Source organism: Camellia sinensis, chromosome 3 (genome assembly GCF_055761805.1).
Source record: "Camellia sinensis isolate YWXY chromosome 3, ASM5576180v1, whole genome shotgun sequence".
NCBI classification, from domain to species: domain Eukaryota; kingdom Viridiplantae; phylum Streptophyta; class Magnoliopsida; order Ericales; family Theaceae; genus Camellia; species Camellia sinensis.
The window spans coordinates 190,188,532-190,260,620 of NC_138963.1; the positions used below are offsets into that span (position 1 = coordinate 190,188,532).

At 37.6% G+C, this 72,089-nt stretch overlaps 1 protein-coding gene and 1 long non-coding RNA gene across 2 annotated transcripts; both read left to right on the forward strand.

Annotated features, from left to right (window-relative positions):
- Positions 1–1,438: 1,438 nt before the first annotated feature.
- Positions 1,439–1,960, forward strand: LOC145822114 (uncharacterized). The gene has a single exon (XM_082918711.1). It carries the CDS (start codon positions 1,439–1,441, stop codon positions 1,958–1,960), a length of 522 nt encoding a protein of 173 aa, XP_082774837.1.
- An 18,859-nt stretch (positions 1,961–20,819) lies between these two features.
- On the forward strand, positions 20,820–26,441 carry LOC145821226 (uncharacterized). The gene is made up of 4 exons (XR_014363257.1): positions 20,820–20,915; positions 21,383–21,423; positions 21,514–21,628; positions 26,208–26,441. It is a non-coding gene; the product is annotated as an uncharacterized LOC145821226 (long non-coding RNA).
- The last annotated feature ends 45,648 nt before the right edge of the window (positions 26,442–72,089 follow it).

Below are 72,089 nucleotides of genomic sequence, written 5' to 3' on the forward strand. Positions count from 1 at the left end.
ATAACTTTTTCCTATATGATATGACAAGAAATGATCTGCTTTCTGAAATGCTATGTTCTGTATCAATGAATGAATGTCCAAATTTTGACAAGTATTCATGGCATCCTTAGCACAAGGCCCTTGCCTGAGGGTAATAATACCGTGGCATACAAACACAAGGCCCTTGCCCAGGGGTAACAATACCGTGGTCTCTGGCCCTTGCCCAAGGGTAATAATACCGTGACTCAAGTATAGTACAAGTTCCCAGTACCGGAGGTTCCTTAGGGAACTGACAAGCATGATAACGCTATTAGATGTACCATGTATGATGAAGCATGAACTCTGATTTCTGTATGTAGTTTGAACAAGATATAAATATGTTTATGATATGAACTTTGATTTCCGATTCTGTTATGGACATCATTTATTTAAATCATTTACTCTATTACTATTCACTAGGCTTCCGCTCACTATTTATATTATGTATGTAGGTGAGCAAGCACGTGACCAGGCCTAAGCTGCTGCCTGAAGTTTTGGGTCAGCCAACCACTGTGCCTCCCGCGGAGGTTCCTCTTTTTGAGATGTCTAGTTTTATAACCTTGCTTCAGATGTTTTTGTTTTGTTTTGCTTATCTGTACATTGTGCTAAGTTCCCCTTTGACTTTATCTGTGTAAATGGGTGACATAAGACTAATATATTTATGAAGTCACACACACACACACACACACACACACACATATATATATAAGTTTGTTTTGAAGATTTCTATCTCATAGACGTTAACACAGCTCTATGGACATTGTATATTTCCTATATTTGCTTCTGCAGCCCCTTATTATATGTCATTCTGTTAAGAGTCCTTTGGTAATCTAAGGATTACTAGCCGGTTACGACACTAAACCTATAGGAACGGGTTTGGGTCGTGATAGGTAGGCACCGTAGAAATTGCACAACCAACTCCCGCTTCGATCTACTTCAACCCTCCTAAAGAGCCACATATGGAAGGCGACGAAAAAATTACGTGCCAAGCCACAAATCCGTCACTCAAAGGACGTCCATAACCTAGCAATGCATTGTTGGGTTTAGAAATAACAGGACATTTTGTTAAGCCTAACACTGCATCGCTAGGAGGAACGGAGCCATGCAAGTTGCAATCAACAACAGTGCGCTTGACGCGAAAATAGCTGAGCAGCCGAGCAACCCAGAACACTTGATCCATCCAAACTCTCAAGACCTTACAAAATGTTGGAAGCTTTTTATCGGCGAGGTGTGGAAACTTTTTGTCGATGACGCTTCAAACAAACATGGTTCCGGGTTGGGTGTACTTTTAATCACACTAGATCGACTAACCATTGAACATTCCATCACACTTGGGTTCCCTGAGTCAAACAATGAAGCTGAGTACGAAGCGCTGCTAGCTGGGCTAAAAAGTGCACTCTAATTGAAAGCATCTGAGCTAATGGTTTACAACGGCTCCCAACTCGTTGTCAACCAAGTGTCTGGAGAGTATGAAGCAAAGGATAACAGGATGGCCAAATACCAGACCTTGGTGAGAGAGAAAATCAAGAAATTTCAAGCAATACGAGTTCAACAAATTGGCCAAGAAGACAACAGCCGAGCAGTTGAATTAGCCGGTTTAGCTTCCATGGCCAACAAATCAGTGCCCAGCCCTTTCCTAATTAAATTTCTCCCAAGACCCAGTATCGAAGAACTAGAAAAAGCTGAAGTCCTCTGCGCCAAGTTGGGTCCTTTTTGGATGGATCCTATCATAATCTTCTTGAAAGATAGAGTTTTGCCAACCAATAAGAAAGACGCAAACAAAATTTGGGTTAAGTCTGAGCCGTTATGGCTTTTCTCGTCTGGCGCTTTGTATAAGAAGTTTTTCATAGGACCTTACTTGAAATGCATTCATCCAAGCAAAGTTGAAGCCTTTTTATTCGAAATCCATGAAGGAATGTGCGGAAGCCACATTTGGAGATGATCTCTAGCTTGCCGCGCTATTTCACAAAGGTATTGGTGGCCATATATGTAGGCCAACGCCCACAAGTATGTGAGGAAATGTGAAAAGTGCTAGAAATTTGCATACCAGATTCATTAATCGGTGAGAGAACTCCTTCCTTTCACAAGTCTTTGGTCATTTGCAATGTGGGGCTTGACATAGTGCGACCACTCCTAACCACCCCAAGCAACCACAAGTTTTTCATAGCTACGACGGATTACTTCACCAAATGGGTTGAAGCCGAAGCCCTAGCAACCATCAAAGAGAAACATGTGAAGAAGTTTGTCTGCAAAATGTCATAACACGGTTCGGAGTCCCCAAGGCTTTGATCTCCAACAACGGCACCCAATCTAATGGAAAACTATTCAGAGGATTCCGTGAAGAGTTGAAGATAGAGTTCTATAATTCAATGCCAGCTTATCCTAAGTCGAATGGCCAAGCTAAAGCGTCAAACAAGACCATTCTTGATGGGTTGAAGAAATGGTTAGAGAAAGCCAAAGGAAAATGGGCCGAGAAACTTCCTAATGTTCTCTAGGCCTTACCGAACAATGCCAAGATGCTCAACAGGGGAGACGCCGCTTGTCTTGGCATATGGCATGGAAGCGGTCATCCCACTAGAGATTGGCATGCCCACCATCCGAAGTGAAAAATTTGAGCTGGACTTAAACGTAGAAGCAATCCCCCTAGAGTTAGACCTTGTAGAGGAACGAAGAGAAAAAGCACTAATTCACATCGTAGCATACCAACAAGAACTGTCCAGGAAATCAACAAAACAGCTCACCCTAGACAGTTCAAAATCAGGGATTGGGTATTGCGTAAGATGATGGGCAACACTCTAGTGTCGGGCGAAGGGAAACTAGAGGCAAACTAGGAGGGACCTTACAAGATAATCGGTTTGACGGGTAAAGGTGCATACTACCTAGAAGACTTGGATGGCCAAGCCATACCCCGCCCATGGAAGACAACAAATTTGAAGTTGTATTACTTTTAGTTTAGTCTTTTCGATGGAATTTTTGCGAAGGGAAGTCATACCACTATTTTGCAATGTAATTTTTCAATCATATTGAAAATCTATGCAATGGGACCAAAGGCTTAATTCGCTTGAAAATTTGTCGCATTTCTTTACATTTTCTGATGGGTTGCCATGGACAAGGAGCAACTAGCTCCCAAGATTCTTGCCAAAATGAACTTGCTCAGCAAGCTCAGTTGATGAATTTCTCAACTCTTTGATTCTTGCCGAGATGACTTTGCTCGGCAAGCTCAGTTGATGAATTGCTAAACTCTTTGATTCTTGCCAAGATAACTTTGCTCGGCAAGCTCAGTTGATGAATTGTTCAACTCCTTTATTCATGCTGAGATGACTTTGCTCGGCAAGCTCAGTTAATGAATTGTTCAACTCTTTGATTCTTGCCGAGATGACTTTGCTCGGTAAGCTCAGTTGACAAACTGTTCAACTCACTATTTCTTGTCGAAATGATTTTGCTCGGCAGTCTCAATTGATTAATTCGTTCAACTCTATGGTTCTTGCCGAGATGATTTTTCCCGGCTAAAAGAGTTCATGTTTTGTTCAACTCCTTCCTTCTAGCAGAGATGATTTACCTAGCTAAAAGAGTTAATGTTTCATTTAATTCTTGCCTCCTAGCCGAGGTGATTTTACCTGGCTAAAAAAGTTTATGTTTTGTTCGTATCGCAATAATGTTGCACGGTTTGAAGATAGAGATAGAAATGAATAATTCAAATTAACAAGTGACAAAAACTTCCGAAATTTCCATTGATCAAGAATTCAAATAGAAGAGTTAGGGCAAGTAGCCCGGCTACAAAGTTCAAAGTTCAAAAGAAAATAAAATAAAAAATGAAGCTAAACTAAGGGCGACAGATCAGCAAATTCATCTCTAGCTCCAGCCACGGCATCCTCCAGATCGACCACAGAAGTCCCTTCTTAACCATCCCGCTCCGTCTAGGCAGCCCCCACTTGCTCAGTCACTACCTCGGCCTCTTCCTCGGTGTTATCTCCCTCGGCCTCCTCTCCTTGCAAGGTGTTGAAGACCTCGTTAGCATAAGGGACCATGTAGTCCGGTAGGAAGATTGAGAGAGGAGAGGCGAACACCTCAATCATGGGACCTTGGCCAAGCTTTTCACAAGCAGCCTTCTAGCTGGACTGAAAGAAGATATCCTTAGTGGCGTTGACTTGCTTTGTGTAGGCATCCTCAACGACATAAAAACCATGCGCCTCAGTGTCCTTCTTGACCTCATTGTGCTTCTTCTTCAACTCCTACAGCTCGACACACAACGCATCATTTTCTTGCTCGGCGCCACTGAGCTGGCCTAACAGTCGGGCATTATCAACGTTGGCGATCTCCAGAGAGGACTTCACACGCCCTAGCGTAGTCTCCAGGTGCTTTCCCACATTAGAGAGGTCAGATACCTTCTGCTGCAGCCTGATAATGCGGTCATGACAAGGTGAGTCTTCTGAATCTCCTGCAAGAAGAAGTGGCTAGAAAGCAAGACCGAGCAAATTACTAGAACTTTTTAATTTAAAAGCTTACCCTTGTCATGGATTTCATCGCAGACTTAACCATCCGGATGTCTAGTACATGCTCCGTCCCAGCCATGTCTTCTGGCAAAAGTAGGGACTTGGAAAGATCAAAAGCAATGAGGTGTTCCTTGTCTCCCTTCATAGAAGCATAAACCAGGATGAGTTTTCCCCGGGACTTCAACTTTAATTGCCAGGTGGGAGCTGGCTCAACCTCGGTCACGACATGCTCGGTATTGAGTTCGGCTACTAACTCAACTGAAAGATCAGCTGTGTGGCCTTCTTGCCAGCTTGGCGTAACTCCGTGCTAGTTGATTGAGCAGTAGCAGTGCCCAAGGCTAACACAGTCTCAGAAGCTTGACCGACAGATGGTATGGGCTGTGAGCCAGTTGGTTGGTCAGTAGAGGTGGCAGTGATAAGATTCTTGATCTGACTTCTCTTTGTTATCTCTTTTTCCTCAATCTGATTGAGGAAATGTCTGGGAGAGTTGGATCTGGTGGGGATGAAAGCTCTCGCAAAAAATCAGTAACCTTACTCTTCCACTTGGCTGAGTAGCGGTAGCTCGGCATGTATCCAAGAAGTACGTAACAATCCCAGTGCCTATATCTCAGCACGACCCTAATCGTTTCTTCGTTTGGACGGGAATAGTTTGCTTATAGCTCAGTGATAGCTACAAGAAGAATAGTGTTAGCTCGGCAGAAATGAATATTTTCAAAGTCAACTGGTCAGGGAGCTCAATTTACTTATTGAGCCAAAGTTTTTGCTTGTGAACCAACCAGGCACATCAGCAGTCTTATAATTGCCCGTCACCCAAATGAAGTCGTCATCATGCATATCCTTGTCTGATGTGTCGGTTACTAAATGTTCTTGGCCCGACCTAATCTTCAAATAATAATTGAATTCGTCGGTTGTACGACCAAGCGTATATTAGAAAAGGATCTCGGCCAGGCCTAATTGCAATCCTAACTGGTGGTTTAACTCGGTCACTCCATTTATTATTCTATAAGTGTTGATGGAAACTTGAGTACGAGCCAGTCTGGTCCGCCTCAAAAATTCCCAGATCATGGGCTACACCGGAAAGCAAAGCCCCCCCTCTACTATAGGCAGCACGGTGAAGGGGCAAGAATCCAATCTGCCCCATGGAGTAGTGTCCTCCACACGGACCTCTAAATGAACTTCCGCCGAGATACCATACTCCTCACAGAATAGCCAGACCTTCCGGGTGATTCTACTTGGTAACGATAACACCCAATTAAGCCTGGTGTGGCCTGCTCGACAGAATGTGTTTACCAGAGATATTGGCTGCTCGGTCTTTTGAGAGCCCTTGTGTTGGTGTGCCTGGTTTCCTAGGATTCTGCAGGGTGAAAAATGAAGTATAAGTGGCAGCCCGGTCTCCTAAGCTTGATCTGTTGAGCCTGATTTAAGCTTGGTCGTTCTAAATGAGCAACAACACGGTCACAATTGTGAGTGGACCTTAACTTGGTCACGCGAGCGAGCCAGATTTTAGCTAGGTCCCATAACCTTCTGCACAGACTAGCAGCTCGGTCCTCTACTTTGGTTCCATAAATAGAAAATCTTCCTGGTCAACTTGTTTTTTCAAATAAAAAAGATACATTTTGCCTGGTCCAGCCTAGATCCTCCGCTATTCATCTCAGAATATGATGAACAGTGGTCGAAGACTGGATATACAAGGGTTTTTCAGTGCTAAAGATGGTACAGAGCCCTAATTCCTTTAAATATACCCTAGTTTTTTAATGGTTTGTGACATTATCACTCTATTTCAAAGAAAAATGGCACAAAAAACTCAAGAACATTAGGGAATACGAAGAACTTACTGGGGAAAGCTTCAATCGGAGTTCCAGTCGACTGGCGGAGTTCCGACGAAATGCGAGAAATTCGCAGACCACAGCAAAAACACTCCAATTTGAGCAAGAAATGCGAGAGAGCAATGAAGAGAGTGCCAATTCTCTAAGTCGTCATGAAAAGAGATGATGAACAGTGGAAGTGAAAGGTTGGATACGAGAGTTATATGTATGGAATAAGAGGAGGCACCAAAGTTTGAATTTAGAACACTACAAGAATTTTCACTTTTGGCGACAAAATTTTTAGTCGCCAAAAGTAGCCAGTTAGTCGCCGAAGGCTTTTGGCGACAAAAATATTTGGTCACAGAATTGGTCGTGGAAGAATTGTCAGGAAAGATCATTGGCGACCAAAATTATTTTAGTAGCCAAATGTACTACATTGTCGACTAAGTTTTTAGTCGCCAAAAGGTTTGAAATAAAATTAAATATCATATTTTCGATGACTAATTTTTTTGTTGCTAAAAGTTCAGTTATTTTTAACGACTAATCATTTAGTTGCGGAAAAGAGTTTTAGCTACGAACTATATTAGTGGCCTAAAATAAACAACAACATTTTGGCTACTAAGATTTTAGTCGCCCAAAGTCAATTTTTTTTTTTTTTTTGCCTACTAAAGGTTTAGTCACCTAAAGTCTTATGTTTTTAGCTGCTAAGATTTTAGTCGGCAAACATTTTGTGTTTTGGCTACTAAACATTTGGTCGCCTAAAATCTCACATTTCTTTGCTATTAAAGTTTTATTCGCCAAAAGTTTTTTTATTTCTTTAGCTTCTTTGTTTAGCTATGACATATTTTAGTTGCCACATGTTTGATTGTTTTTTGGCACAAAATATTTTAGTCGCCAAATGTTTGATTGTTTTTTTTGGCTACTAAACTTTTAATAGCCAAAACTATTTTTCGGTTTTTTTTTTTTTTTTTTTTTTTTTTTTTGGTTGCTACTAACAATTTAGTTGCCAAAAACATGCTCTCATGTTTCATCACAAAATTATGATTTATTCACAACATGTCTATATTCCATGCAACCTGTAATACGTATATAAACAAAACAATACATATACTATCCATCATTTCACAGTCCATATTGCTTCCAACCATCCAAAAATGAATAACTTTAAACGTATATATTCCATACAAACCAACTATTATTCAAGCTAAAATTATATTTCCATACAAAAATCCAACCCGCCATATACAAAAAATATATTTACTACCATGCGATATGGCTATGGCCATTTGGCGTGGTACAACTTACCATCGTAATCTATACCACGACAACAGGTGATCTATATGCCACGCCAGCAACTATCAGTTGGATTACAAAAGTTATATGTATCAGTAATGCTAATATTCACAAAAGCAGAGGAAGACATAATTAGCAAGATTATACAAAAGTGTCAAGTGTCCTCCATAAACAAAAATGTAGACTATCCACAAGTCCACGCCAAAAGCTATCTACAAAAAATAAAAAAAATATTTGCACCCATTACAAAATATCAATTCATTCAAACATAGGAAAAAGGTTGTAATAGCATGCATTTAAGGTAGAACAATCTATAAAAACCTTTTTTCAAAATACAATCATATGTATGTATCATGAAAGATTTATTCCAAACTTGATTTCAATTTACAAATAATACAATTTTTAGGAGCATACCTCTTCATAAAATAAATTTTTATAAGTAGAATGTTTTGGTGGTAGATTTATTTTAACTCTTCTTCATTCTAATTGTCCTAGTCAAAGTAAGATGATTAAGTAATCTACGGGGTTATCTCCACAGCCATATCATGCTTTCTTAATACGTTTACCACCCAAATAACCACCGTGTACGATGAAACAATGGCATCATTTACAATGAAAATGTTAAACATTTAATGGATGTCAAACTCTCCCATTTTCGAATAAGTTTAAGTCATATCCGGCTCTAACTCCCAAACTACGTGTGCTAATGACATTCCATCTGTTGTCACAAGTCCTATATGTCACGGGGAAGCTAGCCGTGACATCCCTACGGTGGTTCCGAGGCTGTTTCGCTTTTTCACTCCCTTAACGCCTTTTTCGGTTAAGCTTAAGGCGTTTTGGGCACTAACTCCCAACCTACACTTGCTAATTACATTCTGTCTATTGTCACAGGTCCTATTTGTCTCAAGGAAGGTGGCCGTGACATCCGTACGGTGGTTCGGGGGCTAATTCGCATTTTCGCCCCCTTAACGCTCTTTTTCGGTTAAGTTTAAGGCGTTTACGGCTCTAACTCCCAACCTAAACGTGCTAATTATATTCCGTCTATTGTCACAGGTCCTATTTTCCATGGAGAAGGTGATCGTGACATCTGTACACTAGCTCGGAACCTGTTTCGTATTTTCGCCTCCTTAACGCCATTTTTCGGTTAAGTTTAAGGCATATTTGGCTCTAACTCCTAACCTACACGTGCGAATTACATTCTGTTTATTGTCACAGATCCTATTTGTCATGGGAAAGGTGGCCGTGACATCCGTATGGTGGTTTGGGGGTTGATTCGTATTTTTGCCCCCTTAACGCCCTTTTTCAGTTAAGTTTAATGCATTTTCGGCTCTAACTCACAAACTACGTGTGCTAATTACATTCCGTCTATTGTGACTAGTCCTATTTGTGACCACAAAGGTGGTCGTGACATCCGTATGGTGGTTCGGGGGCTGTTTCACATTTTCGCCCCCTTAATGCCCGTTTTCAGTTAAGTTTAATACGTTTTCAGCTTTGACTCCCTAACTACGTGTGCTAATTACATTTCATCTATTGTGATAGGTCCTATTTGTGATGAGGAAGGTGGACGTGACATCTGTATGGTGGCGAGCGACGATGGTCTGAGCTAAGGTGCAGTTGGGTGAGGTTTGGTACTGATATAATCTGTGTGAGAGAAAACACCAGATGTGTAAAAATAAACAGACGCCAACATTTATTCATTTCCCTCTAAAATTTCATTCAACCTTTAGCAACAAAATTACAAATTTGTCGGCAAATAGTGGCAAATGTTCTTAACGGTGACCAAACCATTAGTCGCCAAAAGTGAATATCGGCCGACTAAGTTCCTAGTAGCCGAATATGTCTGTTTTGGGCGACTAAATGGCCTTTTGTCACCAATAATTACTAAACACCGACTAAAATAGAATTTAGTAGCCTAAAATGAAGACTTATGCCGACTAATATATTTTTTAGTCGCCAAAAAGTGACATATTTAGCTACTAAATTTTTTTTTAGTCGCCAATAAGTAATATATGCTGGCTAAAAAATTTTAATAGCTATTGTATAACAAACACCGACTAGAACAGTTTTTAGTTGCTAAAAGGTTAACTTTTGGCAACTAAATTCTTTTTGGTCGCCAAATGTGCATTTTCTTATAGTGGAAAGACTGCACATGACAGCTTAGGCGCTCGTACATGTCCTATGGGAAGATGACACATGTCTGATGGGACTTATGTCAGTTGTGGAATGGAGAGCTGTGTGAACAAAGAGCCAACGACCAAGTAAAGTAAACGACCGAGCACATATACCTGCTCAACCAAAGAGTGGAACCCCCTTAGTCATGCGAGCAAAGGTATTTCAAGGATGAGAACCGAGCAAGATAAGCAACCGAACAAAAGACCTAGCTCGGCCGAGTAATATAATTCTAGTCACATGAGCGTAGACGGAATTAAAAGGCAATTGAGAGGGAGATTTATGCCAAATAGATAGGCCGAGCTGATTTGAGCTTGGGTCGTGTCATCGTGTTGTAAAACCAAGCTAGTTTGGGCTTCAGCCACGTCAATTGTGTCAAGCGACCGAGCTAACGTCGTTGAGGATGATTTGGACCGAGGTCCTGAACCACGCAAATGGACCGGCTCGAGATCTACTAGTCGGGCCGAGCTAATGGTCCAGCCTAGGTCGCAAGTCAAGCCGATCGAGGGAGTTATGCCTTCGACCAGGCTAGTCACTTGCCATGCACCAAACTCGAACAAGTTTTATATGGATGAACAAATAGAGCATGAATAAGCCATTCGGGGAGCTGAGTTGGATGATTAGTTTAGTCATTGAAGCAAGTCAAGATTGAGGTCTAGGCAAATCAGGTTGTATGTAGAATGGCTAGGAGGCCCAATAGCAGTGTAAGATGGAGATTCCACTATTCGTATCCGCCAATACCATTAGGCAGCTTTGTCATTAGTGTTTGACAGTATTTGTGCCTAAACGTGAGGGAGACAAGGGGTAGTACATCCAAGTGTCCAGGGAAAGATGAGTAGGGTAGTGCGCGCAGAAACTATATAAACGGCGCAACGCCTCAATGCACAAGTTTGGAATTCTTGTTACCAGAGCTATCTGCCTTTTGTCTCTTCTCTTCTTCTCCAAGTGTGCTAACTTGACCGTCGGAGGGCTTTTCCGGTTGCACACCAGCTGGGTAGCTCATTGTCGTTTTGTTCTCAGGTTGAACGACGTTACACAGAGCTTGGACACAAGAAGTATGGAGAGCGACAAATATCTCATCCCCGTAACAGAAAGTGACAACTAACTGATTATTCACTGAATGTAATCATTTATGTGTAAAAGCTCCCTTCACGAGAATTTAGTGCTATAATCATTTCCGGTTCTATTTGAACAGTAGGTTTTAGGTTAAAATAGTTAACAAAGACAAAATAAATTAAAATAATTAATAAGATAAAATGTCACGTTCAAATCATAATAATTTTATCTTTTCTTTCACAAATATCACATCAATTACAAAAAAAAAAATTCAATTATTTTTCTAAACACAACTTTTTTAACCAGGCTAAAATATTGAAAAAAAGATAAAGATCAACTAAAATAGCTAACTTTCTAAACGAGCTCTCAAGCCTCTTTCGGGAAGGCAAAAAAAAAGTCAAGTTATTGGCTTATTTAGGTTATATCATCTCTCTATTTTTTTACACATTTTTTTCATAATAAATCAATAAGTCACTTCTCAAAATAGGCCTCATGTCTCGTTTAGAAACAAACTATTTTAATAACTTTTAATTTTTTATGCAAAAAAATATAAAAAATAATATATTAATTTTTTAGCTAAAACATTTAATCCTAAACGAGAATTCAATGACCTTTGATGTTGACAAGATTCTTGGTCTATCGGAGACAAAGTCCTATAGTGTGAGTAAATTTCCTTCATTTGGTTGCCCTTTGATAAATAAAAGCAAATTTCCTTCATTTGGCCGTCTTTTGAAAGATGATACCATATGAAGAGGTTAAATTAGCAAATAATTGGAGATCATATCATTATAATGGGATGAAATAGTAAATTAGTAAATTGATTTTTATAGAATTAAATAATCATCTTAGATTATGTTTGGCATGAATTTTTTTAGTTATTTTAGTCAAAAAAATAAAATAAAATAGACTAAAAAGTCAATAAGATAAAATGTCACATTTAAATTATATTCATTTCATTTTTTCTTTCACAAAAATCAAAAAAATCAAAAAGTCCATTCTAAACGAGGCTTTTTAACGCCAGACTAAAATAGTCAAAAAATCAAAAAGTCAAAATACTAACCCACATCTCAAACGAAGGCTCAATATATATTTTACAAATATTTACAATGCACATATAAGGACCAAATATTTTCAATGTATATTTACAATATATATTTTACAAATATTTACAATGCACATATATATTTTACAAATATTTACGAACGCTCAATATATATTTTACAAATATTTACAAGGACCAAATTGACACATTGTTTGACTTTCCGTTAAATTAACTTAACAACCGTTATTTATTGGACTAAAATGACACAATCCGTTAAATTAAGGGACAAAATCGAGCAAATTGAAACTACAGGGACCAAATTGACATATCGTGTAAACTACAGGAACTATTTGCATAATTTTTCCTTTGATAAATAAATAAATGAGATGGTGGACTTCCAAGTTGCAAATCAATGCGCATGTTTGTTTGGTTGACTATAGGGCAAGACTTAGGAATGACAATGGGCTGGGGCGGGATTCGAGATTATATTCCCTATTCTCGATCTTCGAAGGTAAAAAAATTCTCAATCCTGTCCCCACCCTCGATCCTCGGCAGGGACGCCATCAACCCTCCCGCCCCCACCCCCTAACAGGGATTGAGTTTCCCTAACCTCGAAAAATCCATGACCTTTTTTTTTTTTTACAATTTTGTTCAACACAAGAACAACAAAAAAAAATTAATCTGTTTTCAGTATGTTTCATCATTATCATCAACAACAATCATCAACAACTTAAAAAAAAAAAAAAAAAAAGATCTGAATTGTTCATTAACAACAGGCATCTGAGGGGACTCTTTCTTCACCTCAGAGCACTCTCTCTCTCTCTGTCTCTATCACTCTTTGTTTTTGAAGATCTGAATTTAAAGATCTGAAAACCCTAGCTCTTGGAAACCCTAATTGTTGGCATATACATGCTCTGAAATTGTTCCTTTTTTTTTTTTATTATACACACACACACATATATGTATATCAGATCTAAGAAAACCCTAACAAAAAAAAATTAGATCTGAGAAAGCCTTAACAAAAAAATTTAAATCTGAATTATTCTCACAGATCAGAGAGAGAGAGAGAGAGAGAGAGAGAGAGAGAGAGAGAGAGTTTGATTACACCAGGTCAGATCAGCAACTGGAACCTTTTCCAACCAAATGTTGTCAGTTGACTCATCCGCTAGATTTGTTCGTCCACTGTCGTCGATAAGCCTTTACAGTGGCGCAAAATCCTAACCCTAGGACTTTGAGGGGACTATAGAGGAGGAGGTGAGTTGGAAGAGGAAACGGAGAATTCAATGTTTTGGTCAGAAATGAGAGAGATCGGGGTGATGGGAGAGTTTTAGAGAGAGAGAAAGAGATGAAGAGAGAGGAGACAGTCTGAAAGGCTTGTATGTGAGGGTGTGTAAGGGTTTGGTTTATATATATTGTAATGCCCCAACCCTTCACATGTCATCAATATTGTCCGCTTTTGGGCCATGTCTGCACGGATTTGTTCTTCCCAGTGGGTCACCCATCCTAGAACTACTCCAGCCTAAGCATGCTTAACTGGGGAGTTCTACTAAGGATTTCACCACCTTGGAAAAGGCCTCGATGCTATATAAGGGTCTAGATTTTTACTTTTATAACTCAGGAACTCCCCCTCCATTCTCGATGTAGGACACCGGGACCTTACAATCCACCTCCTTTAGGGCTGCACATCCCCATGCAGTAGCCTGCTAGCTCACAAACTCGCACACATGCACCGAGAGATGCCAGGGGCCCACACTTTGTACTCTAGAGAGTCGGGTCTAATACTATTTGTAACGCCCCAACCCTTCATACGTCATCGATATTGTCGGCTTTGGGCCACGCCCCCACGGATTTGTTCTTCCTAGTGGGTCACCCATCCCAGAACTACTCCAGCCTAAGCATGCTTAACTGGGGAGTTCTGCTAGGGAACTCACCACCCAGGAAAAGGCCTCGATGTGGGACACCGGGACCTTACATATATAGAGGGGTATAATAGTAATTTCAGTTTGGGAGAAACGGGAATGGAGAAGGGTCGGGGTCGGGACTAGGGAACGTATCACGATCCCTGGCCCGAAAATGGTCTGGGATTCATTTCCGAATACCATCCCTGGTCTGTCGAGGGTATTTTTCGAGAAAAAATCGTTCTAATAGGGGTCGGGGGACGGGTCCTTGTCTAGCCGGATTCAAATTGCCATCCCTAGTAAGACTGGACTGTTAGTAAGGTAGGTATACCTATGAAAAATATGTTTGGAGCTTGAATAAAAAAAAGAAAACATTCCTGGATCGGATTACAATACCTACAGGGATACGGGATTCAAGGATTAGTCCAAGGATTGTTGGTGGAGAGGGTATGAAATTACATAAATGCCCATCCTCTTAATCCTTTGTCAAATCATTATCTGCATGAAAAAAAAAAGTAGTGTTTGAGGGCATTTATGTAAGGGTCAGGACACTCCCACGTGGGTTGTCTTCCATGTTCATTTTTTTTATTATATATATATATATATTATAATTATTCTAATGTTGGCTAGTTTGAGGGCATTTATGTAATTTTATATATTAATCCCATATCATAATATTACATACAAACAAATATTTTTTATCCTCCAGCTCCAAATTAATACCACCATATTGTTAATCTTCTCATTCACTCCTGTGGGGAAGTGGTTTTTGGAATACTCTTCTGATCCTGGGGGACGCTCGTGATCCACCGATAGGCACCTGAAAGGAAGTAAACACTCCGGCCGAAGGTGCCGGAATTAGCACTCCAACGGGCAAGTCAGTCTCTCGTTCTAGATTACTTGTATTCTAAGTTAAACACCACAATTATCACATACCTCTTTCTGGCTGATGTCTCTTCTATTTATATCTTTTCTTCTTTGGGCCTCGGGATTAGTTCTAAATCCAACCTCCTATTCGGCATATTTTGTAATAAACCGATCTTCACTCAGCCCCTTGCTTAATCGACTATCTAGCCGAATAAGGTTTGGTCCGAGTTTTCGTGGCAATGGCCGAATGTTTCGAATCCTGATTCTTCAATGTTCGACTCTCCGGAATCTCTACGACTCCCAATATTCGGCCCCCACAACTCGTACTACACTTAGGCCTGGTTTGGGATACATGAAAAAAGTCAAAAAGTTACTCAAAAAGGTACAAATTTATCACTATTCATCAAAAAAAATATAAAAAAAATTAATTTTACACTTAATTATTACAATTGGTGCCTATCTCCCTACAGATTTTGCTGACTTTTTTGGAAAAATTGCACAGACAGAGTGCACAAACAACATGGTGTTGTTCAGCCCGTGGGGGCCCATCACGGGTCTCGTTTTGATAATCTGAACCGTTCGATGTGTAGAACTCGTCGAGTACTATATGTTTGTAAAAAATCACATTGATCGAATATCGCTAACTACATGATCAAATCAATTTTGTATAAAAAAAAATGGATGGTATTATAGTTAACGGTTGACAAAAAACTAATACAATCAGATAACTATCGATATCCGATCAATGTAATTTATTTTTACAAATATATAATACTCGACGAGTTCTACACATTGAATGGTTCCAATTAGCAAAATGGGACCCATGGTAGGCCCCCACAGGCCGAACAGCACCGTCCAATTCAAGTCCAAAAAGGAGGCAACCATTTCCTATCTCCTACTCAGCCCACTACTCTGCCAGACTGTACGGGCCGTACTGTCTACTTCACTAAAACTTCTCTATACACTTATTTATACAATTTTTTATTACATATTTTTTCGTAAAAAGTTAAAAATTAACCTAAACATTCATTCTTTTTTTTCTCAACTTTTTAGTCCAAAAAAACAAAAAAGACACTTATTTAGGACATCCCAAACAACCCCTTATAATCCCATCCAACTTAATTCGCTAAATAAACATAGTGAATAAGTGAGATGCTTTTAAAGATTATACCGTCAAATTAGCAAATAAGTGGAGATCATATCATTATAATGGGATGAAATAATGAAACAGTAAATTAGTAAGGTGATTTTTATAAAATTAAAGAATCATCTCAATATATATTTTACAGATACTTACAATGCACAAATAATAATAATAATAAATCTTTAAAAAAATTGAGGGGTGTAATGATCTTTTTAATTTATAATTACTTTTAATTTAAATTAATTATAAATTTACATTCTTATTTTATAGTCATTAGATATATAAATAGAAAATTTTCATTATATACATAGAATAAAAATGATCACAGCCAGTTGCCTTTCACCGCAATTTGAATCACTACAAGAAAATGCATTTTTGCCGACCATTTTTGGCTACCAAAAACAATTTAGTCGCCAAAAGTCACGGAATTGGCTACCAAAAATAATATTAGTCGGCAAAAGTCAACTTTTTGGCTACTAATTTTTTTTAGTAGGGAAATGTTGATTATTGGCGACTAAAAAAAATTTAGTAGCTAAAAATATTACAATTGGTGACTAAAAAAATTTTTAGTAGCTAAACATATCACAATTGGCGACTAAAAAAAAATTTAGTAGACGTAGAGGTACCTTTAGCTACTAAATTGTTTGGTAGCCGAATAAAAATAAAAAAAATTAATTTTTAATCTTTGCCGACCAAAATTTTGGTCGCCAAATGTTAAGTTTCGGTGACAAAAATCCTTTTAGTCGCTGTAGACCTACTTTTGGCTACTAAATTTTTTGGTAGGCGAATGAAAATAAAAAAGTTAATTTTTAATCTTTGCCGACCAAAATTTTGGTCGCCAAATGTTCAGTTTCGGCGACAAAATTCCTTTTAGTCGCTGTAAACCTACTTTTGGCTACTAAATTGTTTGGTAGCCGAATGAAAATAAAAAATTTAATTTTTAACCTTTGCCGACCAAAATTTTGGTCGCCAAATGTTCAGTTTCGGCGACAAAATTCCTTTTAGTCGCTGTAGACCAACTTTTGGCTACTAAATTGTTTGGTAGCCGAATGAAAATAAAAAAAATTAACAAAATAGTTATTTTATTTTATTAACAACAATACCATTAGTCTCCACTTGAAAATTTGACTAAACAAAATAGTTATTTTATTTTATTTTTATTTTTATTTTTATGAAGAGGTTGTACACCCACCATCCAAAAATATTAATATCTTATTTTATTTTTTATTATCTCAAAATATTAATTTTTTAAAAAAATTAATTATTAAAATAATATGAATTTCTTATTTTGTCATTTTTTTAAATCCAATAATAATACAAACTTTTTTTAAATCCATTAATAATACAAAAAGTACAATTATGACAATTGATATTTCTAAAAAAATATACTATCAAAAGGTAATTTTGAAAAATTAATATTTTTAAAATGTAATAATTGTATTATAAAAAGAAATTAAATTATGAAAATAGACTATTATTTTGAGATGGAAGAAGTAGTCGGCTTTCATTTGATGGGTTGAACACATCTTTTAATAATCACTACAAGAAAAGTGGGTTTATGAGACAGAACTATTTGCGACGGCACACTTGCCGTCTCAAAAAGTCACTTTTTGCGACGGCAGAAAATGCCGTCTCAAAAAAGCAGAGTATTTGCGACGGCACCATTTGCCGTCTCAAAAAAGCAGAGCATTTGCGACGGCACTATTTGCCGTCTCAAAAAATGAGAGTATTTGCGACGGCATTTTCTACCGTCGCAAAAAGTGACTTTCGTTTTTTTTTTTTTTTTTTAGTGAATATTTTTAAAATTTTAAATATTTTTTTAAGATTCACCTTACTTAGATGTATTTAAAAAATAAAAAAATTATGAAAAAATATTTTTAAAAATTAATAAATACATAAAAATACAAAAAAAAAATGTATTGAATTATTGTATTTTTTTTTGGTATTTAATGAATTTTTAAAAGATTTTTTTTTACAACTTTTTTAATTTTTAGGTGTATTTATGTTAGATGTGTCTAAAAATTAAAAAAAAATACTTAAAATATTAAAAAAATTCAGTAAAAACAATATAACACGAAAAACAAGAAAGTATAATTTTCTCAAAAGAGTTTTTTGAAAACTCTAACCTAGCATAATGATTGTGGTTTTGAGATAGCTTCATATATATACAGTCACAAAATGGTTTGAATAAATTCAACGGTATTTTTCTGTCGCAAAAAAAACAAAAAAAAAAACAATGTCGTCTTACTCTTTTAATATAACATTTCTCTTTTCATTTATTTTTTCATCTTCCTGTCTCTCTGTCTCTATCTCTCTCTCTCTTCTCTTTATCTTTTTCACTCATCACTCTTCTTTCTCTGTCTGTCTGTTTCTCTCTCTCATTTTCTCTCTGTGTCTCTCGCCTATCTCTCTTCTCTCTATCACTCTTATTTGTTTTGTTTCTTTGTCTCTCTCGCTCATCTCTCTTCTCTCTATCTCTCTCATTTCTTTTCTCTCTCTCTCGCTCATCTCTTTTCGCTCTATTTCTCTCTCTTTTTGTCTATCTCTCACTTATCTCTTGTTTCTCTCTTTTTTTTCTATCTCTCCCTCTACCTCTCTCCCTCTCTTTCTCTCTCTATCTCTTTTTTTTGTCTCTCTGTCTCTCTCCCTGTCTCTCTCTCACTCATCACTCTTCTCTCTCTCTGTCTACTTGTCTATTTGTCTATTTATCCCTCACTGTGTTCGCCTTGCTCACTCTCTTACTCCCATCTTCTCTATTTATCGAACTCTTTCTCGATTTATCGATCCACTATAAGAAAATACACTTTTAGCAACCACTTTGTCTCTTTCTCTCTCGCCCATCACTCTATCTCTGTCTCTCTCTCTCTATCTCTCTTCTTTATCTGTCTCACACAAAATTAAAATATTTTAAAAATATTTAAAAATTTGATTTGAATTAAGCTTTGAAAAGAGTTTTAAATTATGTGTTTGGTTATGAGTTTTGAAAAGTAATGATTATATTTTGAATTGAGTTTTGAAAAATGGATGTTGAATTATGATTTGAAAGCTCAAAACAAACACCATACTTAAATTAATGGGTGGAACTATGACCACTACCACTACCATTCCCTCTGTCTCTTTTTTTTTTTCTATGTCTCTCTCGTTAATCTCTTTTCACTTTCTTTCTCTATCTTTTAGTTTATCTCTTGCTCATCTCTTGTATCACTCTCTTTCTGTCTATCTCTCTCTCTTCGTCTCTCTCTCTCTCTCTCTCTCACTCATCACGCTTCTCTCTTTCTGTCTGTCTGTCTGTCTCACTCCCCCCCCACTGTGTTTGCCTTGCTCACTCTCTCCCTCATCTCTTCTTTATTTATTGAGCTCCCTTTCGATTTATCGATCCACTATAAGAAAATACACTTTTAGCGACCACTTTGTCTCTTTCTCGCTCATCACTCTGTCTCTGTCTCTCTATCTCTTTTCTCTATTCGTCTCTCACTCATCTCTCTCTCTTACCACCCATATTCTTTACCACATTTACCACTACTGCAAATGCCATTCAACTACCACCATTCTTCTATTTCTCTCTTTCACTCATCACTCTTCTTTCTCTGTTTGTTTGTCTATCTGTCTGTGTGTCTTTCGTTTATCTTTCTTCTCTCTATCCTTCCCATTTGTCTTCTCTCTCTCTGTCTCTCTCGCTCATCTCTCTTCTCTCTATCTCTCTCATCTCTTTTCTCTCTCTGTCTCTTTCGCTCATCTCTTTTTTTCTGTCTCTCTCGCTTATCTCTCTTCTCTCTATCTTTCTATTTTTCTATTCTCTCTCTTGTTCATCTTTTTTCGCTCTTTATCTCTCTTTTTGTATCGCTCATCTCTTGTTTCTTTCTCTTTTTCTGTCTCTCTTTCTATCTCTTTCTCTCTTTGTCTGTTTGTTTCTCTTTCTTTCTCTCCGTCTCTCTCTCTCACTCATCACTCTTAATAGAAAGTATTTTTCATTAAAATATTATCCTTACTTCTACCAAATAAAAAATAATAATAATAATTTTTCATTCATTAAATATTCATTTATGATGAAAATTATTATTTAAATATATATTTTTTTCCCAATCCTGCCCGCTCGATTCCCCCATTTTTTTCCATTCCCGCGCCCCAAAAAATCCCTATTTTTTTCCATTCCTCACTTTCCAGTCTCATCACAAGTTCAACTCATCACTGTCCATCTGTCTCACTCTCTCGTTCCGTTGTTCTTCATATCTACACCGATCACTCTCTGACTCTCTCGTTGTTCATCTCATCACACCGATCATCGCACCGCCGATCTACTCACAGGTAAACTCTCTCTTAATCTCTGTCTCTCTGTCTCTCTCGCCCCGGTCGTTGTTTTTTTTTTGTTTTATATATATATACATACATATATATATATATATATATATATCAGATATCTCTTTGATCTAATCTGTCTCCCTCACTCTCTCATCTCATCAGTCTCACTCTCTGGTTTTGCATCTCTGCACCGATCGACTCACAGGTAAGCCTCTCTCTCTCTCTCTCCCTCTCCCTGATCTCTCATCTCTGCACCGATCGAACAGATCTGTTCTGTTTGTTTGTTTTGGACCAACAGATCTGTTCTGTTTGTTTTGGAATCTGTGTGTTTGTTTTGTTTTGGAATCTGATCTGTTCTGTTTATTTTATTCTGCACCGATCACTCTCTGTGTGTTTGTTCTTAAGGAATTTGTTGAATCTGTGTGTATGTATGTTAATCAGATTCATGTTGATTTTGTTGAATTTGTTCTTAAGAATTTTTGTTGAATCTGTGTATGTATCTACTTTCTTTTCTGGATTGGAATCTGACTAAATTGCCCATGGCCTGAGTTGAGGAGGTATGGGTCACAAAAGTAGCTACTTTCTTTTCTCCAAGGTAACACTGTACTTCACTGAAATTTTTACATGTTGAAGTTGTTTATGTATTATTTGTTGAACATGGAGTGAAAGCATTTGTTGGGTAAATCTTACTGAGCAGTTAATTGATTTTAGAACTGTTTTTACTGTGACAGAGAAATATGAACCTGTTCATGCAAAGTGGACAACAGAACGATGTGCTATATGTAGATGGGTTGAGGATTGGGACTATAACAACATTGTTATTTGCAACAGGTGTTACTATTCTTCATGAATCTTTATGCTTAATCATCACATTTTATGCATTTGAATTACAATTTATTTGCTGAGATAAGATAGCACCTGATTTAGGAACTCTAGTAGAATCATCTGAGTCAATTTTATTTTTCATATATATGATTTTCATTCAAAGATGATAAGCATTAATTTTTTAGGTTTAAAGTAGGAGGGATTAATATGTATAAATTTATGTTGTATCCAAATTTATTTTTTCAAACTTATTATGTGTGTGTCCACCTAGGTGTCCAAAGTCTGCCTGGGTCAATTGGTGGGGGGTTACTTTCTAAATTCTCTTTCTACCTCACTTGAATTTGCTTAACTGTAATTTGTTGTGGAATGGACTTATGAATTGATATAATATTTCCTTTTTAGAGCCCTCATTTCCATGTGCTTCTTTTTTTGTATTAATAAATCTAAACTTTTGTTTGTTTTTCTCTTTGAAGTTACGATATCCTTTAAATCATTCAAGAGGATAAAGGTTCAGGTTGTTTTTTCTTTTTCCAAATGTTTAAGCTCCCTTATTGGGCCCATATCTAGTATTCTTTTCCTGATGACAGAATATTTGTTTTTGTAGGATTATGGGGGGTCAATAAAGAGGTGGTCCCTAAGAAGAAAAATATTAACGATGCAGGAAGCCAACTTGCACCCCCATTAGGAGAATTGATGAAGATGCTCTTTAATGCATACAGGTTATAACATATTTACTATTTATTCAATTTACTCTGCATTTTAATTTTTAGAGAATGTCTTTGCAAGAACTTTTTAACTATTGCAGAGCTGCAATGATGGAATTTGAGATCAATATGTCGGAAATGCCACTTGAAAAACTGAGTAAAAGTAATATCCAAAAAGATACTTTTCTCTAGACTCTCCTTCTCTTTTAGTAAATCTAAACAATGCCTTTAGTGGAGATGCAGAAGTGATATCATTGTCGTGTTGTCATACTTGTTTGTTTATTTAGCTGATGAAGTTATAATTTCTAATGTGCTTCCTTAATATCTTCTCCAGGTCTTCCTTAATATCGTACTCCTCGCCACTAGGTTGATTTCCATAACTGATTGATTCCTTAATATCTAATGTGTTGTCATACTTTTTTTTTTCATTTTTTAATATATGTAATCATAGTAAAAAACTTTTTATTAATTCCTTTGTATATACTTTTGAATATTTAATTTTTATTTATGAAATATATGATGTTATTTCATTCAATATATGGTTGTGATTCGAAATATATATAGTATATAGTGTGTATTATATTATTCAACCGTGCGTACAAAATTAATATTGATTATTCTTTAAATATGTTGAATTCTTTTTTTTAATCACAGGTTTTATTAGTTATTAATCACACTTAAAAGATGTGATCTAAATGTTTTTAATCACACTTAAAAGATGTGATCTAAATATTATTAATCACACTTAAAAGATATGATCTAAATATTATTAATCACACTTAAAAGATGTGATGAAATCATTTTTAATGACACTTAAAAAGTGTGATTAAAAATGACCCATTTTAATCACACTCCCAAAGATCACATTTTAATAAAATTTAAAATGTGATTAAAAAACATACATCACACAAAAAAAATGTGATCTTTATCTATATTTGTAGTAGTGTTTCTCTCTCTCTCTCTCTCTCTCTCTCTCTCTCTCTCTCTCTCTCTCTCCAATTTCTAGACGCTATCTATCTCCCTTATCTTCTATATGTTTTTGAATGGGTTTCTAAAATGGGTATATTAATAGTAGGAGTTTGATTTGTAGTTTTTTTGGATAATTCCCAGATTCTGCTACCACAGCCGCCTCTCCATTGCCGGAAACTGCCGTACGTGCCTTGTCGAGGTCGAGAAGGCACCCAAGTCCGTCGCTTCTTGCACCATGCCCACTCTTCCAGGTTTTCATTTATTTTTTTATGGATTAGTAATGCCATTTGCTTAATTCATCTGGGTTTTAGTATTTTGTTGGGTTCATTATCTATGGTCTATTATTATTTAGAAAATTTAGATCATAAACTCTGAATTTGGATCATTGGTTTAGGTGATTGTTTGTTTGATATGTGGATTGTTAAATTTTTTGCCCACCAAGTGTTTGATTCTATGCTCAAGTGACAAATTTATCAGAAACAATTGGAACTTGGAGTGTTTGAATCTGTTTCAATCTGCTTTCACAATTGAACATGGTCACCAATATATCTACACCATTGTAACTCTGTTATAGAGTATTGTGATTTTATTGAGAGATAGACATTAATGAAGATCATTAGAGAGATAGACATTAATAGCAAATCAAACCACTGCATAATTAGCCAAGCCCCATGGAACATGGTCATCAAAAATTGGGATATAATCTCACCATTGTGTTTGTTTGTATGCATTTATTGATGAGATATGTTCTGGTTAAATTCTCATTCGTTCATGAATCCCCATATATTTTATTCATATTTAGTTGGAACTAGGTGGATTGAAGACAATTTTATGCTACTCACTCAGATTCTTGTACTTATTTGAATGTGTTGGTTAGTTTAATCATATGAAAAGAAGTCAATTTTGGGCATTCTGCATATTGAAGACCCATTTCTACTACTTGGTCTAAACTTGAGCACATCTAATTCAACAAGCTGCTGTGAGAGCTTGACTGAGTGCAAACATAAGATATAGTTAACACGTGATATATATTTTAAAATAAAATAAATTATAAACTATACTAAGGAGGACCTTTGCCCTCTGTATCCAAAGTTCTACAATAAAATACTTGACATTAGATAAGACTAATATTTCTGTTGTAACGTTCAATCCATTTGTCAATACTACTAAGTAGATTCTGACATGCTTAAATTTTCTCATTCTGTGTCTACACAAACACACACACACACACACACACACACATATATACTAGTGGTGAATGCAAACACATATGCAATAGCACATTTACACTTTTGGGAGATTGATGAAGGAAGAAGTGGGATGATTTTGAAAACTGTTTTGACACTTTTTTTATTATTTTAACTGTTTAGTAAACTGTTTTGACACTTTTTTATTATTATAACTATTTAGTAGTAATTTTGAAGGGTATTGTTGAATGGAAAAAAAAATGAAATAACAATAGCACCAAATAAAATGAACACTTCATATAATAGAATAAAGGAAAAGATATATTATAATCTAGGCGTTTGTCTCTTATAAATCCTTCTTTTTGGCTCTCTTGATAGAGATTAGGACACAAAGTAAGATCCATAATGGCCAGTTGGTAAGGGAACATTGATAAAACTAATCCACCAAAGGGGTTGTTAAGGAGCACACTTTTTCATGAACAGAGCAGCCTGTGATTATCATACCCAATTCAATTCTACACTGATTACCTTCAAGAATGGGACCTTGGCCATATTCATAGATTTCAAAATTCTTTTATTGCTACATTTGGAATAATATTTTGCTTCTTTTATTGGAACCTTTGTATTGTTATTGTTATTGTTATTGTTGTTTTTATTTTTAATTTAAATTTATTGAGGTATAGTCTTATAACAAGAGCTTTAAATTTATATCTCAGTACAACAAATTAAGAACTTCAGACAAAATTTAGGGACGAAATATTTTAGTTGTTAAAAATGTCATATTTTTAGGAGAATGGCTCTTCCCCATATCACTATTTTTTGTACTTGACTATACTTTATTTTGGGGCCTCATTCCGGATCCACAGCACTGTTCATCTTGTAAATCTCATGCTAAAAATCGTTTGTGCAAAAAATAAATTTCATTAGATATCAATAAATAGATGAAAAAATCATATTTGTTTTTAATAAAATAAGTGGTTTAAATTTAAACACATAGTTGTTGTCCATTTAAATATATATATATATATATATATAATTTGTTCACGTATCTAATGATATTCGATGAAGCTAATTTTTTGTACATACATTTTTACTATGAGATTTACAAGATGAATGGTTTGAATTATCATTGTGGACCCGAAATGAAGCCAGTAAAATAGAGTATGATGAAATATGGAGGATAGTAGTGACATGGAAAAGAGTCATCCCCTATTTTTAAGTGAGAAAATTGCACAATACTATTCTTTTGGGACTAAAATTTTCATTTACAAAAGTAAACGTATTTTACAATAAATTATTTTGTTCCTAAAAGTGTATTTATTAGCGGCATTTAAAAAAAAAATTCATTAAGTCTTTTTTTAACATTTTAAGACGGTGTTTTCGTGTTGACTCATATGATAATTAGTGGTCTCCTAATATTTTTTGCTACAAATTTTTTCCCCCATATAGAAACAAAAAAAAGTTAGCCTCTAAGACATTTATTTATTGTGATACCTTAAATTTGAAATCCTACGTAATTTTCAATTGCAAGCTAGACTACATTAATTGTTGAAAGGAAAAGACACACAATATGTCTGACCCAGATATATATAGTTGAAGAGGTTGTGATCCACTGAACACCCATTATCTAAAATGACTCATATTTCTAAGTTCTCACTGATCCAAATTAGATGTTTATTTAGGCCTCTGATTATTTGGGCTGAATTTGAAAATTAAAAAAAAAAAAAAACATAATTGGTGTCTTGAGCCTTGCATTGGGTTTGGTCTAAAGTCCAGAACTACATAAATGTGGGCTTTCATTTTCATTCTGGGCCTTGGTCAAAGTTAGATTTGCATCCACAAAAATGAATTGACATTTCACCAAAGCTGTGAATATCAACCAGCCCTCATTGGTAACTGGCAATTTGGTTTCAATTGGGGCAGTTTCAGTGCTTTTAACATTATTGGTACTATTGCTTACTAGTTAGGATATTGAAATGGACGACGCTCTGATAGTAGTTGCAAACAAAAATTTCAATATCAGAATGAATTTATTTTTGAAATTCATGTCCTTGAATCTTAGAGGTTGAATGTTTTACATTAGAGTCAATGGGGCTATAGCACTCTTAAATAGGGATGGACATAGGTTGGGTTTGGCGTGGATTTTTAATAACCTAACCCGCTCCCTATCATATTGGGAGTGGGACAAATCAAGGGGTGATGGGATGGGACTAGAGCGAGAGAGGGATTAAAATATATATGACGTGTTAGCCTCCTACTATATTTGATTTTTAGCCTCTTACTATATTTGATTTTTAGCCTCCTACTATATTTGAAGGTGCGATTATTACAATGTTTTATAAGACGTGGGCAATGGGTGTATTGGAAAATGTTCTTGCATCTTTCCATTCCAATTCTCGATTTTCTGATTGCATTACTACATTTGCATTATTTTGCAGTTGGTGTCTTCAGAAAGAAAGGTACCAAACTATATGAAGCAAGCTTGAAGGATGAGAAGCGTTTAGATCAATGGCTTCATTGTTAAATTAAGCAAGTGTTTTAGTAAATAAATTTAATTTTCCCATCATGTTTACACTTTCAAAATATTCTGTAAATGACATTTGATGTAGAATTTTTTGTACAGAGGACATCTTTTTTGTATGATTTTGTATTTGTATGGAATTATTATTTTGGGTTGGATAATTCAGATCTGTATAGAATTTGATGTTAAAAGATCAAATTTTTGTATTGTTGAAACGAAATAGAAATAGATATATGTATTATTTTGTTTAAATACCGGGTGAAGGTTGCACGAAATAAATACAGGTTGTGAAGAAATTAATTATAATAAAAAAAACACAAAATAAAGTTTTTTCCATTAAATGTTTAGTAGCAAAAAAAAAAAAAAAAAGTGAATTTGTTAGTGACTAACCAATTGGTAGCCAAAAAGGAAATCAATATTTTTAGTGACCAAATATTTGGTAACCATAAAGAACCCAAAGATTTTTGGTGACTAAAAATTTAGTAGCTAAAAATATAATGAAGACTTTCGGCTACCAAATGGTTAGTAGCCAAAAGTTTAATAAAATGAAAAATAATTTTTTTGGTGACTAAATTCTTTAGTCCTTAAATGTAGTAATGTTGTGACTAAAACTTATCTACGACAAGATGTTTTAGTTGTTGAAAATTTAATTAATTTTATTTCAACACTTTTGGCGACTAAATATTTAGTCGCCAAAATATCCCCTTTCCCGACTACTCAAAGTTTCGTAGCCAAATGCTTACTTTTGGCTACTAATATTTTAGTCGCCAAAACATAACCTTTGCCGACTAACGAAAATTTAGTAGCCAAAACGTTCACTTTCAGCGACCAAAAATAGTTTAGTCGCCAATACTATCGCCGACAAGGTATAGGCGACGAGTTTGGCGACAAAATATTTTAGTCGCTAAATGGTTTCGGCGACTAAATATTGGACTTTTGGCGACCAATATTTTGGTAGCCAAAAGTGACATTTCTTGTAGTGAATGATGTACCTGCATGGGTATTTGTCATGTTAAAGAAATTATTTATTTAAATAAGGGAGTGCCTAATAAGATTGCCACTGGCTGACAAAATTTATATATAAATTCTGTATAAGTAGCATTTTCTTTCACATAGATTGTAATTCATCCCCTCCTACTTTGCCCTTGTTCCTATCTCAACCAAACTAGTCAGGTTGAAGAATTTGATTTTGTGTTATTTTATTTTATTTTTTATATTTTTATTCAATCCCTACTCAATCAAATTGCTTACACCTGTAAATGATTGATGGTTGGCTTATTGTGAATCTGTAATAATTGTTTTTCCCGTAAACTCTGTCGAGTCAATTTATAAAATTTCAAATATTATTATTTCATGAATTCCATCACGTTCATTCATTTGGTCTGCCTTCGAATAAAAAAATTGAAAGAGGGTGATGGTAAATTTTAGTGAGTTCTCGGGTGGATGGCGGTCGTATGGCCTCTCTGATGTTGACAAATTTTTTATGCATTCCTTGGCGTCAATATGCCCTTTCTAATGCTGACAAATTTCATGGAGTTCTTGGGCAGATGGCGCTCATATCGTCTCTCTGATGTTGAAAAAGATTGACCATCAAATTAAATTGAGCTACGAGGCTTTATATGTATTATATAAACACATCCTTTGGTATAGGCCACCGTATTCCTCTTCATCGTCCATGGCTTCTAGTAGTAGTGTTCCATTTGTTGTACATGTTGGAACTGAGACACCAGAAATCAATCACACACAATAGCACAATAATATTTACGTGGTTCGGCAATTGCCTACGTCCACGGAGAGCTATCCACTATAGAATTTTCGAAAGGATACTACAACTCACACCTCACAAACCCACCCTATAGCACTCTCATTCACACTTGTTTCTCATTGCCCTCTCAGATTACACACTGCAATCTCTTGTCTCAAACCCCTCATCCTCACCTTAATTTATACATAATTGAGGGAGGAGCTTATTGGCCACCACCTACCCCTTCCACTACCTAGTGGGGTTGGTGGAGTGGAAGAATGGGATCTCCATTTTGGTAATGGGCTGGACACTAACAATTCTCCCCCGCCAAGCCAATATGGAGAACTGACTTCTCATTTGAAGTCCATCCCGGCAATGTCTCTGCAGATTTCGAGTTTGTTTCTCGAGACCACCTTTGTAAGTATGTCAGCAGGATTCTTATCTGTATGGATCTTGATTAGTTCCAATAACTGATTTTCCATCACTTCGTGTATCCAATGATACCGAATATCAATGTGCTTTGTGCGAGAATGGTACATCAAATTCTTGCTCAGGTCTATGGCACTCTGGCTATCACAATGTACCGTGAACTTCTCTTGTTTTAATCCCAACTCTTGGAGAAACCGCTGCAACCATAACATCTCTTTTCTAGCTTCTGTTGCGGCAATATACTCTGCCTCGCTTGTGGATAAAGCAACACACTTCTGCAACTTGGACTGCCAAGAAACAGCTCCCCCTGCGAAAATGAACAGAAATCCTGATGTAGATTTTCTACCATCAAGATCTCCGCCATATTGGAATCCGTATAGCCTTCCAAGACTGATTTAGCATCTCTAAAGCACAAACACATTTTTTCCGTACCCTTGAGGTACCTCAGAATCCACTTGACTGCTTCCCAATGCTCTTTTCCTGGATTGGAAAGGAATCTGCTTACTACTCCAACAGCATGAGCAGTATCTGGTCGGGTGGACTCCATTGCATACATCAAACTCCCTACGGCGGATGAGTAGGGAATAGCCTCCATCTCTTCTCTTTCTTTAGTAGAGGAGGGACAAGAACTCTTGCTCAACTTGAAATGATTAGCCAGCGGAGTATTGACTGGCTTGGAAACTTTCATGTTAAACTTTGCAATCACCTGTTCAACGTACTTCTCTTGTGACAGCCATAATTTCTTGGCTTTCCTGTCACGCACAATTTGCATGCCCAACATTTGCTGTGCAGGGCCTAGGTCCTTCATGTCAAAGGACTGTGATAACTCCTTCTTCAATGATCTGATTGTTGTGGCATCCTGTCCAAGAATTAGCATGTTATCAACATAGAGCAGGAGTATGATGAAGTTTCCATCGGGAAATATCCTGACATAGACACACTGATCTGCAGCAGTTCTCTTGTACTCATGATCCACCATGAATGAGTCAAACTTCTCGTACCACTGTCTAAGCACTTGTTTGAGGCCTTAAAAACTCTTCTTCAATCTACAGACTAAGCTTTCTTTCCCTTTTACTTTAAAACCTTCTGGTTGCTCCATGTAAATTTCTTCCTTCAGATCACCATGGAGAAATGCTGTCTTCACATCCATCTGTTCAAGTTTCAAATTCAAACTAGCCACTAGTCCCAAAACTACTCGAATGGATGTCATTTTCACAACTGGCGAGAAGATTTCATCAAAATCAATACCTTTCTTCTGCCCGAAACCTTTGAAAACCAATCGAGCCTTATACTTGACTAGCTTTCCGCTGCCATCTTTCTTCAACTTGAACACCCATTTGTTCTGCAATGGTTTTCGACCCTGGGAAATTTTTACCAAATCATAAGTTTGATTCTTCTACAATGACTGCATCTCTTCTTGCATAGGTTGATGCCAGCTACTCTTCTCCTTATGATTTTGAGCTTTTTGAAAACTTTCTGGCTCCCCCTCATTAGTAAGAAAAATATAATCAGAAGTAGGGTATTTTGACGATGGCTTAGACTCTCTTGTTGATCTTTGCAACTGTGGACCAACAGTCTCTGGCGGAGGGGGTTGTGGCTCCCCCTGCTCAACACCCTCTTCTTCTTCTGGCAATCCATCATGCAACTCTACATCATTGGTTGCATGCTGCGGTAACTCTTCTTCATGAGTGGCATGATGTGATGGTGCAAGATTGGGAACAATTTCCAAAACATCATTAACTTTGGGTTTGGCTGGTTGCCCAAAGTCTTCTAAGGTCTGGCCTTCTTGAAATACCACATCTCAGCTTCGAATGACCTTTTTATTTTTCGGATCCCATAGTCTGTATCCAAATTCTTCATCTCCATAGCCAATAAAGATGCATGGAGTAACTTTATCATCCAGCTTCTGTCTGTGCTCCTTGGATACATGTGCAAATGCTTTGCACCCAAACACTCTCAAGTGAGAGTAAGAAATCTCCCTTCCAGACCATACTTTCTCTTGAATGTCAAATTTCAGTGGAACTGATGGCGATCTGTTGATCAAATAGCAAGTAACACGAACGACTTCTCCTTAAAATGGCTTTGGCAACTTCGTTATTTTGAGCATACATCTAACCTTCTCCGCAATGGTCCGGTTCATTCTTTCAGCTACACCATTGTGTTGTGGGGTTCCAGGAATAGTCCTCTCATGTCGGATGCCACGAGTAGCACAGTAGGCTTCAAACTCCTTTGACGTGTACTCACCTCCATTGTCTGTTCGGAGACACTTCAACTTCTTTTCGGTCTCTCTTTGTACCATAGCATGAAATGTTTGAAAATACTGGAACACCTCAGCTTTGGTTCTTAGGCCATAAACCCATACCTTCCGTGATGCGTCATCAATAAACGTCAGGAAGTATTTTTTGCCGCCCAAAGATTCCACTTCTATGGGACCATATACATCAGAGTATACTCTGCTTAACAACTCTGATTGTCTTCTGGATGATGAGTGGAAAGCGACTGTATGTTGCTTCCCAAACAAGCAGTTGTCACTAGGATTCGATTTCGCATCTTTGGCAAATGGAATAAGCAACTTCTTTGCCAGAATTTGCAACCTTTTCTCACTCATGTGACCGAGCCTTTTGTGCCACAAATTTGGTGATGCCTTATCTTCTGTTGCGTTGAGACTATCTGAATGCACCTCTGTGATAACCCTGCACCGTATTATGCTAATTGGTCCTTATTGTGAATGTGATTATGTGTTTGGTATGATTTTGTGTGCCATTTATGTGAAAATATACGGTTTTGAATTTCTATTTGTTCACCGTAGGAATATCTATTTGATTATCTGCTTTGGAATTTAAATCGAAGGCCCCATCGGCCGTGGAACGCGAAATTGATTACGCCATTGTGATTAGCGTAATTTTTAGAGCCTACGGTGAAATTTAATTAAAAATCGATTCGGATCAAAATAATTAGATTCAGAACGATTAATTAAGTGCCATTAATTGGCTATAATCAAATTTGATTGAGTGGGGCTATATAAAGGGCCTTGTTATATTTAACTCCTCTCTTTTATATCATTTTGGCCGAGATTCACTCTCTCGAAAAAGAGAGAACCGACTTTGAGAGAGAGAGGAGATATCTTTGTGCATTTTGGCTCAAGATTTGTGAATTGGGAAGGCTAGGTGCAAGATTTGACTACGATTGTGAGAATTAAGGCTCCTAGGTGAGTAATCAACCCTTGACTCATGGATTTTAGTTTGTAATTTGTGAATTCAAAGTTGAATGATGATAAAGAACATGTATTGGGTTGATTAAGTTGAGATTGAAGTCCATGTGTGCATGCATGTAGAGAATCCCTATGAAATTACATAATCTAGCATGTAATGTGTGAATTATGAAAGATTGTGGGTTGAATCATACATGCAAGCATGGTTTTAGTTGAGCTTCATGAGAATGAACACCATTTGCACCATATTTTGACATGCATGTTTGATTAATATGAGATTTGAATGCATGAGCCTTGATTATACCAAGGAATGTTGATTTATTTTGAAGAATTGGACCATGATTTTGAGCAATTGACCTCATCTTGCTTGTATACTCATGATGTATATTGTATTTGCATGTTTTGAAACCAGAATTGTGGGTTTTGAACCTTTGAAGGTCGAATTTGAGTTCAAGAACAAGTTCTGGAAAACCCAGAATTCTTGACGTCCATTCGAGCAGGGGAACCACCGCTCGAGCGTAAAATGCGGGCTCCCAGTATTTTTACAGTCATGGATGTCCGCTCGAGCGGGGAGCTATGTGGAATGACCTTCAGCTCGAGCGCCCGAATTCACGCTCGAGCATAAAAATGAGATAACCAGAACTTTTGCAAACCTAATGGGTCCACTTGAGTGGGTAAGTCCACGCTCGAGCGGGGACCCCTGTTTTTGAAATTTTGTGAATGTGTTCTGTGTTTCGTTTTTTGTTCCCTTTCACTTCTAAGTACTCTTAGGCATGCATTGAGCACTATGAATGAATTAAAAGAATAAGAAAGAAGCCTAAAGAGGAATATGTGAATTAAGAACGGATTGAATTGTTTGTGACCCATTGTGTTCATGGAATGTGTAGGGTCGAGCTCCAGGGCAAATCATCTAGCCGATCACTGTGAGTTATACCTTAATAAAGATATCTGAAATATATTGTTTGTCCAATTGCTTACTTCTGTGTAAGTCTTATAAGTTCGTTAATTTGAATGGTGGACAAATGTTTGTTATGCCAAAAGAATGGGCCAAAGGCCAGTTTGACATGAATGAAGGATTGAATGGGCTAAAGGCCAGTTTGACATGAATGATAGAATGAATGGGCCGAAGGCTAGTCTGACATGAAAGAATGAATGGGCCAAAGGCCAGTTTGACATGAAAGAAAGAATGGATGGGCCAGAGGCCGTATGACATAAGTGAATGGGCCAGAGGCCGTATGACATGAATGAATGGGCCAGAGGCTGTATGATACAAACGAATGGGCCAGAGGCCGTCCGACAAAAATGATACGAATGAATTGGGCCCGAGGCCATATGATGTGTTTGGAACCACAGTCACTTGACATGTATTTATACATAAGCTAGATAGAAATACGAATTGGGCCCAAGGCCGTTTGAAACACGTTGTTCTAAATACCATTTGTGTAACTTCTTTATTTGATACTATTCACTGGGCTTTCGCTCACGCTCATTCATTTGTCTGTAGGTGAGCCAAGGGAGGTCCAAACCCAGCCTCAGTGAAGTTTGTGTGGAACAACCAAGGTTTTGAAGAGTCATCCCTTACGTCTCACGCACGAGACTCATCTTCGCCCTTTTGCCAACCTGTTTTATTTTGTCATGTTGGCGAGGACTTTGGATATGTTTGTATATAATTTTGATTGGCTGACCTAGACTTGAATGATCATGTCTGTACATAACTTATGTTACTGTATTTTCTGATGTGAGTTATTAATATATATATATATATATATGTATGGTTTGTTATGACATGCCATGTAAGCACAGCTCTATGGACAAAGTTTTAAATTTTGCTTCCGTTTGGCCCCTTTACTCTGATGAGTTATGTCTGGTTTGGTTTGAGGCCGTAGGTAATCTAAGGATTACTGGCCGGTTATGTCCTTAACCTATGGGGGCAGGTTCGTGTCATGACAGAGTGGTATCAGAGCACGAGTTAATAACTCACACACTTGTCCAAAAAAGCAATAAGCGTCTAGAAAAGATCTAGGATGCATTCATGTGATAAGTATGAATTTGGAAGCATCGAGAATGTGCTTAAATGTTTTAATGTGAACAACTATGTGTTATAAGTTTGTGATTTTCTTACATTGTAAATTATTTGAATATGTATGCTCTCTAGTATATGTATACTTGTGAATCTTTTGTATAAAGCATAATGCAAGTTTAATCAGATGGTGAGGACAAGAGGTGATGAGATAAAGGAGTCTTCTTTTGCCAGAATAGATAGCATGGAAAGGTTGATTCAGGAAATGGCAGAAGCACTGAGGCAACAACAGTGGCAGCAACCACATCCTCCACCTCCACCTCCGGCACCACCCATGCCAAATAATCAGAATGATGACCGAATAATAGCTCTCACCAAAGAGTTCAAGAAAATGAAACCACACAGTTCCATGGGGGACTAGATCTGTTGAAAGCCGAAGCGTGGGTCCTCGGCATCGAAAAGCTATTTGAAGTGTTCCCCTGTTCGGAGACACAGAAAGTGCTTCTAGCCACCTTTATGCTAGAAGACGAAGCAAGAAGATGGTGGATGTTAATGCGTGAAAATCATAAAGATGTTGACTAGGCAAAATTCTTGGAAGTTTTCTATGATAAGTACTTCCCTCAATGTGTCCGTGACAAAAAAGTATCAGAGTTCATGGAACGTAGGCAAGACAGTATGACCGTAGCTGAGTATGAGGCTAAATTCACTGAATTGGCCAGGTTTGCACCACATGTGATTGATACTGATTATAAGAAAGCGAGGTATTTTGAAGGTGGGCTTCGAAGCGACATTTTAGAAAGGGTGAATGTCTTGAAGCTGGAAACCTATATTGGGGTGCTAGACAGGGCCATAATATCAGAAGCTAATATAACTAGACAAACTAAACCAGCAACCGACTGGAAAGGCTACAAAAGACAAGGCTTCTTTACGAAGAAGAAATTTTTGAAGAAGCAGAATACGGGCTCCTCGAGTACTTCTAATTCTTCCCAAGATACATCCCCAATGTGTAATATTTGTAGTAAAAGGCATCTTGGGGTTTGTTACCGTGTGTCAGGAGCCTGTTTTAAATGTGGTAAACAAGGGCATATGGATAGAGATTGTAATCAAAACAGTGGAAAGCTAGCTGCTAGCTCAACTGCATCAATCCCAAAGCTGGGAAATACTATGAGATCTACTACCACCGGAGATACCATGAGACAAGGGAGAGTTTTTGCGCTTGTTCCGGGCGATACACAGAATGCCAACGCAGTTGTCTCAGGTACTATTTCTATATGTAATCAGGATGCTTTTGTGTTAATTGACTCTGGATCAACACACTCTTTTGTGACATGTGCATTTGCATCTAGACTGAGTAGACCTCTAGAATTATTGCCATACCTGCTATGTGTATCTGCTCCATCCGGGGAATCTGTGTTGTGTGAATCTGTATATCGTTTTTGTGACATGCGTGTTGGGAATGCCATTCTATATGTGGATTTGTTGCCGTTGAACTTTGGGCACTTTGATATAATTCTGGGCATGGATTGGTTAACTAAATATTGTGCCACCATTGATTGTGTACAAAACGAGTTGTGTTTAGACCACCAGAATAGGAAGAAATTGTGATTGTGGGTAACGGGGTAGTACCTCCACCTTATTCAATATCTGCAATAAAGGCATGTAAACTGATCAGGAAAGGGTGCCAGGGTTATTTGTGTTATGTGTTATCTGAACAACTTGTAGATGTTGAATTGAATAATATCCCTGTTGTTAGAGAATTTCCAGACGTGTTTCCAAATGAACTACCAGGGGAATTGGTGGACAGGGAGATAGAGTTTACAATTGAGATTATGCCAAGCACCCAGCCTATTTCCAAAACTCCCTACAGAATGGCTACTGCTGATATGAAAGAACTGAAAGAATAGTTGCAAGACCTACTTGACAAAGGGTTTATCCGACCTAGTACTTCACCATGGGGTGCACCGGTGTTATTTGTGAAAAAGAAAGATGGAACCTTGCGCCTGTGCATTGACTACCAAGAACTGAACAAGGTGAGAATAAAGAATAAATACCCTTTACCTCGTGTTGATGACTTGTTTGACCAGTTGCAGGGATCACAGGTGTTTTCCAAAATTGATTTGAGATCCGGGTACCACCAGTTGAAAGTAAAGGCAGAAGATGTTGAGAAAACCGCATTTAGAATGAGGTATGGTAATTTTGAATTTCTTGTTATGCCATTTGGAGTGACTAATGCTCCGGTAGCGTTTATGGACTTAATGAACCGAATTTTTAAAACTTACCTTGATGAATTTGTTATGGTTTTTATTGATGACATTTTGATATACTCCAAGAATAGACTCGAACATGAACATCATTTGAGAACGGTCCTGCAAATACTTAGGGAAAGGAAATTATTTGCTAAACTAAAGAAATGTGAGTTTTAGTTAGATGAAGTTGTTTTCTTAGGGCATGTGATCAACAAGGAAGGGATTTCAGTGGACCCACAGAAAATAGAGGCAATTGTGAATTGGCCTACACCGACAAATGTGACAGAAGTCCTCAGCTTCATGGGCTTAGCCGAGTATTATAGGAGGTTTGTGAAAGACTTTTCAAGGATAGCTGTACCTCTTACCCAACTGACACGCAAGGGGCAACCATTTGAATGGAATGACGAAAGAGAATCGGCCTTTCATGAATTAAAGACAAGACTGGCCACTACACCAGTATTGACATTGCCCACAGGTACGGAAAACTTTGTAATTTTCAGTGATGCATCTTATAAAGGTTTGGGTTGTGTGCTAATGCAGAACGGAAGGGTAATTGCCTACACCTCTCGACAGTTGAGGCCACATGAGAAGAACTACCCGACACATGATTTAGAATTGGCCGCAGTTGTCTTTGCTTTGAAAATCTGGCGGCATTATCTGTATGGGGCAAAGTGTGAAGTCTACACGGATCACAAAGGTCTGAAATACTTCTTTTCACAGAAGGAGTTGAACATGCGACAGAGGAGACGGCTCGAACTGATAAAAGACTATGATCTTAAGATTCAGTATCACCCCGGGAAAGCTAACACAGTTGCTGATGCCTTGAGCAGAAAATTAACGGAGAGTATAGCTTGTTTGCTTACTGAACAGAAAGAGATCTTGCAAGATTTTGAGAAGTCTGAAATTGAAGTGGTATTATGTGAACAGGGCGGATTGATAGCCGCTATTACAGCCGAACCGGCAATCATTGATGAAATTAAACAGAAACGGAAAGGGGATGAAATCCTCAAGAAAGTGATTGATGAATTTGAGACAAGTCCGAAAGAAGAGTTTAGCATTGAAGGTGAAGTGTTGAGATTTCAAAATCGAATGTGTATCCCAGATATTCCGGAACTAAAGAAAAGGGTTTTAGATGAAGCCCACAAATCAGTGTTTCCTATGCATCCGGGTAACAATAAAATGTACCGGGATCTAAAACAAAGCTATTGGTGGCCTAAAATGAAGAAAGAGATTGCAGAATATGTGTCCAAATGTCTCCAATGTCAGCAAGTTAAAGCTGAACATCAGAAACTAGGCGGTCTTCTTCAACCTCTTCCTATTCCTGAATGGAAGTGGGAGCATGTGACTATGGATTTTGTTGTTGGCCTACCTCGGACCCCTCGAGGTATGGATTGTATTTGGGTTGTAGTTGATAGACTAACTAAGTCTGCACATTTTCTACCAATTAGAACTACATTTAATGCTTATAGACCGGCTACAATATATGTTGATGAGATTGTTCGTTTATACAGAGTTCCGGTATCTATTGTGTCGGATAGAGATCCGAAATTTGTATCTAGACTGTGGAAGAGTTTGCAGGAAGCCATGGGGACAGAATTGAGATTTAGTACTGCATTCCATCCGCAGACAGATAGGCAATCAGAACGGACCATACAGACGTTAGAAGATATGCTAAGGATATGTGCCTTGGATTTTCAGGGGAGTTGGGAAGACTATTTGTCACTAGCAGAGTTTGCATACAATAACAGCTTCCACTCCAGCATCGGTATGGCACCATACGAGGCTTTGTATGGTAGAAGGTGTAGATCACCAATTTGTTGGACAGAAGTCGGGGATAGAGCTTTACTTGGGCCTGAAATTGTGCAAGACACTTATGATAAAATCAAAACCATACAGCAAAGGCTCAAAACAGCTCAGTACCGACAAAAGAATTATACGGATGTTCGAAGAAGACCTCTTGAGTATGAGGTTGGTGACCATTTGTTTATTCGTGTGTCCCCGATGAAAGGCCAAGTCAGGCTTGAAAAGAAGGGCAAGTTGTCGCCCCGTTACATTGGGCCGTTTCAAATTCTAGAAAGGCATGGTCCAGTTGCCTATAGAGTTGTTTTTCCACCGGATTCGAGCAAATCCATAATGTGTTTAATGTGTCGATGTTGAGGGATTATCTTCGAGACCCGTTTCATGTGATTGATTATCACAAGGTAGCTCTTGATGAAAATATGGAGTACACCGAGTGGCCGGAATGAATCATTGACCGCCAGGTGAAACAATTGAGAAGCAAGTCCATCCCAATGGTGAAAGTGGAATGGAAAGAACACTATGGGATGGATGCCACGTGGGAAAAAGAGGAGGAAATGCGACTACGGTATCCACATTTGTTTCTCGACGAAGGTAAAATAAGTTTGGAGGACCAAACTTCCTAAAGGGGGGGAAGACTGTGATAACCCTGTTCCGTATTATGGTAATTGGTCTTTATTATGAATGTGATTATGTGTTTGGTATGATTTTGTGTGCCATTTATGTGAAAATATGTGGTTTTGAATTTCTATCTATTCACCGTAGGAATATCTGCTTGATTATCTGCTTTGGAATTTAAATCGAAGGCTCTATAGGCCGCGGAACCCGAAATTGATTATGCCATTGTGATTAGCGTAATTTTTAGAGCCTACGGTGAAATTTAATTGAAAATCGATTAGGATCAAAATAATTAGATTCAGAACGATTAATTAAGTGCCATTAATTGGCTATAATCAAATTTGATTGAGTGAGGCTATATAAAGGGCCTTGTTATATTTAATTCCTCTCTTTTATATCATTTTGGCTGAGATTCACTCTCTCGAAAAAGAGAGAACCGACTTTGAGAGAGAGAGGAGACATCTTTGTGCATTTTGGCTCAAGATTTATGAATTGGGAAGGCTAGGTGCAAGATTTGAGCACGATTGTGAGAATTAAGGCTCCTAGGTGAGTAATCAACCCTTGACTCATGGATTTTAGTTTGTAATTTGTGAATTCAAAGTTGAATGATGATAAAGAACATGTATTGGGTTGATTAAGTTGAGATTGAAGTCCATGTGTGCATGCATGTAGAGAATCCCTATGAAATTACATAATCTAGCATGTAATGTGTGAATTATGAAAGATTGTGGGTTGAATCATACATGTAAGCATGGTTTTAGTTGAGCTTCATGAGAATGAACACCATTTGCACCATATTTTGACATGCATGTTTGATTAATATGAGATTTGAATGCATGAGCCTTGATTATACCAAGGAATGTTGATTTATTTTGAAGAATTGGACCATGATTTTGAGCAATTGACCTCATCTTGCTTGTATACTCATGATGTATATTGTATTTGCATGCTTTGAAACCAGAATTGTGGGTTTGGAACCTTTGAAGGTCGAATTTGTGTTCAAGAACAAGTTCTGGAAAACCCAGAATTCTTGACGTCCGCTCGAGCGGGGGAACCACCGCTCGAGCGTAAAATGCGGGCTCCCAGTATTTTTACAGTCATGGATGTCCGCTCGAGCGGGGAGCTATGTGGAATGACCTTCAGCTCGAGCGCCCGAATTCACGCTCGAGCGTAAAAACGAGATAACCAGAACTTTTGCAGACCTAATGGGTCCGCTTGAGTGGGGAAGTCCACGCTCGAGCGGGGACCCCTGTTTATGAAATTTTGTGAATGTGTTATGTGTTTCGTTTTCCATTCCCTTTCACTTCTAAGTACGCTTAGGCATGCATTGAGCACTATGAATGAATTAAAAGAATAAGATAGAAGCCTAAAGAGGAATATGTGAATTAAGAACGGATTGAATTGTTTGTGACCCATTGTGTTCATGGAATGTGTAGGGTCGAGCTCCAGGGCAAATCATCCAGCCGATCACTATGAGTAATACCTTAATAAAGATATCTGAAATATATTGTTTGTCCAATTGCTTACTTCTGTGTAAGTCGTATAAGTTCATTAATTTGAATGGTGGACAAATGTTTGCTATGCCAAAAGAATGGGCCAAAGGCCAGTTTGACATGAATGAAGGATTGAATGGGCCAAAGGCCAGTTTGACATGAATGATAGAATGAATGGGCCGAAGGCCAGTCTGACATGAAAGAATGAATGGGCCAAAGGCCAGTTTGACATGAAAGAAAGAATGGATGGGCCAGAGGCCTATGACATGAATGAATGGGCCAGAGGCCGTATGACATGGATGATGGTCTGACTCGAATGATAGTCTAACATAAATGAATGGGCCAGAGGCCGTATGACATGAGTGAATGGGCCAGAGGCCGTATGAAATGAATGAATGGGCCAGAGGCCGTATGACATGAATGAATGGGCCAGAGGCCATATGATACAAATGAATGGGCCAGAGGCCGTCCGACATAAATGATACGAATGAATTGGGCCAGAGGCCGTATGATGTGTTTGGAACCACTGTCACTTGACCTGTATTTATACGTAAGCTAGATAGAAATACAAATTGGGCCCAAGGCCGTTTGAAACACGTTGTTCTAAATACCGTTTGTGTAACTTCTTTATTTGATATTATTCACTGGGCTTTCGCTCACGCTCATTCATGTGTCTGTAGGTGAGCCAAGGGAGGTCCAAACCCAGCCTCAGTGAAGTTTATGTGGAACAACCAAGGTTTTGAAGAGTCATCCCTTACGTCTCACACACGAGACTCGTCTTCGCCCTTTTGCCAACTTGTTTTATTTTGTCATGTTGGTGAGGACTTTGGATACATTTGTATATAGTTTTGATTGACTGACCTAGACTTGAATGATCCTGTCTATACAGAACTTATGTTATTGTATTTCCTGATGTGAGTTATTAATATATATATATGTATGTATGGTTTGTTATGACATGCCATGTAAGCACAGCTCTATGGACAAAGTTTTAAATTTTGCTTCCGTTTGGCCCCTTCACTCTGATGAGTTATGTCTGGTTTGGTTTGAGGCCATAGGTAATCTCAAGATTACTGGCCGGTTATGTCCTTAACCCATGGGGGCGGGTTCGGGTCATGACAACCTCCATATGAGTCTTGTATAATGTGCCACTTGCCTGTCCTCCAGCTACCACCAGAGATCCCTTTTTCAACTTCCACATGCCTTTGCCGAAGTTGTTCTCATAGCCTTGTCGATTTAAGGCTATCCCTGAGATAAGATTCAGGCGTAAATCGGGAACATGCCTGACATCTTTCAACACCATCATGCACCCAACTTTGGTTTGGATGCAAACATCGCCTATTCCCACAATCTTTGAAAAACTGGAGTTGTCCATCTTCACTGTACCAAAATCTCCAGCTTGGTACGTACTGAAGAACTCCTTCCGAGGTGTGGCGTGGTAGGAAGTTGTTGTATCTACCACCCATTTAGTGTCATTGTCTGACATATGAAGACATTTTTCTTCTTCAACAGAGAATGATGCAATATCCTCTGAGACAATAACTGCAGTGTTCCCATCTTCAGTCTTTGGCTGCCTATTGCCTTGTTATTGTTCTCCTTTCAAGGCATAGCAATATTTCTTTACGTGACCCTCTTGGCCACAATGGTAACACTTGAACTTCGGCCGGCTCGTACCTTATTTGGATTTCTCTCTGTCTTGAAATCTTCCTCTACTGCGTCCTCTGCTTTTGCTTCTTCCTCTGTCTCTGCATCTACCTTTATTTTCTGTGATGAGGGCATGGGATTGATCTCCATCCAAGTCCTTCCGCCTTGTCTCTTCATTGTACATGGTGTCTGTGACCATGCTCATGGTCAACTTGCCTCTGGTGCAGAGTTGCTGAGAGAAACCACCAACGTCTCCCAGCTATCCGGTAAAGAACTGAGTAGTAGAACGGCTTGCATTTCATCGTCTAAGCACATCTTGACGGTTGCAAGTTGATTCACCAGATTTTTGAATTCACTAGTGTGCTCGGCGACAGACATACTATTCTTCAATTTCAAATTGACAAGCCTTCTCATCACTAAGGCTTTGTTCTGAGCGGTCTTTGACCGGAACATGTCGTCTAACATTGTCCATAGTGAATAGGCATCTGTCTCCTCGGTGACATGATGGTACACACCGTGGCCTATCCATTGTCTGATACAGCCGATAATCTTGCGGTTCATTTTTATCCAGTCATCATCCTTCACTGCTTCTGGTTTAACCCCTTTTATAAAAATAGGGTCAAACAGGTCTTTATAATACAAGGTGTCTTCCATCCGTGACTTCCAAATTACATGATTAGAAGGAGTCAACTTGAACATATATCCCGAAGTCGACGTTGATTCCTCCATCAACACTTTTCTATACGAAAAATGATCTCTGTCTAAAAAATAGGCTTTGCTGTTGAGTCCGGACTAGTTAAATTAGCTGGAAAAGCACTTTGGATTGTCCAAATAAAAATTACAAATTTTTAAAATCTGATTTGTGAAATCTGACTGTACAGATGTGTCCAGAATATTCCAAATAGTTGGAAATCACTATTGAATTGTCAGAAATAGACTTCGAATGGCTCAGATCAAGCCAAAACAGTTTGGACAGTTCAGATCTGCGGGTGTACCTTTGTCACAAAGCACTGGATCATTCCTCTGGCAGGTTGACTGGTCAATGGAGGTGATGATGTGGCTGGCACATGTCTGACATGTGGCTGAAAGACTGACATGTGTCACTGATGTGACGGACACGTGGCGTTGACGTGGCAGACACGCGGCGCTGACGTGGCCAACACGTGGCGCTGACTTGGCTGCCACGCGGCTCGTCTTCTTCCTTCAGACGTGTGTGGGGCGCGTGGGATGACGCGCCGACTAGGTCGACGGCACGTGTTGAGAGTGAGCGTCGTGTGCCTATTTCAGGGGGCGCGTGAGGGTGTGTGGAGGCTCTTCATGGGGTCTACGTTGCAGTTCTGGACTCCTCTCTTCGAGCCCTTACTCTTGGTATGCTCAAAACCTGATTTTGAGCAACTTGATTTCTGGCAATTTCGAAGAAACGCACTCTTTTTTTTTTCGAAATGCAACTGATTCGGCTCTCATACCACTTGTTGGGACTGTGAGACACCAGAAATCAATCACACACAGTAACACAAATATTTATGTGGTTCGGCAATTGCCTATGTCCACGGAGAGCTATCCACTATAGAATTTTCCGGAGGGATATTACAACTCACACCTCACAAACACTCTCTATAGCACTCTCATTCACACTTGTTTCTCACTGCCCTCTCAGATTACACACTACAATTTCTTATCTCAAACCCCTCCTCCTCACCTCAATTTATACACAATTGAGGGAGGAGCTTATTGGCCACCACCTACCCCTTCCACTACCTAGTGGGGTTGGTGGAGTGGAAGAGTGGGATCTCCATTTTGGTACTAGGCTAGACACTAATAGTACAAAATACCACTACAGAGCAGTGTTTCACCAATTCATGTTACTGTTGTCCAGACGATCTAAACCAATTTGTTGTGAGCCTTCGACGAGGACCTTCATGGCCTTTCACTACAAGAAAGAAGCTCTACCTTGCTCTTGTCAATGGCATGATGGTATTTGCCATTCAATATCCTCAAAAGAGTTAAGAGTTTTGGCGTTTTTCCACGGCTATTAGACTAACTTGATTGGTTTGTTTGTTGGTCTATTTGTTTGTTTGTTTTTTAACCACATAGAAAAACAATTTTATTCAAAATTGTGGTGAAAAATCGAAAACAGAGATTTGGGTTGTTTTTGTTTTTTTGGTTTGAATTTTGAGTATTGCTGCTATACCTTAACTAATAAAGAATATAGTGGATGAGAAAGTTGCAACGGGCCACATATCTTTAAATCCAGAGGATTGCAAATCTCTGGTGGGAGATACCATCCTTTTGAAAGTTTAAGTTCAATCTACTATTGTGTTTGTATGTCGTAGCCTACATAGATATATTTGTATGAATTCTGCAATTTCATTTTAAAAGGTACTATATGATTGATTTATAGGTTTGTTCCACCATTGAATGGGTTTGATGTGGATGTATTGAGAATCATGGTAAAATTACTTCCTGGAAGTTCAAGTTCGACTCAAATGGTATGCAGTTCTATATGATTGTATTTACATTTAGCAGCGAAACTTTCTAATAAATTATCACTAATCAAATTTCATTATTGTGTAGATAATGGCTTCGACCCTGGGGAGAGAATTTATAAGGACATTTCACCATCAGGTGTTTATTGAGGGATTTTTTTCTCTAATCTTCACTTTTTTTTTTCTTTTCTTTTCTTCTTTTATATCAAATTAAAATTTGATTCAATTAATTTTTAATTAATTTTTTTTTCAAATATTTTTTTCATTAATTTTTTTTCCAATTATTTTTTAATTAAATTTTTTCAATTATAATGTGTTTGATCCCATTGTCAGAAATAATAAAAATAGATATAAATATTTTAGGTCTGAACAAACATATTTTTTAGTTTATATTTTAAATTTTTTAAAAAAATTTTGTCCAAATCAAACGTGTTTGTAATTTATGTTTTTCTAAAAATAAACAAAAACCAGTTTATAAATTTTTTTGTAAACATAAACTAAAAACGTAAACGTTACCAAACGCTACCTAAGTGTTTAAAAAGATTTTCAAAATTTAAAACTTGTTTGCTTATGAGTTTTGAAAATAATTTTGGAATGATTTGTATTTTTTTTTTTTTTTGTAGCTGAATAGATGGGTGTAGAGAAAAATTGTTTGATTGATTAATGTGTGAAAAAAAAAGAAAGAGAAGAAGAAGAAGAGAGGAGAGGGAAAAAAAATAATTTTGAAAAATGATAAACCAGGAGTGAGCGCGGGTCGGTTGCGGCCACAAAACCTCCAATCTGCCATCCGTCCGTCAGATTGGCGGATTGGAGAAAATCAATTCACATCCGTCTGTCAATTCGGCTGATGTGGATTGAGCGGATTGGTGGATTAGCGGATGGATGCGAATTGGTTTAACGGTTTAAAATTTTATAAATTTTCAATATAATTCAACTTACGCACTTCCTCAAAAAAAAGAAGAAAAGTATTATAGTTAATGACTTAAAAAGGTTTTACAAGCATTGCATGTCTCCTCCAAAGAAAGGAAGTTTGAAATTTTAGAACATTACAATCACTACATGTCTCATTCACATATTACAATCACAGCACACCTGATCCGCATAAAATATTATAATATGTGATTCTTAAAATATAAAAACAATTCAAACCACCAAAACCATAAACAGAGCAGTAGTAGAGATTGTATACCTCTGTATGGTTACATCTATATCTGTTTTTGAAAACAAAAACCAACCATCATATATCATCTTTTTTCTTTTTTTATTCTTAGAGTTCGATTTAAAAACCAAAAAACATAGATAAATAATACATTTATTTTTTTTAATTCAAAAATTATATTAAAGTTGAAAACTCTTTATCAACAGAATATATTCAACAGAATATTTAAACTCTTTTTCAATTGAAAATACAAATAGAATATCTAAATAAATTGAAAACACAAAGTTTTACAAATTACTAGGGGTGCTCGCAGTTTGGCGGTTCGGTTGCGGCCAAAGGAACCTCAAATCTGCCCTCCGTCCAAAACTAGGCGGATTGAAAAAAATCAATTTGCAACCGTCCGCTCGTCATCACGTATTCGTCCAAAATATAGCGGATCGGATCGGTTCAGTTCAGTCGGTTTGGGCAGATCAATATATCCGCTGCTCACCCCTAAGCCAAATATATTTTTCAATTTTTCAATCTAAAAGTTAATTTAAAAATTAAACCAAATACTACCTAAGTTTTTTTACTCAAATTCATAATAAAATTTGATGGACGAATTGATAAATGATAAGAGATGGTCTTATATACAATTCAAATTGGGATAAATTATCCATAGGTCATATTTTTGTGACTTATTACTCATTAAATCTTAGGACAAATTATCTACACCCTCTTGAAGTTTAGTTAAATTACACATTCCCCCCTTAGGTTTCATAAATTACATCTCGCCTCCTAAGGTTTATATTCGCATAACAATTTATCCCCTACCTTGAAGTAAATATTAGGAATTGTTAACAGAAATACGCTGACATCACGAAAATAGATCTTGATCGATGATATTGCCCCTGCTACCTTTTCAAAGCACTGAACAATCTAAATTAAATTTTTTTGAATCGCCCATATATATCTAAATCATAACAAATTATTTGGCCAATAATTTCTTCAAAAAAAAAAATTTATTTTTTGAAATAAATAATGAATAATTTTTTTTAAATAGAGTTTTGTAAAGAATTTTAAAAAAAGTTTAGGTATGAGTTTTGAATTTTTTTTTTTATACAAATCATGATTTGAGTTCTAAACCAAACGTTATCTAAGTTTTTGGAACCATATTTGATTTGTTCTTTAGAAAAAAATTTAGAATTTTTTTTTGAAAAAAATAGAAACTAATTTAATAAAAACAAATATGAAAAAATATATTTAATTTGTAAAAATTATTTCTAACCTCTCAAAAATAAAATTATATAAAATGATAATTATTTTTTATTTTTTATTTCTTAATCAAATTAATTTTTAATTTTTTTAAAAAAAATTCTAAAACAAGTATTGATCGACTATTGACTGACTTGACATGATATCTCAGCCAAATATCATTATTTCTCTACATAACACAGTTAGGGACATTTTAGTCAATTTACTATCTCCGTTAATAGCATTAATTGTAAATTGATTGATTGATAAAATTGATTGATAAGTGACCTTAAAGAGCCGTGCTTGAGACCTCCCGTCTCCAAGCACCCACACCCTCCCTCCCCCCACACACGTGGGGGTTGGTGAAAAAAAAAAAGAAAAAAGACCAATCACACCCCATTGGGTCTCGAGGGTCACCCCAATGGGGGTCTGAGGCATTAAGCGACCTTAAAATGGGGCGCTTTGGGGATGTGCAGGTTTTTACTGAATATCAAAGGACTGCATTTGCATATAAAGGAAGCTTGTATGTCTGTAGTGTTGTGGAAGTTTCTCTCCGTGAGAATGCATCCCAGACCATCCCAAAGTAAGGGATGATCCGTAAGCGCACAAAAGCCATAGTTGAAGTTCCACAATCATTGGTAATGAATGATTACTTGTGAGTGGAGATCCTTTACTTGGACTCTCTTCTTATCTCCCTACTTGCAATGGTGGAGATACATTTTAAGTTAATCCAACGATTCAGATTTGACTATTTAAAAATAAAAAAATAAAAAAATAAATTCAAATTTCCTTTTTCTGTCCAAATTTGGACCATTTGATCAACTCAAGGTACATCTCTACTATTGCAAGTAAGGAGGCAAGGAGAGGATCTCAACTCCTGTGTTTGTTGGTCTCTGATATTTCTCTATTTGTATGAAAAATGTTCCGGTGTATAATGGTATGAATTTTATTATAAAATTATTTAAATTTTTATAAATTCAAAAAGTGACTTAAATTTGTAAAAATTTACATAATTTTGTAATAGAGTTATGTGACAATTTTTTTTTTTATATTATTATTAAAAAAAAAGTCTAATATACACCATTTTAAAGGTAGAGTTGGGTGACAAATTTCTTATATTATTATTAGGAAAATTTTAATATACATAATTTTAAAAAAATGTATTTTATATATCTCTAATTGTACTATTTTCGTTTTTTTAGGACTAATTTTTTTAATTATAATATTATTTTAGTTATGACTTATGAATTTTTTAATTATATCTAATTGTGTTTTGTTATGATATTTTCTTGGGAAAGGTTTTTCTCCAGTTCACTATGTGGACCAGAGTATATTGTTGGGCCTGTGAGGCTCATCATAGGTCGTGTTTTGATAATCCGAACCATTTAATGTATTGAACTCGTTGGATATTTCATACTTGCAAAAAATCACGTTAATCAGAATACATTTTTGTTAACAATTTATTTTTAAAATTATATTTACTATTGATAAAAATTTGTTCCTATCAAGGAGATAACGATATCCGATCAACATTACTTTTTACAAATATAAATTAATTAAAGAACTCTACAAACTGTTTAAATTATCAAAATAAAACCCATAAAAGATCTCACGGTCCAACAACACACCCCATTCCACCCACTGAACAGTCCAAGTTTATGTCAATTTTATTTTTTTTGAATTTTGCGTTTATGCCATGTAAATATGACAGTTTTACCTTCCCTTCTCTACTTTATTCATATATATATCTCTCTCTCTCTTCAACAAGCCCCATGGCCGAAACCACCTCTCTTCATGACATCGGACGGTGGGCCACTTGATGTTGGTCTCTGTCCGTTCCAACGGTCCAATCTGAGTTTCAACAGTGTGCCCCGGCCGCCGAGTGCTCGGCTCATCGTCGGTGGCCATGTCTTCAGAAGCTCCGAGTACAGATAGATCTGTAATTGATGCACACACCTACCCATATAGAGAGTCCATATGTATATATGTTTTTATGAACAGTAAGAATTATTCAAAGTTGTTGGCATGGTTGATCACAGGGTACCCTAATCCGTGGAGCTGAAACATTTAAAAACATATTTAGGGAAGGCTTCAATATGGAATCACTGGAAGAAGTACTGATATCATTTGGTATTGGAGGCATGACATCCCAATTTGCTCAAATACTGCAGTCTGCATTAGGCTCGCTGATGGTTCCTCCTTCTGTAGCAAAAAGGTATTCAGATTTGTTGTAAGATTGGTTATTCTGCTGAATTATTGAGATAAATAATTCCTTCTTATTTACGTTTATTTTGCAATATATATTTGTTTTGCATTATTAGTTGTAGGATTAATCTGTCAATTTTATTAGATGAAGTGTTCATCGTCTAGATAACAAAAATTGCAACCAAACAATGCAATGTGAGTCGCATGGATTAATAATCCCAATCCTATGTTATAATCTGCCCAATCAAACAGGCACTTACTGTATAGTTGCTTAATTTGTAATTTAGTTATTCATTCAAATTACTACATATTTTGGACAAGGAAAATGCTAACACCTTTTGAGCTGTCAATAATCTCGGTATATGTATAGGAATATAAAGATGTGTGAAAACCAAATCAAACCAAACCAAGTCTTAAGTTCTATCAAATGGGATCGGCTGTATGAATCATTCTTCTGCACTCGACTCTATCCAAGGTCATTTTATTAGTCAAATTAATGAGATTCATGTATCTATTTACTACACTAGTCCACGTCAATCTAGGTCTACCCTTCCCCTAACACTACCATCTACCGTCATTGTATCACATCTCTTCACTAATGCCCCTGTTGGTCTCCGTTGTATATGACCAAATCATCTCAATCTATTCTCTCTAAACTTATCTTCAATCGGTACTACTCCTAACTTTGTCTTTTCTAGTTTTTCCATACATCCACCTTAGCATCCTCATCACAACAACACTAAACTTACCTACATGTTATTTCTTATTTACTCAATATTTCGTCCCATACAACATCGCTAGTTTAATAGTCATTTTATAGAACTTCCCTTTTAGTCTAGTCGGTACTCGTTTATCACACAGGACTCCTGACGCGTTCCTCCACTTAAGCCACTCTACTTTAATTCTACGGACCACATCTGCTCCAATCTCCCCAGTCGTTGTGATAATCAATCCTAAATAACAAAAATGTTCACTTTTAGGTAGTTCTTGGTTCTCAATCTTCACTTCTCCTCTATTTCCATTGTGATTGCTACTAAAATTACACTCCGTATATTCTGTCTTAGTTCTGCTTATCCTAAATTCTTTAAATTCAAGTGTCTTTCTCCAAGTCTCTAACTTAGTGTTAACTCTTTCTCTAGTCTCATCCACTAACACGATATTATCTGCAAAAAGCATATACCATAGCACATCATCCTGAATATTTTGCATCAACTTATCTATAACTAAAGCGAAAAGATAAGAACTTAATGTTGATTCTTGGTGTAACCCTACAGTAATTGAAAATTCATTTGTCTCTCCAGCAGGCGATCTAATAGTGGTCACCGCACCTTCATACATATCCCAAATCACATCAATGTAACCTTTTGAAAATTAATATATATATATATATATAAATGCTTTGAAAATAGTTTTGTATGCTAATAAGCGAAAGAAAAAGAGTAGTTTCAATATACCCCACTGGAACTTATTGTGAAACTTTTGCTAGTTTTTTGTATGGAAAGGAATTTTTTAGCTCCAACCCATAAAGCCCAGGTCGATCCCTTACTTTGATAGGATTTTGATATTAAAAAAATAATAATTCTTATTAATTCTTATGCATAATCTTTTCATCAACTAACGTACATAGTGGTGGTATTTTTATTATTAAAAGACATTATAATCTTTAAATATATTATTGTCTTGTGATTACTCAATAACATGAATACTAACCAGTAACATAATTATTTTAATATTTCTAAATTTATTATAGCAAGTTTATTACTGAAAAGTACAACAAAGTGTAGTAAAATAGGTTGAAGTTGTTGGGTATAAAGATAGAGGTGAAGGATTTGATAATAGCTGCAATGAAGTGTTAGGATGCAAAGGTGATAGATTATCAAATTTCCACAAATGAATGAAAAGAACGAGGTCACCTCTTCTTCTTTTTTTTTTTCTTTTTTGTTTGGGATAAATAACGAGGTCACCTCTTAATCAATAGAAAAGAACACTAGAAAAAAATTGTTGTGAATTCCCCCAAGAATCCAAGAATAGATAACAGTAAGTGATGACAGGGCAACTTTCTTGTGGTCCTAATTGCAAACTCATTCCCTTTTTGGAGGGTAATTTTAGTCTAAATTGTATTTAAATATAAACTAATAGGATAAATGGGTTGAACAGTCGGCTTAGGATTTATGTAATTTGAACTCTCTAGCTCGCTCCTCAAACACTACTTGTATTACATGCCTTCTAAATATGCCACCTACTGCTGCCAACTATACTAGCAGATTCCAAAGAACATCGTTAGGCCATTTAGATATTTGCCATATTTGGATAGTTGCAAGACAAATAGTAGTCCCTAAAAAAATGTAAGAACTAAAGGGCATGCAGGCCACACTCTTTGTACATGGACAAAATGCAAAATGACATGGTCTACTATTTCCACCTCTTTGCCACAACGGGCAAGAATCCATATAAAGGAATCTCTTTTACCTTTAGATTGTTACACATTGGAAATATACCCAAGACTCATTTTCATGGGGACATCTCAAGCTTGTAAGGTCCTTTCATGACCAAATCTGCTTGTATATGCTTGCGGAAATTTAAACTAGTCTTGGTGGGCTTCTCTTTTTTTGATGGCCTGCCTATTTAACATATAATACATGGCCCCCCCTCCCCAAATCTAGTTACTATAAGTTATTAACTATTGACTTTCTTATGCTAGGCTGAATTTGAAGCATGTAAGAGGAATGCTTCTATATGGGCCACCATGTTCTAGAAAAACCTTGATAGCATGAAGCATTTGCAAATTTCTAAATGCAAAAGTGCCCCTGGTCTCTCTCTCTCTCTCTCTCTCTCTCTCTCTCTCTCTCTCTCTCTCTCTTCACTTTTTTTAATCTTATTTTGACACTTCTTTTTCTCCTACCGTTCATGCAGATTATAAATGGACCGGATGTGTTAGACGCATTCCAAGGTGTATCGAAGAGGAAAATAAGGTCACTGTTTAAAACAGCCATTGATGATGAATTTTTTTTTTTGGTGAAGATGCGTACATATGTTCATTCTAAATTCACTTCATTGTGCTTTTATAGTGAGATCATTTAATCTTTTCTGTCGGGAGCTAAAAGTGACCTACACATCATCATATTTGATGAACTTGATTCCATTGCTAAGGTAAGCACAGATGCAATATTTGCTACTTCTAAATGTTGTTAGTTGTGCTACCTACAATTCGTGTTATATGTGTGTGCGTGTGTAAATTTCCCGATATCAGACTTAAGGTTTTTGACGTAATTCAAGTATTTTTTTCCCCTGTTTGGGTTTGACATCATTTTGGTGTTTTTGTATTCCCATGGATTATATGTTCTATTTCTCTCATTTCATTCCCATGTCATACGTGGCCAATTTGTTGTTTGTGTGATGTCTCTTTATTCCTTATTGGTATTAGTGATATGTACTCCAGATTAGTAATTGTAACTCATCTTTTGAAACATTGACAATAAGATACAAGGCTTGAGTTTCATGCTTCTCTATCAATATGCTTTTGTAAGGCAGGCATTCACTATTGAGTGTGTAGTCCAGATTAATTAGCATTGCTTTCACATTATTTCTATGCCCTATGATTTGTGATTTCAACTTGTCATCCACTTTTAAATGTTTTTATTAATTTAAACAACCTATGCTTTTAAACAGTGTGAACAATCAACATAGAAATGCTATTCTATATGAAAAAGGGTGGCTCATGGTTGAAAGTTTTGAATTTTGAAAATAGCAGACAGTGTATATTATCCGAAGACCCCAAAGGTAATGGTCACCTAGGCAAGAAACCATTTTTCTAGAAAGTAGTTCCTAAACAATAAGCACTCAATTGTTTTGCGCATAAATACATAAAGCACTTGACTGACCTTAGGTAATCATCATATTTGCATATACTTCATAGCTTCACCATGACAATTGTATTGAGCATGGGATCCCTTTATTCCAAAACCTCTACCCACCACACATGTAGCATCTCTCGTATTAAAATTGAAAGAGGCTATCTCCAGGGAGCCTTGCTGATGCACTTGGCCTTCCTTCCAAGATTAAGAGGACTGCCCACTTGGGTGTGCTTGTATCCACTTGAGCCATCACACTTGGGTCCCCTTGGGAAAGTCGAGTTTCCATGTCTTATATGAGTTTACACTTGTTTTCCAGTCACCCTAATACACTCATGCCATTCTACGTCAGATAGAAGAGCCTCGGGACACCTTTGGGCTTGGAGCCATGGTTACGGGGCACCCAAGAGACCTCATGACTCAACATGAGATCGTAGGAATTTTGGACTTGGTATATTGGAAATGAAGATTTGTCAAGATACCTTGTACTATTCTCATTGGGGGGATCTGCACTTGACTGACCTTGGAGAGATCTCGACAGGAAGAGAACTCTAGAGTATGACAAAGACAAGTGACTTGTTCATATCTGAGCACACTTGACCACCATTCCAACTATTGAGGCCACTAGGTGAGTTGGGCTATGTAACCCAATCCTTATAAATATAGCCTCCATCTTCATGCATAAAGAATATCTAACCATCTCCATCTCTTGCTTTTTGGTTATTCACTTCTAGACCTCTAAAACAACTCCTCACTCTTTCTTTTCCCAAGGCCATCTTTGCTTTGACCTAGCTAGTATCTGATGATGTATTGCCATCTCAGCATCCGACATAGTTCCTAGATAGCTCCCTTACTAGGTCATGTAGCCTCAAATCACGCACACAACCACATATAAAACTTCATTTTTTTCCTAATACAAGGAGGTAAGAAAGATCGTTAACAAAATAAAGCCCGATCTCTCTCAAAATATATTTCTCTCAAAATATTTTCTCTATTACAAAAATGATCTCTCTCAAAATATATTTCTCTCAAAATAAACTCTCTCTAAGTTTGGAAATGTTGAGCTCTAGAGAGTGTTGGGAGAGACAGAAAATGTTCTGGAGAGATGCCAAAATGGTGTTGGAGAGGTGCCTCAACAAATTAACAAAGGGTCCTTTAAATAGACCTGAGGCAGGGCACTTTCGCGAGCACAGACATGTTCTTCGCGGGCATGGTTAGCCTTGGTTTGCGGCCGTGGTGTCCCTTCGCAGGTTGTAGAGCCAACTCCTGGGAGCTGGTCGTTTGGGCAAAGCCTGGTTGCGGGCGCGATACTAATGGTCGCGGGCGCGACCGTGCTGTGAGTGAATCGCGGGCGTGATGGTGGATGCGGCTGAGCATCTTTTTCTGTCTCTTTGCTTCATATTTCTTGCACGTTTTGCTCCACGCTTTGTCATCCAATCCCACTGACAAACAGCCTCCCTAAGCCACCATTTAGCTCTGTAAAGTCCATCCCTTTGTCAAAGCCTTATCCTCATGCTTGCTATCAATGAAGATCCAACAAAATCCACAAAAAGTCCACACATGTGAAGCTCTATCCTTTCACCCATGTGTTGACACCAAAAAGCTGAGACAAACAGCCAATTTGAGCATCCCAAAGTTGCCATTCTCAAACTTGAAAATTCAACAACATTATCTCCATATCTTGACAAGCATCATGAATCATGTTAATGTATAAGAAGATAATGAACAAGAAAATAATAAAAACAAAAACCCTTTCAATAAAAAATCATCATATTAAGTTTTGTCAAGAGAGGTATTGCCAAAACTTAAATTTTAAATTTCTTTAGGATAAAAAATACTAACAATGAACAAAGGGTAGAGGAGGCAACAATGAGAAAGTAATCATAAGCATTAAGAGAGAGTGAGCGTGGTCTTCTTTGGTTCCATATGTATATTTCAAATCATGTCTTTAATATGTTCTTGGTTTTTTTTTTGCAGAAAGAGGGGCAGATATGGGATTACACCATATGGATGATAGGCTTGTAAGCCAACTACTTGCAATGGTTAATATCTCTCAGATTTCGTTTTTCAATTTTTTATTTTTATTGTTTCTCTTTGTCTAGGTAATACTTGAAAATTTGCATGCCTTTCAGATTGACGGCCTGAAAGTATTGAACAACATTTTTATTATTGGTACTACAAACTGAAAGGAGCTCATTGATGAAGCCCTGCCGAGGTAACCTTCTCTCCATTGTGTTGTTCTTTGCTGATTTCTTTATTCTTTTTGAACAATGTCCCACATTTTTTAAACTCGAATGGCATGTTCAAATTTTGAGTTTATCAAGTAAAGAAAAATGAAATTATTTAAACATATTTATCTTTTATGGGTAACCAAACAAATATATATATATATATATAAATAGCTATTTATTTTATTCTCATTTTCCTAACTCAATAAAAAAAAAGTACGTTATTTATTGTATTTGTTTGTACGGAAGGTAGAATCGAACTACATGTCAAAGTAGAGTACCCAGATGAGCAAGGGCGCCTGCAAATTTTGGGAATCTACACAAGGAACATGAGACAAAATTTTGTTCTTGATAAATATGTGAATCTTCACGAAATTGGTAAGTTGTTTGAGCAATATTGTTGTGTAAGTGGAAACATTAGATCATCACTTATGAAATGAGATTGTGGATGTGCTAGTTTGCACAGCTTGCAGGACGGATGGCTGTAGTGGCTCTACCCTTCCATCTCTAGTCACTCGTGCACATTCGTATGTTGTGGTCCACACAGGGGAGAATGGATTACTGCAGCATGTGAAGAATGATTTCAAAGTAACAATGAACTACTTTCTTTGTGCTATAGAAGATGGTAAGTCTAGACTTCAAGAATCTGACTTGGAGCCAAGCAGGTAATACACATCAACATTTATTTTTGTAACTAAATGACATTACATATTATAGAAAATGTGATTTCAATTAAAACATGTTTCCTATATTTTGGTAGGAAATCAACCTTTATTTTTTCTTGTTCCCTACAACCTCAGTTGTTTAAAACAAGATACACGTGTCCTATTAAAAACCAAACCAACCCAAACCAACCAAGCCTTAAGTCCCATCACATGTGTCCTATAAACTTTGTCAAAATTTAGTCCTCAACAATAAGAACAAAATCCACTTCCAACCACTTGTTTAAAGTGGTGTAGAGATTATATTAGATAACATTTGCACAGATAGAAGTACTATACAGTCAAAATTTCGTCCACAACTTTCAATTTTTCTACTTGAATAATATCGTATAAATTTTATTCAAATTATTAAGCGCTTTCTAATAAAATCATTCTTCAACAAAATACATATGTTAATTATTAGATTTATTTCAGTAATGGTACTTCCAAACTTGAGAATCTTCAAAGATTTGCAAACTTCTTTTATAGAAGCATTATTTGCAATGTATTCCCTCCCAGGCTCAACCTTTTTAACTCCTAGATCACTAGTTTAGAAAGGTAAAGTTCAACTTATAACAGATTCTTTTGTGGCCACTGGCTTGCTGAGACACAAAAGGGTTTGGAGCATTACAAGGGGCAATGGTGGCAAGAGTGTTTGCCTTCACAAAAGAACCCTTGAGGCTATTTTCATTTTACCAACATTCATATGGTTTTAGATATTATTGGAGACGAAAATTGTGACTTTGTTAAGTAGAAGAAAATTGTTCTTATTTTTGTTTTCTGATTAGTTTTCTTGTTTTCTTCTGGTCGTCTCAGGATGGGAAAGGAGGAAATGGTAAGGATCTTGATTCTGTTGTTTTAATCAGTAAAAGTGTCTAAACTTTTAGAACCTTAATTTTAATTAATAAAGGGTCTTACCTTGCTGAATCTCTATCACCTGCTCTATAATCATTCTCACTTTTCATTTTATTTTTGTGGATTCTACAGTAGTTCAGCACTGAAGTTTTACGCATGGAACAAGAAATTGCAAGGCTCAAGGAGAACACTGCACATTTTCAGGCTACGGTTGAGATAAAACTTGTAAGTCCTCTGTAAATTATATTGGTTCTCATTTCTTTTTTGTTTTTCCCCCATCATAGGCAAAGCTTTAACATTTTTGGTGTGCTATGGCAGGAGACACTTTGCTGTGAACTTTCAAAGTAAGGGCCTGGATTGGGTTTCAAGTGGTGGTCAGAGTCATGGAAGTATCTAGTTTATATTTGGTTCTATCAGAACATGTTACAGGTTTCTATTTGCTTGGTGTTTTAGAAACTGTGTTTGAATTCTAATCTCTATTTGATTGTGTATGAGTCTGTGTTATGGTGTTCCCACATATGTATGTTGAGTGTAGTGTTGTGAGATGATTGGGATATATACTGTACATTTGATTGGTCAAATATGTAAATTTACAACTCTGTTCACTGTTTCATTTTGATTTCTTTATTTTTTTGTTTTTGAAAAGGAAAAAAATAATTTAATTGACTGTTATCAAAACAAAAAGGAAAAAATAATTTAATTGACTGTTATCACTTGTACCATGGGAGTTAATCTGTGAGAGGGTCAAAGCTCCCTCATTATAAGATTTTATTGATTTATACAAATATAAGTTTTACATGGAAGGTCTGGGTAATTCTATTTCCACACACCAAAACATCTCATTCCAGATCCTCTCTTAGTACACATACCAATTAATTTTGAATTTTATAATTTTACTCAATGCACAACCAACTAGATAGAAAGCAAAACCCACATTGCCATTGAAAACAATAATTATGTACAAAACCCAGTTCTATAATCAGAACTAGCAAGAATGTATATATATGTATTATTATATGCAATAGGGGGGGTCAAATTTGGATATGAACCATCAAAATGCAAGAAAAACCCACATGTAATCCATTGCCAATCATGCGATTAACGGCATTGTTGCCACCTCCACCTACTCCGACGACCTTGATCTTGGCCACGCCCATTGGAGTAAACGAGCTACTACAAGTACAATAACGCTTTGAGGGACTTCGACGACGAGCCTGGAAGGAGAAACATGTTCTTGAGACGAATGAATAGAAGGTTTTGTGGTTAAACCCACTGAAAATTGAAGAGGAAGAAGAAGAACACACTATTAACTCAGCTAGGTTTGTGAGTTGAAAGGTAGCCATTTGTGCCACTGTTTGGTTTCCAAGAAAATAAGGACAGAGAGTGGGAATGAGAATTTGTTTTCTCTACTGAGAGAGTGAGAGAGAGAGAGAGAGAGAGAGTAATCGGAGGTCTAGGGTTTTAGAATTTGATAGCTTCAAAAAATTTTCCGCAAAAACGTTAAAAGGTCTCCGCGGTGGCCAGTGATTTGGAGAAGGTAGAAGTGGTAGCGGTGGTGTCAGCGGTGGTGGAGGTGATGATCTAGGGGACAACGGAGGAGGAGGAGGAAGGGAAGATCCAATGTCAACAATGGTGAATCCATTCAACAACGGCCAAAGTGTGTGCATAGAGGAGATGAAAAAATTAGGGTTTTGGAGGAAAAGATAAGAACACTTTAGTAATTTTATTTTAGGATAAAATTGTAGTAAAAAAATAAATCATTAAGTGTGTGCACAGAGGTAGGTGAGTGTGTGGAAATAGAATTTCACGGAAGGTCCCTCACTTAAGTAAACATAGTTGGTTCTAAAAAAAGAGAAACATAGTTCAAATGGCTTAAAAGCCCCTGTATATATTTAGAGTCGAGTGTTTCACGCAACTTTTTGTTTTAAAATTGTTCCAAACCTTTCATATAATGACTTTTTTTAGATGTACATTTTAAATACAATTTATTTTTCAAAATCTTCTTATTGATTTGAAATTAACATGCATATGAAATTTTGTGTAGTGAATTTTTTCTTTTAACAAAAATTCAACATATATTTCGATGAAACTATTAAGGTAACATTAAAAAAAAAAAAAAAAAAAATTATAACTGACTTTTTGGTAGAAGAAGAATTTAAAGTAAAGGCTTAATTTCATCTAAACAATAGCAAAATAGCAATATTGTAAACTAATACATTTCAAACTATAAAATGGCATTATGATGGTAAGAATTCGAAAACACCATAGCAGAACAGTTCAGTCATACACGTCAAACTACAAAATGGTATTACAATGGTAAGAATTGGGAAAACTCCGCTCAAAAGGGATTTACAACCCTAATATAGAAACATTAAGATAGTATTTCTCTTTTTTCCTTTCAGAGGGTGGAGATCACGGCCAATGGGGCTATGTAACCCTAATCGATGCTGCAACCTCAAGGTTGAAACACTTGATGGTAGTTTTTGGAAGACAAAGATCACCCTGTTTAACAGCAAACATAATTTACTTGCTAACGTGGAAGAAAACTAAATTATCGCCTTTTGCTCTTAGTCTTGGTAATCCTTGATTTGCAGGATTCATTAGGCGGCTTCCAGATGATATCCTCGAGATTTTCACAAAAAATCATGTAAAACTGAACACAGAAGATTGCAAAACTCAATTAGCTGAATCTCCGAGACTAAAATAACCGACTCTTTCATTTGTCATAATAATCATGTTGAGCAAGGACAAGCTAAAAAATGTGAGCTATATTCATGTGCAAAATATATTTAGTTTTTGGCGGTGAATCACATCTAGAAACTGGAACAAATGGAGCACCTGACCTTGAGGTATTCACCAGCATCTCCAGATGTTTTTTGAATATCAACCGCGACGAATGTAGGAGCAACTTGAAATACCTATTTAAAACATGAATTGGAAACTATAAAATGTTAGGAAAAAAATTATTACAGAGGTTCGGGGGTGAGAACGTACTTCGAGAATGACTGAAAAATGTGAAGTTTTGTTTGCTGAAAGGCCTTCCACCCTCATCTTTAAAAAAAAAATAAATAAATAAAAAATAGCCTCCGATCAATATTTTCAGGACTACTTTGGTGAGATTACTACCCATGGAATGAACAGGAAATAAGACAAAATCAAATATAGTCTGGACTCCTCCAAATGTTAATTAGACAGTAAATTAATTCCTCGAGGCATCAAAATAAGAGGCAGTTAGCATGAAATTGGTCAAGTTTACCAAAGTTCTAAACAAGATTACCATAGGAAACTCCCAAGTGGTCTACCTTGTAATTACGAATGTGTCTTAAAACCTATCAATTGTGCAACAACTTCCATACTTAACAAAATCACTTTTGCTGGTTTATGGGAAACAAAGCGTGTTTGATGCTGCGTATAGTCCTGCCAAGAAGGGCAAAAAATTCAAACATATGAACTAATCACGAAGCTATATAAAATGAAATCATAAAGGAATACATGATGACATTGAAAATTGGGCTCAATAGTGTTTAACGTGACAAAAGTGAGATGAGACGGCAACACACTCCTAATGGCAGTACCAAGAGTAGGCAAGTTTGAAAAATGTTGGCAGCTGACAGCAAGTGGAACATTAGATGTGGAAAACAACAAACCACAAGTTTGGTCATGAATGAAATGAAAAGGTCAGATTGCTTGGTAATCAAATACAAATGACTCAAGTGGAATTAACAAACTCATAACTCATATCTGTCGACGGTCAAAAGTGCTGAAAGGTTTAAGCCATGAGAAAGAATAATTAGGTCAAAGGCATTAAGAGCCAGAGGGTGTATATCCTCATTCCTACATGGCTCATCAACTGGTTCTTCCTAAAAAAAAACCCATGAATGCATGGCAAATGTTAGGCAAACCCATAAATACCAGTGACTTGTAACAAAAACCTGCAACACATGTGTCCTCTTTGTTTTATACAAGAAGGCTTTGTCATCTAGATTATATAAAACAATATGACCTGTGTAAAGGAAGAAAGATCCAGAGTGATGGTGTAAACATGAGATAACTGTTCTCTAAAGTACTTGGACTTTTAAAGCCATCTGTATGTATGCAAACAGGTATATCAATATTTTAAATTTTGGTGCATTTATAATGGTCAAATTTGTATATATATATATATATATATTATCTCATATGTGCTTATGCACATTTATCAATAAATGAAAACTTGGTCCGTATTGCAAAGCAAAAACTTAGCGTTGTGAAGGGTTATGGGTGGCCATTGAAGTTGTTGTATTGTGAGAGAATTCTATGTAGACAACCACATCCTACAGATTGTTCAGAAGTATTGAAGCTGGAAATTTTAGGATTTGACATTTTTGCTCGAGCGAAAAAAGCCTCCCTCGAGCGTAAAAATCAAGCTCCCAGAAGTTTTCCAGAGATTTTCACAGTAGCTTGAGTGAACCCTGTTTTGCAAAGCTCCTCACTCAAGCGTAAAATGCACGTAACCAGTACTTTTACAAGTTTTATAGGCCGCTCAAGCAACCAAAGTTGTGCTCAAGCGAAAGGTCCTGTTTCAAAATTTTTGAAAAGTTGTTTTACGTTCCGTTTTCCATTCTGTTTTATTTCTAAGCACTCTTAGGCATGCATTAGACATTATAAATGAACAAAAGAGATAAGAAAAAGGCCTAAGAGAAATAATAAGTTAAGAATGGATTTAATTGGTTGTGACGCAATATGTTATGAAATGTGTAGGGTCAAGTACGAGGGCAAATTCATCGACGGAACATTGTGAGTAATATCTTAGTAAAGATATTTTCAAGTATGTTACTTTCCAACTGCTACTTCTGTATAAGTTTCATGGATTTGTTGGTTTCAATTATGAATGAGTATTCGATATGCCAAATTTTTGTAAAAGGTCTGTGAAAAACATGAATTGGGCATGAGGCTGTTTTTCATACTTGGGCCCAAGGCTGTTTGATATATTTGATAAGGACATTAATGGGCCTAAGGCCGTCTGACTATGAACATGATTATGATCACGAATATGAAATACGTATAAACATGAACATTAAAATAATGGGCCAGAGGCCGTTTAATATGATTGGGCTAGAGGCTGTTTCATACGAAGATTCGGCATGAGGCTGTTTGACATGAATGAATTGGGCCCGAGGCCGTTTGATATGAATGAATTGGATCCGAGGCCGTTTGATATGATGGGTCAAAAGCAGTTTGATATGTTTGGGTCTGAGGCCATTTGACACGTTTGATAAGAACATGAATGAGCCAAAGGTCGTTTAATGTGATTGACAAGGATACTACCTATTAGAGAATTTCATTCATATAACCTCTTTAGTTTGGTATTATTCACAGGGCTTTCGCTCACTCTTATTTATATGTATGTAGGTGAGCAAAAAGATGTCCAAACCTAGCCTCAGTGAACCTCAGTCAAGGATGTGAGAGAAATCCAAGTTTTTGTGAAGTTAGCCCAAACGTCTCACGCATGAGACTTTGCTTTATTCTTTTGTTTACCCCTTTGGCTACCTTGGTGAATACGTTGGATCACCTATGTATATAATCTTTTGTTCGGCTGGCTACATATCTGAAAGTTCCTGGATGTACAAGATGTTAAATCTGTTATATGTGTGAGTTATTATGGAATGCTTTTAAAATGATTTTGTTATGCTATATAAGCATAGCTCATTGGATAAAATTTTTAAGTCTGCTTTCGTTTTGGCCCCTTTTTTTCTATTGAGACATGTTTAATCAGGTTTGAGGTCGTAGGTAATCTCATGATTACTGACTGGTTATGATCTTAATCCATAGGGGCGAGTTTGGGTCATGACAGAGTGGTATCAAAGTACGAGTTAATAACTCACAAACTTGTCCGAATGAGCAATAAGCGTCTAGAAAAGATCTAGGATGTATTCATATGATAAGTATGACCTTGAAGACATCGAGAATATGCTAAAATGTTTTGAAACAAATGATTGTGTACTATATACATTGTGATTTACTTGCATTGTGATTTACTTGAATATGTGTGCTCTCTGTATTTGCATACTTGCGCCCATTTTGGTATAAAGAATAATGCAAGCTTAATCAAATAATGGTGAGAACAAGAGATGATGAATTAGAGGAGTCCTCTACTGCCAGAATGGATAGGATGGAAAGATTAATACAGGACATGGAAGAAACAATGAGGCAACAACAACAGTGGCAACAGCCACACCCTCCGCCCCCACCTTCGGCACCGCCTGTACAAGATCTACAGAATGATGACTGGACAATAACTCTCACCAAAGAGTTTAAGAAAATGAAACCGCCATAGTTTCATGGAGGATTGGATCCATTACAGGCTGAAGTGTGGGTCCTTGGCATGGAGAAGTTGTTTGAAGTGTTTCCTTGTCTAGAAACATAGAAAGTATTGCTAGCCACCTTTATACTAGAAGATGAAGCGAGAAGGTGGTGGATGTTGATGCATGAAAGCAATAAGATATTGGCTGGGCATGGTTCTTGGAAATTTTCTACGACAAATACTTTCCACAATGTGTTCGTGATATGAAAGTTTTAGAGTTCATGGAACTTAAGCAAGGCAACATGACAGTGGCTAAGTATGAGGCCATGTTTACCGAATTGGCTAGATTTTCACCGCACATGGTTGACATTGACTGTAAGAAAATGAGAAAGTTTGAAGGTGGCCTTCGAGATGATATCTTGTAAAATATGAATGTACTAAAGCTAGAAACCTATATTGATGTGCCAGATCGGGCCATAATATCAGAAGCTAACATAGCCAGGCAAGGTAAATCATCAACTGATTGGAAAAGTAAGAGGCAGGGCTTTTTTTCAAAGAAAAGACTTTCAAAGAAACATAATACAGGCTCCTCAAGCACTTCAAATTCTTCTAGAGATGCGTCTCCAATGTGCAACCAATGTGGTAAAAGACATCATGGGGTTTGCTACCGTGTTTTAGGGGCCTGCTTTAAGTGTGGTAAAACAGGGCATATAGCCAGGGATTGTAATCAAAGCAGTGGGAAGTTAGCTTCTAGCTTAACTACATTGATCCCAAAACTGGGAAACACTATGGGGCCTACTACCACCAGAGACACCGCAAGGCAATGAAGAGTCTTTGTGCTCATTCCGGGCGATACACGGAACGCAGAAGCCATCGTCTTAGGTACTATCTCTATATGTAATCAGGATTCATTTGTGTTAATTGACTTTGGATCAACGCACTCCTTTGTAACCTATGCATTTGCATCTAGATTAAGTAGACCTCTAGAATCATTGCCATATTTGTTATGTGTATTTGCTCCGTCCGAGGAATCTGTGTTGTGTATATCTGTTTGTCGACTTTGTGATATGCGTATTGGGAATGCTACTCTGTATGTAGATCTGTTGCCCTTGGACTTTAGACATTTTGATGTAATTCTGGGTATGGACTAGTTATCTAAATACTGTGCCACCATCGATTATGTAATGAAACGAGTTGTATTTAGACCACCAGGGCAAGAAGAAATTGTGTTTATGGGTAATAGGGTAGTGCCTCCACCTTATTTGATATCTGCAATGAAACCAAGTAAATTGATCAGAACAGGGTGCCAAGGTTACTTGTGTGGCATATTGTCTGAACGATCTATGATTATTGAGTTAAACAGTATCCCTATTGTTAGAGAATTTCCAGATGTATTTCCAGATGAATTACCCGGAGAATTGGTTGACAGGGAAGTAGAGTTTACTATTGATATTGTACTAGGCACTCAGCCTATCTCAAAACCCCTATAGAATGTCTACTGCTAAAATGAAAGAACTGAAAGAACAATTGCAAGACTTACTTGACAAAGGCTTTATCCGACTAAGTACTTCACCATGGGCTGCACCAGTGTTATTTGTGAAAAAGAAGAATGAGACCTTGCACCTGTGTATTGATTACCGTGAATTGAACAAGGTAACAATAAAGAATAAATACCCTTGACCCTATATTGATGACTTGTTTGATCAGTTGCAGGGCTCACAAGTATTTTCTAAAATTGATTTGAGATCCGGGTATCACCAGTTGAAGGTAAAAGCAAAAGATGTTGAGAAAATTGGATTCCGGACAAGGTATGGCCACCATGAATTTCTTGTTATGCTATTTGGAGTGACTAATGCCCCTGCAGCATTTATGGATCTTATGAATCGAATTTTTAAGCCTTACCTTGATGAATTTGTTGTGGTTTTTATTGATGATATGCTGATATATTCAAAGAGTAGACTTGAACATGAACAACATCTGAAAACCGTCTTGCAAACACTTGGAGAAAAGAAATTTTTTGCTAAATTACAAAAATGTGAGTTTTGGTTGGATGAAGTTGTTTTCTTAGGGCATGTCATCAACAGAGATGTGATTTAGGTTGACTCACAGAAGATAAAGGCAATTGTAAATTGGCCTACACCAACAAATGTAATAGAAGTCTGTAGTTTCATGGGCTTAGCTGGGTACTATAGAAGGTTTGCGAAGGATTGTCAAAAATAGCTATACCTCTTATCCAACTGACACGCAAAGGGAAACCATTTGAATGGAATGATGAAAGAGAATCTGCCTCCCAAGAACTAAAAATAAGACTGACTACTGCACCAGTGTTAACATTGCCCGCAGGCACGGAAAACTTTGTGATTTATAGTAATGCATCTTATAAAGGTTTGGGTTGTGTATTAATGCAAGAAGGACGAGTAATTGCTTATGCCTCCCGAAAATGAAGACCACATGAGAAAAACTATCCAACACATGACCTGGAATTGACCGCAGTTGTATTTGCTTTGAAAATTTGGCAGCATTACTTGTATGGGGCATGCAAAGTCTACACGGATCACAAAAGTTTGAATTACTTCTTTACTTGGAAAGAGTTGAATATGTCACAGAGAAGATGGCTTGAACTAATAAAAGACTATGGTCTTCAGATTTAGTATCACCCTGGGAAAGCCAATGCAGTTGCTGATGCCCTGAGCAGAAAATCGATGGGGAGTTTAGCTTGCTTACTTACTGAACAGAAAGAAATCGTGTAGGATTTTGAGAAAATCAAGATTGAAGTTGTGTTACACGAACAAGATGGGTTGATATCCGCCATTCCAGCTGAGCTAACAATAGTTAATGAAGTCAAGCAAAGACAAAAAGAGGATGAGTTCCTCAAGAAAATAATTGATGAGCTTGAAGCAAATCCGAAACCAGAATTCAGCATTGATAATGAAGTGTTGAGATTCCAAAACTGACTATGTGTCCCAAGCATTCCTGAACTAAAGAAGAGAATCTTAGGTGAAGCTCACAAGTCGATGTTTGCTATGCATCCGGATAATAAAAAAATGTACAGGGACTTAAAGCAAAGCTATTAGTGGCCCAAAATAAAGAAGGAGATCGCAGAGTATGTGTCTAAGTGCCTCTAATGTTAGCAAGTTAAAGCTGAAAGAAAGCAGACGGTCTACTTCAACCTCTCCCTATTCTAGAATGGAAGTGGGAGCATGTGACCATGGACTTTGTTGTTGGCCTACCTCAAACCTCAAACGCCTCGAGGTATGGATTCTATTTAGGTTATAGTTGATAGACTGACCAAATCTGTACATTTTCTGTCTATGAGAACTACATTTGATGCTTATAGATTAGCCACTACATGTGTTGATGAGATTGTTCATTTAAACGGAGTTCTGGTGTCTATTGTATCAGATAGAGATCTAAAATTTATATCTAGATTGTGGAAAAGCCTGCAAAGAGTAATGGGAACATAACTAAAATTTAGTACTGCGTTCCATCCACAAATAGGCGGGCAATCAAAATTGACCATACAGACCTTGGAAGACATGCTCAGAATGTGTGCTTTAGATTTTCAAAGGAGTTGGGAAGATTATTTGCCACTAGCTGAATTTGCATACAATAATAGTTTCCATTCCAGCATCGGTATGGCACCATACGAAGCTTTGTATGGAAGAAAATGTAGATCACCAATTTGTTGGACAAAAGTCGGGATAGGGCTCTACTTGGACCCGAAATTGTGCAAGATACTTCTGCGAAAAAGAAAATCATCCAACAAAGGCTCAATATAGCACAGAGTCGGCAAAAGAATTATGCAAATGTTCGAAGAAGACTTCTTGAGTATGAGGTTGGTGATCATGTATTTATTCGTGTGATTCCAATGAAGGGTCAGTTTGGATTTGGTAAGAAGGGTAAATTGTCACCCCGTTACATTGGACTGTTTCAAATTTTGGAAAGGCTTGGCCCAGTTGCTTATAGAGTTGCTTTGCCATCGGGATTCGAACAAATGCACAATGTAATTCATATATCGATGTTGAGGGGTATCTCCGAAATCCATTCCATGTGATTGATTACCACCGGATAGCACTTGATGAGAATATGGAATACGAAGAATGGCCAGAACGAATCATTGACTAGCAAGTGAAACAATTGAGGAACAAGTCCATCCCAATGGTGAAAGTAGAATGGAAAGAACACTATGGGAAACACGCTACATGGGAAAGGAAGATGAGATACGGCTACGCTATCCACACTTGTTTCCAGACAGAGGTAAAATAAGTTTGAACGACCAAACTTCCTAAAGGGGGGAAGATTGTAATAATCCTATTCTATGTTATGTTAATTACCCTTGATTATGATTGTGATTAAGTGCTTATGTGATTTTTGGTGATAATTATGGTTTTGAAACTATATTTGTTCACCGTAGGAAAATCTGTCCCATTTACTGCTATAATTTGAAATTGAAGACCATAGAGGCTACAGAAATTGAAATTGACTGTACTATTGTGATTAGCATAATTTTTAGAGCCTATAGTGAAATTTAATTAAATTTGATTCGGACCAAGTTAATTAGGTTAAATTGATTAATTTAAGCTCAGTTAATTAGCCCTAATCAAAATTGATTAGGCAAGCATATATAAGTGATCTATATACACTTAAGTTTATTCCTTTGAGCTCATTTCTTACAACTTGGCTGAGATTACACTCTAGAGAGAGAGAGAAAGAGGAATGGTTCTAAAGAGAGAGAGAGTGAAGGCAAAAATTGGAGAATTAAGCAAGACGCTTGAAATTTGAGAAGGTTAACTCAAGAACTAGCTAGAACTTGGAAGATTGGAGCTCCTAGGTGAGTAGTTGAACTCAAACTCATGAGTTTAAGTTCATAGTTAAGTGAATTTAAGCAAGATATATAATTAAGAACAAGAATTGAGTTGATTAAAATGAATTTGAAGTTAATGTGTACATGCATGTAAGAATTAGCCATAATTTTGCATATTTGAATGTGAAGCATGTTGATCATGTTGTATTGAGGGTTGTTTGGCACATGCATGTAAGAATTTTCATGTATTGATCATGTATTGAAGCTTAGTTTCAAGCCTAGGAGCTTTTCTATGCAAGATACAAAACATGAATTGTGTATGTATAAAGTTTATGCTTTGAAACTTGTTAAAACCATGTATAGAGAAGTGGTTTGGAAATACTCTTCTGATCCTGGGGGACGCTCGTAATCCTTTGCTAGTCACCTGAAAAGGAATAAACACTCCGATCGGGGGTGCCGGAATTAGCACTCCGATGGGCAAGTTAGTCTCTGCACTCAAGATTACTTGTATTCTCAGCTAAGCTTAATAATTCTCACATACCTTTCTAGAACTGAAGATCTTGTATTTATAGTATTCCCTTTGGGCCTTCGGGCTGGGCCCATCCTCGTTCCGTTACATGTACCTCTACTCGGCATCTGTTCTGTTGGCTGAGGTACTGGTTATTCTATTCGGCTCCTTGATTGATTGGGGTATGTGCCAAATATAGGTTACGTTTCGGACCGGACACGCTTATCCATCCCTATGGATCTGATGAAATTTGGCTCCCACAACTGCCCTCCAAACACCTTACTAGCACCAGTTAGTCGGCGTGTTTGGCTTTCTAGCCTGGGAAGTCAAAAATGTGTGTCAGAACGTGCATACGCTTCTTGGTCATTATAACGCCTTCCCGCCCCTTCGTACACTGCTTCTATTTAATATGATTTGAAATTGTCTCTTCGAGCGTATGTCCTGAATATTCAAAAGATATCTTGCTTGCCCTCTTGTGCAACTCTGTCTCTTCGTGGCTTCTACAACTCCTTGTTTCTCGCTTCTCCTTTCGTCTCCTGTAAGTCTTCTCCTCCTTCATTTTTGATCCCGTTTCCTTACTTGCTTTTAACTTTCCGTAATCCTTGGGTTTGGCCAAAAAATGGCAAAACATCTGAAAGAGCTCCTTTCGGCGGATCGAATCTCTGGCTTTTGACGCCATTTCTCCATCCCTGATGACGTCCATCTGTCACTTTTGGCAGACAGCACCACCGATATGCAGAGGGAAGATGAGAGCACAATCGTCTTTCCTCTCCTATCAATTGCTGAGGGTGGAGTCCGCTTTCCTCTTCACCTACTTTTGAGGGCCGTTCTTAGATACTGGGGTCTAATCGCCTCCCAGCCCAACGTGAATTTCTTCCGCATCATAATGGGGATCGTAGAACTAAACTGCCGTCTTAAGATCAATTTAGATATTCCTGCCATCCGGCACTGTTAAGTCCTAGCCAAATCTACTGGCCGGCTAGGGCGCTACTTTCTTAGAGCCAAGGATACTGATCATCACTTAGTGACTATGCTCGCCAGTTCTGGCAAGCGTGTCGACAACGTGATGGTCGTGGTCTGTGGCAACTGGGAGTTCGGCGAAGGCGAAGATCGCCTAGACCCGGTACCGAGGAAAAAAAGAGAACCAGGTGGCCAATTGGATTACTTGTTTCCATTATTTTCGTATATATATTTATTCGGCACTATATTCATCTAATCGTTTTGTTTATGCAGGCAGTGATTTGAAGAGAGTGTTGGTTTCAGACGACGACGCTGTGCTCGTAGAAATTAAAACCACGCTACAGTTCGTCAGCCGTCCGGATCTTCAAAAACAAGGGAGGGCAGCCCACCTTCTTTTGCGGTACGAGCCAACTTACACGACTTTCTCGGCGGTAGACAATATTCCGATCGCGTGAGGCGACAACCATCTTACGACCCTCATCTTCCCCAGCTTCAAAAACTTGAGGCAGATCGGCTTAGAATCATCGGATTCTGAACACGAACAAGTGGCCGAACCAATAGCCAAGTACCCGGACAGGTTGGCAGCAGAAGTTGACGAAACTATTAATTCGGCTTTCGAGGAAGCCGGATTGAACTCTTCTGACTCTCCATCTACATCAGGCCGAGGGGACCCCTTCGAAGATATTTTTACAGACTTGGGAGACCTTCCCGGCGATTACTCTGAGGATATGGCTGGGGAAAATCTAACACAGATGGCGCGGAAGAGAAACACTGAACGCATGGCCGCCCAACAAAAGGTTGAGGCCATTCGTTCCGGACTTGTTTCGGCTGAATCTGTTCAACCTACTGTCATAGAAGAAACGGCTCACGTTGTCATGGCCGAGACGAAAAAAGATGTCGAGCGTCCAACTACAGTGGAGCGACCGATTTCAGAGGATCGGGGCAAAAAGCGAAGCGCTGAGGACAAGGACGGCTCTGGAGAGGGACCCATTGATAAACGGCCACGCTTAGAGGAGTCGGCTGTGGTTGCTCCTTTTGTCTTTGAGCCAAAGATAAAAAACATGCCGATCTCCTCTGAAGTGTCGGCTTTGAAAGATCCAGCTGTGGCATTGAGTTTAGCTGCCTCGGTCTCCCTGCCGGCTGACAAGGCGACCTTTCGTGCCGAGCCAGATTTGGTAACGGCAGCATTAGCTGCTCAGTCGGCCCTTCTGGTATGTGACTAACTCCTTTGTTGGTTTGGTTTGTATTCGATGTTTTTTGGAATGTGGCGACCCTTTGTTTTGCAGACGGTTGGAAGGATCGCCGAACTAGGGCGCCACCTGCATGAAGCCGTTGAAAGGATTGGCTGTTTGCAATCGGAAGTCGATGGTCAAAAGAGCAGGGCAGAGTTTGAGGCAATGAGAGTCGCAATGGAAAGTGCGCAGGCCGAGGCTGAGAAGGAAAAGGCCAAGACTGCTGATCAACTCAGATCTGACACCGAGGAGAGGGCAAACGCGAGCGAGGAATCGCTCAAGTTAGCCAAGGAGGCGCTTGCGAAACTGGAGGCCGAGTTTGAAGAGTTGAGGTAGGCCAAGGAAAAAGCCGACTCTGAGGCTTCCGTGGCGTTCGAGGCTGGGAAGAGCGCCGCCTTTAATGACTACGTAGAAGAAGTCCCCAAATTTGAGGATCGGGGATTCAGACACGGCTGGCTCAAAGCCCTTCCTGCCGCTGGAGTTACATTGGCCATGCCAATTGCATATGAGCAAGTGGACGTTAAGCCGCTTGAGTCTGATCCTTAGACTTGATTTTGGTGACATTCCAATTTTGTCAGGCTTTTCTCAATTTTAATGTATGTTTTTTGTTAGTTGACCTTCATCTTTTTTGGATTTTCATATGTAAAATGTCCGCTGCTAGCGCCCAATTTATGAATGAAAATTTTATATGCTCTCAAGTTATTTGTCGTATTGTTTGTTGTGTGAACATATAATTAGGATAATCAGCAGTTAGAACAAAATGTCAAGATTACGTGAGACGACAGACTTAAAAGCCGATTAGATTGATGAATCTGCCCTTGCCCCAGTTAGTTCATGATCGTAGAACGCCGAATAACACGTTATGAATCTTGTACTGATGAATCGATTCGTGGAATGGCTGGGGCACTCAAGCCGACTAGATTGATGACTCTGCCCTTGCCCTAGCTGGTTCATGATCGTAGAATGCCGAATAACATGTTACTTTTGAATCATGTACTGATGAATCAATTCGTGGAACGGCTGGGCCACTCAAGCCGACTAGATTGATGAATCTGCCCTTGCCCCAGCTGGTTCATGATCGTAGAACGCCGAATAACACATTACTTCTGAATCTTGTACTGATGAATCGATTCGTGGAACGGCTGGGGCACTCAAGCCGACTAGATTGATGATTCCGCCGAATATCAGTGGCTGGGGCGATTGGGGCATATGACTCAGTCGGCTCCAGGCTGCTGACGCTTCAACGTTAATGAGATTGCCTCGGAGGTGCTGCCCTTAAGGAATAAATGGACGTGTACTTCGTGAACGAGGGTCCTATTTATGTGCTCAATCAGTAACTCAGTTCAGCTCTTTGAGGAAGATTAAACAAGTACAAATGTCAAATAGACTTTTCTTCAATAGCAGAGGTGAAGCGAAGATGCTAGCTGAGCTAGGTGGAGCCATAAGTCGAAGCGGTGAACCTTTACGCACGGGCAGTAGGACTTCAAGGGATCGGGAGAGACACCAATCTCCTCATCGTCGAAGCAGGTCGCCTAGGAGGGACAAACAGCTACAGCGTAAGTCTCCCCAACCCCGTCCTGGAAGGGAGTCTGACGCGACTCCTTGCCCATTGAGTTTCACGGTCTTTATGGGTAATAGACCAGTGACAGAGGCGGATTTGATCATTCGAGATCCAAATGTGGCAGTCGAGTTTGCTCGACAGATTTTTCCACCTGAAGTTCAGCAATCGATGGTAGGTCGGCAGGACTTCGAAGTGTTTCGTGAAGGCGTTCACTGGGCGGTGAGGGGACTGTACACGGATTGCGAGATCGGTATGCGTCTCCGCGCCGCTCACCACGATATAGAACAAAGAGACAAACGCAGTCAAAAGTTAGAAGCTCGCGCCGAGAAGGCCGAGCGTGGGCTCACTAAAATGAAGTCCACCGTGCCACAATCGGCTAGCCACCCAAACCCAGTTGTTCAAGAGAGGGTTACTCAACGGCGGATTCATGATGCGATCGCCGATCGGAACATGGCCAGCATGTTCGCGATCGAGACTGTGAGGTCCGCGGCCTATGAAAAAGGTTTTCACGACGGTCGAAAGATCAGAATT

Excerpts from the sequence above, each read along its gene's own strand:
- LOC145822114 (XM_082918711.1), top strand. The coding sequence starts at position 1,439 with ATGGTTTACAACGGCTCCCAACTCGTTGTCAACCAAGTGTCTGGAGAG.